Genomic DNA, 72,089 nt, shown 5'->3' with positions numbered 1-72,089 from the left:
CAAATTGTAAAAGGTAGATGGATATAGGTAACAGAGAAGGCAAATAGAAGGCACATAGAAGGAAATGGAAAAAGGACCTTACCACACAATGGCCGATCATGTAAAAAAGGGATGACCACCCAAAAGGGGATTTAGGGTTATGTATATGTGTTGTAGAAAGCCACCCAAGTGTTCATATTTACATCACAGAGATGCCTTCTCCATGTAGGTTGGCACTCATAGCTTAGAACTGATCTCGGGACCTAAAAAACTTTGTTTTGCCCAAATTCCGCATCCTCTGTGGGTGGGATTCTATTCTCTCTCAGGGAGCCATTTTTCCTCGAGCATGCTTCCAATGTTGATAACTTCTTCCACCACCTTGATCAGTAGGACCCTATGCAAATTGGTGGGGAATTGGAAGTTCAAATCGAAGGGGTTTTTGGAAGTTTCATGTTGTTCCTAGATTACCAAATCAATGTGGAAGCTTGCTAGGACACTATCCTGCTCGGTGGAATAAGCATGGGTGGCACTTGTACAGGTCTGGAATTTAATATTCTCCTTGCTTCCTCCACCATTTGTTTTCTTTTTTCTTAAGTGCGACCTTTCTTTCTTCGGATGTGTCCACTTGTTGTTGGTCTTCCGGCCGTGGTGGGGAAGGAGGCTGTGGGGCTAGCTCTTCTTCATGGGGCCCCATCTCAAAGATTGGGCTAGCCTCATCTCCTTGCTGGGTTTCTTGTTGGACCCCTTCCGTGAACTCTACTGCATCTATTTCCTATGGGGTCACGCCTGCCAACACCAGATATCTTTGTTGCTCTTCTAGGGTGAAGCTGACTCCCACAGGTTGCAGTGGCATCTGCAAGCTTACTCTCAAGGCCCTATGTGCAATCTGCAGCTTCTTCTTGATGGTTTCAATGGCCTCCCTTTCCTCCATCTGGGTGACATCGAGCAATATATTGAGAAACATACCATATCTTTTCAGCCTAAGCCAGACGATGTGCCAAGACTTTGACTCATCTTTCATTATGCGCTACCCATTCGTCTGCTCTTTTTGTCATCTCCTTATGGCTTTCCCCCTGCCTCTGAGCTAGCACTGTTAACCTCTATTTTTGATCTTCCGTTTCTCTTTTCAATCTCTGTTGCTTAACCCTTAGAATTTGTGACGGTTAAGAATTTCTCAAAGAAATTATATGCATGAATTGAATAAAATCTTATTTTTTGCATGCAGCTTATGTTGCCTATTCATGGAATAAAAACATACTAGTTGCTTTTATTTAAGAAAATTAGTACCTGAAGATTCGATGAGTGCTTGGTTGATGGTATTTGCGGCTTCGTTTGTAATCCCCATACTTGCCATTCTTATTGTAGTAATTATGTCCGCAACGTTATTGGCAGCTCCTGCCTCCATGACCTTCATAGCTTTCTTCTTTGGACCCATGGTCTTTATTGCAAGACCGCAAAAAAAAGGGAATTCCACAGGTGGCATCTCTATTGCGGGGATGGAGGTTGTAGAGGTTGCCACCTTTTGCTTCTTTGGGTCTTGTCTAGACTCAACATCTCCTTTGCTGCCGGTCTTTTGGTTCATGCCAGAGGGTTCCCTTCTCTTGCTCCTTGGCTCATTTCCTTATTCACAAAGTATTGGACCCATGCAATTAGGTTGATGGTGTCCACCTGGGTCGTAGAGCTAGGTGTGGATATGGTGGTGGTAGTGGCGGACGCTAGTTGAGTAGGAATGGGGGTGATTGGGGCCTTGCCCTTGCCTTTTTGCACTGCAAGTGGTATGAGTTCTGACACATGGGAACTTGAGCTTGGCTCTTCATCTCTTAGTGGGCTCATGGGATCCAACTCATCCTACCTGGACTGTTGCGCTCGATGGATTTGCACGTTGCAAGGGCTATATCTTCCTCCTTTCTTTTCAACTCCTCCTATTCTTCCACCTTCTCTTTCTTTCCTCCTCGGCCTTCTTGGAATCAATACAAGCCTTTTGTAAGTCCACTTTTTCTTTTTTCCTTCTCTCCTCTTCTTTGTTTTCCTGTGCAATGTTCTTCTTTGTCTTCTTAGCCTCTCTTAGACTGCTCTTCCTGTTCCCTATCCTCTTCATCTTCACTCATCGTTCTTTCACTGGATTGTGCCTCTAGTTCCTGGTGAGGTGGCGACCTTCTTGGTGTTTCATCAACTCCTTCTCCTTCTCCCTGCCCTTGCCCCAAGGCTTCTTTGATGATAGTGGTAAGGACCCCACCGAATCCAATGGCTGAGGCCTTTGACGAGGAAGCTTTCTTTTTAGCCTTGGTGGCATGAGAGTCTCCTCCAATGGGTTTTCCTCCTATTGCTAGAGCCTTTGCCGAGGTCTCGACGATATTTCTTACAAAGCCGTTGAGGTTTACCTCATCCAATGATTGTGCTGCAATGCTCTTTAGCAAGGGGACATTAATTCGGCTCATGATTGTGTTATACCTCTGACTAGAGAACAATGCATGCACCATCTTGGCTTGGAGTTGGATTTTGAGATTCGGAATGTCTGCCAAGCTGATGCCATCATTGGTGTGGACCTTCACCTTTTCCATCCCCATCATGGTGTATACATCTCTCTTCAACTTTCTCTCCACTTTGTTTGCTAGGCCCAATGCTCTTTCTACCAACTCTGGGGTCAATTCAATTTGCACTTGATGAGTTTCTTCTCCCTCCCACACGGTCATGGTGCCGCGGTTCCTATGAAAAGTTCGTATAAGAACTCTGCACAACGGATGTAATCTACCCCTTGGCCCACTGCTTCCATGTATTTATGTAGATTGTATTGCTCAATAATCTACCTCACAGCTTGTTCTTCGATGGCTACATCTTCTAGGTTGAAGATATGTCAAAATTTAAACTGGTTGAAAGTCCTCGTCTCCACCGAGAGGTCGTATTTTGCTTCTGTTCTTATTCTGAGAAAGGCAATTTGCCAGTCTTTTCTTGGCTTACCATGATGGGTGCTTGTCATGAAGCCATATTCACCATTAGTGCTTTTCAAAAGAATTACTAATAGAAAGAAAGACTCCATGCTTGTTGCTGACTTGAGATACTTAAGCACATTAGTAAACTTTTCCTTCAAGTAGTCCCTTCATTCCAAGATTTAATGATATTTTTTCTCAATTCAAAAATTAGTTTTTCATCTATTTTGGACATTGATCGAGGCTTTTTAGTTTTCCTTACGTGTTTTATTCACATTACCTATTTGATTTTACCTTACCCCCTCCCCGCTTGAGAATGAGAAGGATCCTTCCTAGGATTAGAGGTTAAAGGGTTAAGGGTATTCAGTGCCTGTGCACGGTGCTTCATGTCCGCATGAGCCAAGCATAGAAGTTTAGATTATATTCAATTTTAGAGTAGTGGTCCATGTCGATAGGTCTAATACCTACGTGAGTGATGTAGGTAAGGACATTCGTTAGGAAGTCATTGGGATCAATTCGGCTAGCAATGTGTAACTCCTCCGCAGTTAGAATACGACGGATGGGTCAGGAAGGTGCTCTTCTAGGGGTCTGTTTTATGAATTGTTGTGAAAAAGTTGCTTCAACTCTTCGATTTCTTGGTCGGTGGCATAGGCAGTGCGCTTGTCATATGATGTGATGAGGCATCGTTTCTGTGCTTGCTCGTGGGAAATCTCGTGGTGGCGATTAACTCCTCAGCTGCTTTGGCAGCCTTAATGAATACAAATTTGGATTCTTCCCATGAGCAAGGTAGCGTACGCACCTCCGTTGGTAAAGGCTCTTCCAAAAGGTCTAAGACCAAGCTGTCATAGCTTTTAGCAAGTGATTGGAAGGTGGCATCTAAGTGTCTAAGGAGGCAATCAACCAAGTCATCCCCTGTGTTCTCAGTGAAGTTCGTGGTCAAGGTTAGAATTGATCTCTGCTCATAAGAGGGTCTAAGGCTTGTAGGTGGTTGGGGCTTGACTGAACTAGAGAGTTTAGCCACAGTTGATTGTTGCGGCTCTAGTTGCTTCTGAGGTTGTGGCTTGGCCTCTTATTCAATAGGCTGGTGGACTGCGGCTGCTAATGGTGCTTCTGAGATTTGAGGGGCACTAGTAGGCCAAGGTTGAGATAGTTTGTTAGTAGCGGGCTGCCATTTTGGCCTATAGATTATTTTAGATTTTGTAGGGCTGGGCTTTGGAGGTTCTATGGATTTAGCAGCTTGAGTCTCTTGTGGCATGAGTGCTTGATCTATCTTGATGTTTCGTGTGGATCAGGGTGTGAGGAGTGCTTTGCTACCAATCCATCATGTCTTGTACTCAACTTTGCTTAGAGTATAACAATTTTGATCATTTTCTTTCTCTTTCTTCCAAATCTACTTTCCCTTTCAGAACGGTAAAACCCTAGTTTATAAAGGTACACATGAGTACTTTAGACTAGTTAGTAACCTTTCTTCAAGGACAAACAAGAGCAATGGCATGAGTTGGTCTTTTGGAGGTAACCGTGCCAATCTAGCAGGTTGTCACTTGATTCCATGTCAATTTTAGAGGTTGCAGGTCAAATTTGGAGTTCTAGGAGTTAGAAGAGTCTTAAACCCTATTTACTTTTGTTGTGATTAGATGTTTTCAACCATAAACATCCCATTGCCTTTAAAATAGATTTGTGGGTGTCATTTTGATCATGGTGCATTTATCAATTGGCTACAATCACCTTATGATGAAGTCTTTACATCACCCATTAGCTCTCGTTTGAGGAGAATGCTCGGATGATTGTCTACATAATAAGTGCATATAGTTCATGTAGAGCATTGTTCAATGCTTGCATAAGCATCTACAGTATTGTCTATGACGTGAAGTTATGTTTAGAGCCATGTGCAATCCATTGTAGAGTTGTAGGCAAGAATCATCTTGGCCAATCATTTGTTGGCCACTAGCATGGGCTTCCAAGTTGGTAATTTTGTGTAGTTGTTTTGGAGGATTGGAGGGATATTCCAGTAAGTTCATCGTTCTATTAGATAATGTAGGCAACAATTGTTTTGGCCTAATCACCTTAGTAGGGTTGTTACAAGACCAACCTTGCCACAATATATGTAACTCTCAATGTTGTGTTTCTAGGATTTCTTTTCATCATTTTCTTTGATACAAATGTCAAACTTGTATGACGACAAATAGATTCTCTCTATCAAATTCTTGGGGTATGGTTGAGTTAACGATTGCGTTGTCTTTTTGGCATTCCCCACCAATTGCCTTTGTGCAATGATCAATTCTTTATTTGAATCATGTTGTTGAACATGAGACATAAGACAACTCCACGACATATCTTTATCAATTCCAATGGTCATATTACATTTGTTGCATGGGTTGATGACAAGGTACCTTTCTAACCTATTCACAACTATCATCTATGAGGTTAGGAGATAGAATCATTAACTTGACAGAATTGTTAAAGTCTTTATAAATGCAAGCAATCATGATTATTTTGTCAACTTTCTTAACTTGCACTTTGCATTATGCTATTTTGCATATTTTCTTGAATATCTCATTCTTTAGTATACTTCCAACTTCCATTTTAGCAATTAAAAGGTTAAATATATTGCAATTCATATCAATTTGCATCATGAGATATGACAGGCTGCTTGGATAAGTTATATTGTGTTCAAGCTTGAATCAGCCTATGTGCATTGTATTTTGATTGTGCTTCTAAAAGCATACGTGCCGAATATATTATGCACAGAATTCCAACGACATCTAAAAGGCACAAGCCATGTATATTATATGAGGTGCGTGTGAGTAGTTCATAATGATGTTTATTGCACTAGTGAGGTTTTATGCATTAATCAATTTGCATAGTATTATAATTTTTGTGTTTTTGTTCTATCACCTTGTAGGTGTTTCTTTCACTTCATTTTCTACCCCATCATCCATGTAATATTCTTCATCCAATCATGTGAAGATTCAAAATTCTTTAGGCCATTGCATCACCATCAAGATGAGGATATAGTTATTCAAACAATTGATGCACCATCCACCCAATCATTCTTGGTACAAGCTGATGCATATCTCGGTAAAACCATTTGTGGGTTAGTTTATATGTTCAATGTTATGGATAATTTAGCAATCTTTTATTGTCGCGTTGCTTTTTGGAAGGAATTACATTTTGTTGCAAGAGGACTTTTTGTTGTTTGCATATTTCTATCCATGTGCGTGCACACACACACACACACTCTCTCTCTCTCTCTCTCTCTCTCTCTCTCTGTGCCAATTTTACTCACCTTCCTATCCATTAATGTCAATATCTCTTGTTCATCTCCCAACCATCTTGTAGCTACTTCCTCTCGCCAATCCCAACACATTAGTTAGTTGTTTTGGTTCATTTGTGACTAATTTGGCACTCCCTTTAACACTCCTTGCAATATGAGAGGATGGAGAGGATCAACATTGATGAGTATCATCAAAAAACAAAAGAGATAAGTAGATAATGCTCTTAATACAATACAAGAGGATGGAGAGGATCGATATTGATGAGTGCCATCAAAAAACAAAAGAGAGAAGTAGATATTGCTCTTAGTACAACAAATGAACATTTAATAGAGAATATCAAGAAACTCAAAATAGGGTATGCATCAATAAGGTCAAAGGTGGAGGTCCACAAGAGAGGGTTAGCAATGCTCAAGAAGTTAGGCTAACATAGGTTAGAGGAGGAAGAAATCCAACCTAAATTTGGGAAAGAAATCTCCAAGAGCAAAGAGGTGGTGCATGATCTTCAATAGGAGAAGACTACCAAGAAGGCTACTTCTTGGAGTTTGAGATACTTAACGAGACTCAAAAGAAATTTGAAGAAGGTAGTGGATACAAATAGTCAAGAAAGGGCGATGGATACAAATGATCGAGACTCAAAAGCAAGCGGAGGAAGGGCAATGGATACAAATGGTCAAGAAAGGTTAAAATTAGCTCTCAAACTCTACCCCCCCTCCCTCGGCCACCACCATCATCAACATTAATGATACGTTGAAAGAGAGGCAAAGAAGAAAGATATGAGCACTACATGTGCGAGTGGTGGGGCTGCAAGCACATGATTGTGTGGAGGATGCCAAGAACTTATGCATGAAGATGGGTATCAAGGAGATCGCACATTGTTTTTTACATTAGGAAAGACATTTGATAGCTTGAGTGAAGTGTAGGAGATCTCAAAATTGTGTGGCCTCATCTTATGCTTTCCCACCATGGAGGCTAAAATGGATCATCACCCAAGTCTACACATGTCCTTGTCCATGAAGTGTAGGTCATTGGACAAGGACATGTGTAGACTTGGGTGATGATCCCACACTAACTTAGCTGTCTCATATGAGGGAGTGCATGCCAAGAATTAAGCAAGTTGTATGTCTATTGCAAGAGAGTCATGATTATGGAGCGACACACCTAATGAGGTATAAAGCCTTTGGAACTAGCCTTAGAGTAATGATTTGAAACTGCAATGGAGCATTGAGATTTCATGTTGGCACATTTTAGGAGACTTTTAGAGGAAGAGAAACTCCTGAAATGGGAGTCAACATACAAGGGAGAGACACATATTCAAACATGGTAGTTGTGGATCAAGTGATGCGACAATTTTGTTTATGAAAGTCTACTATCCAATGATTCAAGTAGTTCGGAGATGACCAAGCCATGAATATGTGGGTGAGAACCCAATATGTTTCACCCAATGGGCAATCACCATATTCAATTCTTAATGAGGACATTTGAAAGTTCTCGAGGGAGAGAGATGTCATTTTATTAGGGGACTTAAATGCAATGAAAACTTGCTATCATGTACCTTTATTTGTTGCATTGGAGGAAACACTGCAAGAGCAATATCTAAATGAGATTATAGATGGAGTGGACCTCACATCTATGGAAAATTCATAAAGTACCTTATAAAGATGGATATGGTATATTATACTCAATGGTCTAGTTAGATATCCTTTGTTGTATGCGTTCATATGCTACACTCATTGATGTGGCACCATCATGATGGACATGTACTTGGCCCTCCTATGCTCATCCCATATATTTAGGATCTCACAATCTCATCATGCCTCATTGGGGTTGCAGTGGACCATGCTTGCTTGTCATTCACAATGGACTTTAATTTACACATGAATAGACCTCGGGGAGATCTTCAAACTATTACTCAATGAGGCTTTACATGTAATAGCTTGTAAAGCTTTCTCACACTTACAACCCACACATAGAGCTTCCTCTAGTCTGATGCCATGAAACAATTGGTATGATGAGTATCATGAGAGCAAAGCTTGTCTATAGAGAGAGGCACACTACTACTCTTTAGACGCTTCATATGTGGAAAGAAAAAATCTTTCTTAGCCTAGTTGAAGAGAGACTTGTACCAGTTGTTCTTAGGCTAGAACTCTAGAGAGGCTTGCCGACTTTTTATTGTCTAGCCACACCCATTGTATCTCCTAATACATGGAGGTAGTATGCACGAGTCCATGCATAATGGCAAGTGGGCCTTCTCTTCATGATCCACTTGAGCCTTATCCACATACATGTACTTTCTTCATAGAGAGCATGGTCCAAGAGGCTATTGATAGGTTTTGCACTTGTCACATAATCATGATGGTTTGCTAGTAAATCACTTGATATATGCTAGAGATATGGTAGTAGGGCTTCTTGCATATGCTTTTAATGTAATTATGTGCAAAGGCTTTCAAGAGGGATATTTGTATTGGAGTCAAGGAATCCCACTTTGCATATTAATTACATTCTCATGCTTTGTCAAATATTGGCCAATGTATATCAACACCCATGTTGATTCGACTATAGGGGGTGAAACAAGGATATTCTCTCTCATCACCCTTTTTAGACTACATATTGATAAGATCCCTAACTATATATATTGAGGGGATAGAGGATATTTGCTAGCATGTACTTGGATATCCCTTTTGTTGTATGTAGATAACATTGTGTTGATAGTTGAATCTCCACATGAGCTATAAAGACATTTGACATTCCTATACACATGATTGTAAGCTTTCACTGAACCTTCAAAAAATTAAGACTATGGTGCTTCACTATGTCACAATGGGTCAAGTGATTGGCACATATACTTACTTATGGACAAGAGAAGATGGAATAGGGTGGTTGCTATACATATCTAGGAGTCTTATTCACAAGGCCCACCTCTATGAGGAGAGAGGCAAAAAAGACTACATTGACCCAAGAGGACATAGCATTGGGTTATCTAGAGAGGATGTGCTTACATGTGCAATTCCAAGAGTCCTCCACTAAGTTGTGGATATTTGATGCATTGGCCACACCCACATTATTATATAGGTTACAACTATGGGGACCTAGCCTTGATCACCATTGTTGATTTGGTCATCTTATAATGGATGGAGATCAACATGGAGAGATGCTTGGCATCCATGATTTCCAAGATGTTGTGATGTAAAGCTTTGGTCTTACACAAGAAAGCCATCTTCTACTCACTCTAAGAATGATTGCTTTTTTGTTTGTTTGAGATATATGGGTGTACACTCTCTCATTGGATCGAATGTGTTGTTCACCAATTGCACAACTTTTCACACTAGCTAGAGATTGTACTAGCTTGTATAGCTCCATACCTCCCAGGGAGCACATATGCCAACTTTATATTTTCCATCATAAAAATTAGAATGAGATTCGAGGTCACTTTCATTGTTTGTTTAGAGATTGATTTTGGCCATTATTGAGAATCATGGATACACTCATAAGCTATATTTGGGCTTCTTTGTCCTTGAGATATACTAGCTTAGAGAGAAACTCCTTAGGAGTAAAATATTAGTCTACCAAGGACCTATGCAAAGATAGCTTACAAATCTTTCGTGAGGAGTACCCAAGTAGGAGCTTCTCTCTCAACTAGAGAAAGCCAAGGAAGAGAAAAAGGTGGCAGTGGCAGATGGCTACATTTCAGTTGGAGAAAACTCGCCAAATAGCCATGGCCCAAAGGGAGATCAGTGAGGTCAAAAAACAACTATACAAGCTAAAGAAGAAACAGAAGCCGAATGGCAAGCAAGATTGGACGAAGAAACCGAAGCCATAGTGTGCATGTGAAGACACAACGAAGAGATCGTAGGGCTTTATGAGGATTTGCAAACGGAGATGGAGAAGATCAGTAAAGCCACAGAGGAACTAGAGGCGCTGAGGGAGGAAAAAGCACGCATATACGAAAAGAAATGGAAAAATTGACATAAGAGGCAGTCTCAGCATCTAGACATCCAAGATCTTGGCCCATGCATCAAAGACACATCCATGCACTAAAGACACATATAGGAGGGCTATTGCTTGAGCTGGAGCCAAGCCTCCTAGATTCTCCTCTTGTGTGTGTCACCAAAGACGCATGTATAAAGGGTACATGACATTATTGCTTGCGTTGGAGCCAAGACTCCCAAATTCTCCTCCTTCTAAGGCAAGATTAAAGCTGCATAGTAACTAGAGCCAAGCCTCCCAAATTCTCCTCCCTATAAGACAAGATTAAGGCTACACAATAGTGATCAAGAAGGGTTTTCTTAGGATGGTATATATATTCATGGTATCCTTAGGACCAACCAATGTACACTTGATTTTAGATATTATTGCCATGTTTGTGTGATACACACCCATACTATATTTGTACCCTAGCCTCTCGGCATCTCAAAACTTAATCACTAAGTTACTTGAGGGTCATGAAATATTCAACAACTTTTATTAGTTTAGTAGTTGGTTTCTTTTTGTGCCAAAACAACACTCTGGAATGGGTTTCTTCCTTTTGTGCCAATGGCATCTCAAATTGGAATTCTATTTTTTGTGATAATGGCACACTGAAGTTGGTTGCAACTAAAATCTTAATGTGTTTGTATTTGTCCTATATGCATTTGAGCCATCCAAAAGAAAGTTAATACAACACGCATGTACACGTGTGCACACACATTCTCTCTCTCTCTCTCTCTCTCTCTCTCTCTCTCTCTCTCTCTCTCTCAAAGAGGTGCATAATCTCTAGGAGAAGAAAGAAAGGACAACTAAAGAGGATTATATGGTGGTACTAAAGAAAACATAAAAGCAAGTCCAAAAAATATAGCAATATAAATGGAGAAGAATGGCAAAACTATTAAAAGTGATCATATCACAAATTCACATGTGCATGTGTGCCCTCATTTATGGGCAACACTCTATTATTTATTTAGTTATTGGACAACCTATTTTATGGTAAGAAAACTCATTTATTTTTGTTTATAAAAGTAGGGAGTGTGGCCATGGTCACTATGTTCATTACTTGTATATTCTTGGTGTGTAGAGAGAGCTTGTGAAGTGTGTGAGTTCCCACTCAACCATCATAATTGTGGTTCTCATTGTGATTTCTATTTCCTAGTTGCATCTTATGCATAATCTCTTTCATTAATCTTGTGTCTGTCATTATTTCACTACTTGTTTTGCTCTTCTAACTTGGTAGCAAATGTGTTAACCTCAGCACAAGAAGAAAGAGGAAAAAGTGAAAAAGTGCAAGTCAAGACCTAAAAGAGGTGGAAGGAAATCGAACACAACAAAAGCGGTAGGATGGAGAATGACTAAAAGCAAAAGGACGGCCTCTAAAATCAAGTCAAAGGCAAAAGCGCATTTTTAAATGCAAGGCACCTCTAAGACTGTTGTATGTGCAAATTATAAAAGGTACGTGAGCATAGGCAAGAGAGAAGTCAAATAGAAGGCACATAGAAGGAAATGAAAAAAGGACCTTGTCACAATGGCCGATCATGTAAAAAAGGGATGACCACCCAAAAGGGGATTTAGGTTATGTATAATAGCCAAAAAGTGAATGGAAAGCTCATTCTTTGGTATGTGGCAAAAGTGGACTTATCTTCTTCTCTCCTTCTCTTCTCTTTGCTGCTTGTTTGTGAGTGCTTGAGGGAGGGAGTGTGAGTGAGTGAGGGAGTGAGTGTGTGAGGGTGAGGGATCTTGGAGGTAAAGCTCTCCATCAACTCATCTCTTCTCCTTCTCTTCTCTTCCCTTTTCTTTTCTCATCTCGCGTGTGGCTATGGAGGAGGAGGCTCGAGGATGCTTGAGCTTGCATCACAAATCGTGGAGCTACCGGAGTACTTGAGGGAGCAGGCAACTTGTTTGGGCATCAAGGTAAGCTCACTACACCCTGGTAGGATCAAAGGTGAATCAACTAGGTGAGAGAAAGCCATAGATGCTCGCTTGAAATGCTTGAAGGAATAAGCAATCCGTGGGTCTTGGCAATTGAGTGTGAGATCCCATTACATTTTGGTTCCGTTGGTGGGACCAACGGATTCATGCTTGAGTGCTTGCGCACCTCAAATCGAGCATCGAAGTAAGGGTTTCATCCTCGAATCGGAGCTTAAGTTAGATAGGAGATTTTCGGTTTTTAATCTATGCCATAAGTAAGTATTTTTAGTTTTTAATGATTAGTTGAGTGGGAGAAGTCATTTTAATACTTTGCTTTTGCTTTTTGTTGCATTTAGAGTAGGTTAGGATCAATAAATCAGAGTGGAAAGCTTAGGGTTTGCTACTATAAAACATGCCCAAACAAGGTATAAACAAGGAAAAAATGGAAAAAATGAGTGCTTAGATGTGTTGCAATCACAAGGGGAGTGATCGGGAAGATTAAGGTTGTGCCCTTAAGACGTCGAGAGGCAAGGAAAAGCCTCATTTGTAATCTTAACTTTGAGAGAGAGAGAGAGAGAGAGAGAGAGAAACTTGAAGGGGCTATGAGATTACATCGGATCGATCAGAGCGTGCCGAAGTTTTTGGCAAGATTTAGGTATATAAGGCCCTTGCCCTACACTTGTATTTGATTTTTGGAAGGTCTTGCCATACAATCGTAGCTTGAGCTTGTAGATTTTGATCAAATCGTAGTCGAACACATGTTTCGATCGGCAAAATCAAATAGGCTTACCAGTGTTGGATTCTCAGAATCGGACACTCAGACCAAAGGCCTTGTTCGATTTTGAAAATTGGACTACTAAAATCGAAGCCTATCATGTCACCACTCGGACCACTGTGTCCTGTCCAATTCCAAGAATCGGACAGGTGAGAATGACCCGTTGCATGTTCGATCGAACGCTCAACCGGTCCAATCTTTAAAATTGGATGCATCCAAATTGGACCAATCATCCCATTCAATCAAACACACCCTGTCCGATTTTGACAATCGGACATACCTGAATCAAACCAGACCAAATCGGACCACTAGTAAATCAAACGTATGATTTCTAGAATCGGACACATATGGATAGAAAAATTTGGGAATCCGACACATCTCAAATGACATAGAGCGCAACCCACACCAGGAGAATTCATCGAATGCCTTATAGGCAATTCTAGACCTAGAAATCATAGCCGAACAGTTGGGAACAATGCTAACACACTTAGCGGCGAATTCGACACACTTAGTTGTAGGCTGACCAACGGACTCTAAATTGACCTTGAACAAACTGAATGACATGGTGGAGACCCTAGCAAGCAACAAGAAAGGCCAGTAGCCGAGCTTAGAGCCCATTCAAGCCACAAACACAAGCAAGAGTGCGAAAACTGAATGGTCATCTTGTCTTCACACTTGTATTGTTTTCTAGCATTGGCCAACTACTATTGTACCAATTTTATGGATTTGTAATAAAGAATGAGCTAAGCGAATGGGTGGAGATGCACCACCATCATATGTGTGAACAAGTAAGGTCTAGGAGAAGATATTCTATTCTCAACCATGTCCTCACACTCAAAACTATCGCCAAAGAGGATAGAGCATGTAAGACAAATTTATTGCTACCTTGTGGATTTTCATAAACCATTTGATATACCGCCACAAGCCAAGCTCATGTAGAGATTAACAAATTTGGTGGTCCTCGCAAAGGTGTAATGGGTTGTTCTAGCATTGTATCAATTAAGACATATCTTAAGTGCTAGGAGGGACATTGGAGGGGATTGTTCGACTAAAGTACACTCGTCCACTCTCACACATTCTCTTCAAGCTATACATCAATAATATCAAAATTTTTCCGTAGTATAGGAGATGGACCTAGCATTGGGGAAGTTTAAGACCTTACAATGAACCTTGGAAATATCAAGGCTATGGTATTTAACACCTCCACTCAAAGGATTAGATGATTACTGCTTTACTTTACATATGGTGGGGAGATAATAGTATAGGTCCAGAGATATGTCTATTTAGGGATTGTTTTACAGAGCCCAAATTCACTAAGAGCAATTGAGAAAAGTTTGAATTGAGGCTATACAATACTAGTAACCATGGAGAACCAATGTATGCATGTACAATCCCAAGAACCCTAAGCAAAGCTCTAGCTCTTTGATAGATTGGTTACATCAATGCCTATATGGAGCTCCTGCTAGGGGTTTGAACCTCTACCATAAGAGGAGATCCATAATAGAGTAGTTACCACCACATGGAGGGGAGGTTTATCATGGATGAGAGCAAATGGAAAGGCCCCTAGCGATAATATTTGGTACAATCAAGGGAAGTCTTTAGTGCCACATGAGATTGCTAAGGTGGAGATGGAAGCACCACCTATTGCTGATAAGGCCCTTTTTTAGATATACTTCAAGCTTCCCGAGATAGAGGTACTCTAGACTTGTTGGAGAGTCATCTAGACAACTGGCATATCACGGTGACAGGACTCCTCTTTCTTGGGGCTTAGATCAGAGCAACTCAATCAAGATAGACATTATTCAACTCCACATAGCCCACACTTGTTGATATAGACAGTCCAAGGACAAAAGATGACTTTCTATGGAAAGCATATCTTGTTTTTGTCCTCTAATGGTTTTATGATTCCACTAAGATACATGGACACACCCTTGTCCCATGAAGCACAATGTTCCATGGGTCAAATCTGCATGCCCCACATTAGTTACAAATATAAACTAATCACTATGGAGAAGATTCCTCCTCCTCCCGAAGGATTGGTATTGCCAACTTTGCTAGTTTGAGTCAAATCAAAGAGCACTACATATGTAAGTGCCCAGTGTACTACTAGATCATAAGGTGCTTCCACTGCCTACTCCAACAAGGATGTGGACCTCTATCTAAACTTCCTAGATAAGCACCACCTTGGACTCTTCCTATTGGATTTGTGCCAACATAGAAAGCATCTCATACAATCTCAAGGAGGCGCCTCGGGGATATGCACAAACATTTCTTTATTGACCTTCTCAAAGTCATAACTGCATTTGACACTTTAGAGCACAATCTTGATCAACAAGGTGGTCCCACCACAAAGAGTCACCTTAGACGATTACTGAGAGATTAAGATGTACCATCCACAGTCCACTAGTCCACATCCCCAATTGAGGCACCACCACATGGTACAAACTATATTAGCACGCCATTGCTGCCATACCTTGACACTTCAGCTTTTATCCATATTGGATAGACCCATGATTATGGGATGATACTTCTTTTGCCTCCACACAATGTCACATCAATTCCATGTTGTATCAAATCCCTAGTTTTCCTTTTTCTAATTCCTTCCAGTTCTTTGTTGTAGCTAGATGTTTTCTCTTAGATCATGGTTTCTTTATCCTATTTGGGAAACATGATACTTCCCTGAATTCCAAATGTATTTATTGTCTCCCCCCCCCCGCTAGATAGATCGTAGAACCAAGAGGTGTCGGGCCAAGTATGGTTGCTTTGGAATTGCTGGAAAACCAAACAGCCCATCAAAAATCAATTGTAACTTACAACTGTGCATCCATTCAAAAGCTCACATGCAGAATTGAATGATCACTTCATGTCCCTCAGATACTCTGAAAACGATTACATCTACTAAGAGTTTCTGAGACTCACTAATACTAGCTCTCTCTCTTAACTACTGTATTTGTTATTTTAGGACCAATACAAGCGAAAAATCAATTAACAGTCCTCAATAAAGTCAATCCACTATGTGTATTTACCTGATCCATTACAATCAAGCTTAAGCAAACACAGTGTCTTAACCATCCTGGAGTATGAGTGGGGATCAGAATGCCATTGTAATGAAGAGGACAAAAGCAGCTTGACTCCTTAATCTTTGTGAATAAGGTTCTCCACGTGTGAAAGCCCAAACCAAACACTCAGTATCCCCAGGTGCTCATGATAAAGATTTACAGATCTGAACGGCTCAGTTTCCCAAGGCCACAATTTCTGATTCCTATGGTGTTTGCCCTTGCTCTAAGAAAATGTCACAAGCAGACAGTTGCTCCTGATAACATCTACATAACTTGTTTGAAGCATACAAAAGCAAATCAGCCAAATGTCCCATGTTTGCTTTTACCGGCTTTTTGCATGAACTATTTGCTTATTGCATATCACAACCTACTCGCACTGAATGAGGTGCCCTGAAGAAGAAAATAATTTTGCAATCAGATGTGTCAGCCATTGGTAATCAAACTACACCATGGTTGCAGATGTCTAGGAACTCTACCATTGTGGTGTAGTGTCAATCCCAAGGCCATTGCAGGTTAAAATTAATCCCTTGAACTTGTTGAGGTATTCCTGATGAAAATTTTAAACATGAGAATTCTGTCTCAGAAAACAAGACTTTTAAAATGTGGTAAAAATTATTCACTTACAATTATTGAGTAATGCTGAATATCAATCTCTCCTCCCATATCATAGTCAAGGCGTTTAACAGGATCGCTCAGCACTGCTCATACAGCACCCAAACAAGGGAATCGTGCATTAAAGAAAAAGTGCCAAATTTCTGATGATGGACTGTATTATAACACTGCAAAAGCACTGTCCAAACATGCCAATTTACATTAATAATCAGCTTACCACAAGACATATGACCTTGAATATACCTTTGTATGCTTCACTGATTTCTTGAAACTTGGCAGTTGCGAATTCTTCTCCTTTGTGCTTGTCTGGATGCCATTTCTGCATAAAGCAAAGAGACATGACTAAGGCTTTTCTTTTGCTTTTTGGGGGATAAATGCTTGAAAAAACAACAAACTAAGTTAAGAATCAAGAAAAATCAAACCATTTGTGCACTGACTTGCAGCTTTTCCTAAAAGAGAAGGTCAATTCATGTGCTGAGTTCTATTAAAACTGCCAGACAGCCAGACACCAACATATGCATGGAGGGACAACAATGAAGCATGCAATAACCTAAGAGCCATTCCATCCTGGATCACTTTGGGCAGCAGAAGATGCACAGTCAATAGTGAAAATACATCAATGTTACAATGTTGTTTGCTCCACACTGCACTAGTCTGGGTGGTTGTACTAAAACCTCCTCTTGCAGCTTCACTCTAGGTTGCACTACTGAATACTCCTCTCAAAGCTACTTTGATTTAAAAGAAGTGCTAACCTGGGACTACTAAGCAATACCCGAGAGTTTGTTATACACAAGCACTAGTAACTTGCAACCTATTTATAGGCTCTCATTTCCTTGGCCGACCTCTGCAAGGAAAAAGAAGAGATAGCTATATATAATAACAGTTTAGACATAAGAGTTAAGCAAATTAAACTAGCTATTGGCTTCAGGCCACAACAGGCCTACTACAGATGTCAAGATTGTGGGAGAGAAGGAAGGAGTCTCACTTGTAGCTTTCTCAATTACACAATGGGGGAATACACACAAAGGTGGAGGCTGAAAACAGTTTTCCTCTTCTTAGTTGTGTAAGCCAAAAAGAACTCTAGCACAAAGAAATAGAAGAACCCTATATATAGGTCTCAAACCAAACTCAACTAAGGTAGCATACTAACTGAGCCACGAACTAGAGTAGATAAGGATAGCTGTCATCTAGCTATTATTCATGGGCGGTGTACCAACCGCATCTGCAGCTAACAAGTCGGTGACATAAATGCACAACGGTCACCCTGGCATATCACGAGTGGAGCTCGATATCTCAACACTCCCCCTCGAGCTCAATCCCAATTCCTGCACACCAAGCAGATCTCTGAACTTGCGCAGCTTCTCTGCACCCAATGCCTTCGTAAATATATCAGCTACCTGATCCTCTGTGCTGACATAAGATCAATAAGACCTAGTAAAATCCTCTCCCGCACATAGTGATAATGCACCTCAATGTGCTTTGTTCTAGCATAATAGACTGGGTTATTTGCCAAGTATATACTACTCATGTTGTCACAATAAATGACAACTGGCCCATCTGTAGGCTGATGCATATCATAAAATAGCTTATGCAACCAAGCTACCTCACATGCAGCCATTGCTGCGCCCCTGTACTCAGCCTCTGTGCTCGATAAGGCAACTGTAGACTGTTTTTTGCTGCTCCAAGTGACTGCAGCACTCCCAAAAGAGAACACATATCCACTGGTAGATCGTCTATTATAAATACTACCAGCCCAATCAGCATCAGTGTATCCATGCAACTGTATCTGAACCCCAGTCTCATAAAGTAGTCCATACTGCAATGTGGACTTCACATACCTAAGTATGCGTCTAGCCGCATCTAAATGCGGTTTCCTTGGAGCCTGCATAAACTGACTTATCAATCCAATAACATAGCTCAAATCAGACCTGGTAATAGTCATATAAATCAAACTTCCTACTATACATCTGTACATAGTAGGGTCTTCCAGAAGCTCACCTGCATCTGCGCTCAGCTTCACATTCTGCTCCAAAGAAACTAAAATAGGCTTACAGCTTGTCATCCCATATTTGGACAGCATGTCCAATCCATATTGCCTCTGCAAGAGCCGTATCCCACTTGGTGATCTAATCACCTCAATGCCCACGAAATAACGCAGCTCTCCCAAATCCTTCATCTCAAACTTCTGCTTCAATAGCATTTCCACATGAAGGATATCTTCATCACTGTCACCTGTCATAATCAAATCATCAACATAAATGACAAGTAGCATAATACCTTTCTCTGTTTTTCTCACATAAAGTGAGAAATCTACCTTGGAAATCTGAAAGTCAATAGTGACAAGATACTGTCCTATCTTGTCAGACCATGCTCTAGGTGCTTGCTTCAAGCCACACAAGGCTTTCTTCAACCTGCAAACAAACTTATAATGAACAGCATGCACATAACCTAGTGGCTGCTCCATATAGACCTCTTCTTGCAAATCACCATGCAAAAAGACATTCTTTACATCCATCTGATGTAAAGACCATCCCTTTGATGTAGCCATAGCAATGACTGCTCTTACGGCTGCCATCCTTGCAACCGGACTGAATGTTTCTTCATAATCAATGCCATATGTTTGGGCATACCCCTTCACTACTAATCTTGCCTTGTATCTATTCACAGAACCATCTGCATTGTGTTTCACCTTATAAACCCACTTACAACCAATTGCATTTTTATCTTTCGGCAAAGGTACAAATTCCCATGTAGCATTTGCTTCCAAGGCATCCATTTCTTCATCCATGGCTTTCTCCCATTTTTCTTTTCCCATGGCTTGCTCAAAAGAAGTGGGTTCTGGTTCCTGTATCACTTTGACCATATAGACATAGTGAATGGCTGTAAATCCATCATATTTCAGCCTATCCACAGGATACCTAGCTCTGGTAGACGTGCGCAAAGTAGGTTCACTCCCAGGTGCTCTCAAAACATCCCTGGTCTTCCATACTCCAGGTGTAACAATAGAAGGAATATCCAACTTATCATCAATGCTCTGTTCTGAGCCACTGGATTCACCATCTACATAAGAGTGACCTGCATTCACATCAAACATGGGCTGATCTACCTTCTCTTTTCCTATTCTGTAGACTGCTGTAGCAACTGTCTCAGCCCAGTAAAAATATGGCAGGTCTTTTTCATTGAGCATGGCACGAGATACCTCTCCAATATGCCTGTTTTTTCTTTCTGCAATTCCATTTTGCTGTGGGATATGACTAGATAAATATTGCTGCTTTATGCCATGCTCCTGCAAGAACCTTGCAAACTCATTTGAGAGGTACTCTCCCCCTCCATCTAACCTTAGGTATTTTATTTGCAAGCTTGTTTCTTTTTCAACCATAGCTTTAAGAGTTTTAAAATGCCCAAAAACTTCACTTTTCTTCTTCATAAAATACACCCAAACTTTTCTGCTATAGTCATCAATAAAAGTCACAAAATAATGACAGCCTCCAATAGATGCAGTTTTAGTAGTCCACACATCAGAGTGGATTAATTCCAATGGCTTCTTACTCTCTTGAACATGTCTAGGAAATGGTTTCCTTGCCTGTTTTCCAAATTGACAGGCTTCACATACCTTATGCATTTCTGCAACCTTGAATTTAGGCAATCCTGTAATAATATTTTGAGCTTGCATTGATTTAAGTCGTTGTACATTAATATAACCAATGCGTTTATTCCAGAAATAAATATCTGCAACTACACCGGTCCCATGTGCAAACATTGCTGCACTCAATTCAGGCATGTCTGCATCCAACGTAAACATTTTGCCATTCTTCTTTCCTTTTGCTATCAAGCGACCTTTATTTTTCATATCCTCAACAAAGCATCCATGAGAATTAAATCTAACCTGCAAGCCCTGCTCAACCATTTGACCAACAGAAACCAGGTTCTTGGTGATATTCGGCACATGAAATACATCCGACAGGTATTTCTTTTTCCCATCCTGCATAGACAAAGGAATTTTTCCAATATGCACAATAGGATGTGCAGTATCATCACCAGTCTCCACAAATCCTGGTTTTTTCATTTTCCTTGCATCCTGCATCAATTCTACATGACCTGTCATGTGGTTTGATGCACCTGAGTCAACATACCACACATCGTTGCTTTCTTCTGCACTTGTCACAGAATTGGTCATGTGCTGCACCATAAATAAATGCTCATTTCTGTTATCACCCTGTCTACTAGAAGATGCATAATTCCCTTGTTGCAATTTTTCATTCATGATGTCATTCTGCTTTTTATAGCAGTCTTTAGCCATATGACCCATTTTACCACAGTAGTAGCATTCAACATTGCTGTTTGCATTTTGGCCTCTTTGCCATCCACCACAACCTCTTTGACTCCCCCTGTCTCTAGAGTTACCACGTCCTCCTCCATAGGACTGGTTTTCTTGAGTTTGCTGCATATTCTGATTTCTACCACGGCCTCCGGATCGGCCTCCTCTACCTCTGCCTCTATCTCTTCCAGCATTTGAGTAGAAGACAGCTTCTTTTGAAGTTCCTCCTGAAGAAGATGCACCACCATTTCTCTGCTCCTCAGAAATTAGAAGAGCAATCAACTCCTTAAAATCAGGAAATCTTTCACAGACGGAAATCGATGTTCGGAACTATGCATAATCATTTCCTAGACCATTCAAGGTCACAGAAACTAAATCATCTTTCACTGGCGACCCAATGGAAGCAAGTGCATCTGCAATCTTCTTCACCTTCATGTGGTAATCATTGATGCTCATACTTTCTCTTTGCACATTGTGCAACTCTTGCTTGAGCTGCATTTTCCTCGCTTGCGTATTTGTGCTATATAGTTTTAACAAAGTATCCCATGCCTCCTTTGGTGTACTTGCATCTTGAATATGCACAATCATAGAGTCTGAAATGCTGATAGACAGCCAGTACATAACTTTTCTGGCTCTCTTATGCCATCCTTTAAATGCCTGCATTTGCTGTTGATTGGGAACATCAGGAAGAACTGGTTCTTCTTCATTTCTTGCAACGAATTTCCAATATCCTTTTCTCATAAGGAAATTCATCATTCTCAACTTCCAAGCTTGGAAGTTATTCTTGTCAAGCTTTTTAGTGACAATCTGTGAAAGAGAATCAGACGCCATTACAGAACACTGCAAAAAATTCTGTCACTGCAAAAAACACAGCTTCAACCTCACAAAGGCAAATCTGCAAAACTGACGAAAGTGATACTTGACCACACAGTCACTTCCTAGTGACGATTTTGCATCAACAGGCAACAAAGATGATTCTGTAACTCCCAATGTCTCTGCGCATAGGCATACGATGCAATTTCTACAGTAACTTTTCACCGACCTGTAAAACAGTGGTCGCACAGCAAACCAAGTGTGTGCGGAAAACTTCCACCTCTAAAACAGGCACCGAAATGACCTCGAATTAAAAAAACAGGGCAATCGAGGGCTAAACCCCTCAGCCCGCAGCATATACTGCCCTCTTGCTACACCGCAAAGGGTCTCTCAATCTGAGACAATGCACTCTTGCACTTTCCGGCTGTGCTACCTTTGAGCTCCTTACCACGAACCAGGCTCTGATACCATGTCAAGATTGTGGAAGAGAAGGAAGGAGTCTCACTTGTAGCTTTCTCACTTGCACAATGGGGGAATACACACAAAGGTGGAGGCTGAAAACAGTTTTCATCTTCTTAGTTGTGTAAGCAAAAAAAAACTCTAGTACAAATAAATAGAAGAACCCTATATATGGGTCTCAAACCAAACTCAACTAACTAAGGTGGCATATTAATTGAGCCACGAACTAGAGTAGATAAGGATAGCTGTCATCTAACTATTATTCATGGGCGGTGTACCAACCGCATTTGCAGCTAACAAGTCGGTGACATAAATGCACAACGGTCACCCTGGCATATCACGAGTGGAGCTCGATATCTCAACAACAGATTCATAAGGAGCCCTAAGTTATGATGCCTAGTGAGTAGATTGAATGTTTAAATGGCTTGCCTAGTCCCCAAATAGAACTAGAACAAGCTGTTAACTAGGTAATTGGATTGAGAAGCAGTGGTTTTGGGAGACTTTGAACAGAGAACCCTAAGATTCCCAAAGAAGGCTTACTGATTTGATAGTTCATTTGACCCATCTGATCCTGCTGCCCACAATCCATATCTGCTGAATAATATTTGCTGCTGTCCAAGCTCCTCATCGTGGCGCTACCATTAAAATGGCATTTGCAGTTTGAACAACATTGCCGTCATCTGAGCAACCCCCAGATATGAGCAAGTTTATGATATTTTTAAGAGTGCCCCACAGTTGATCCAAGGTAACTGCGAAACATTTCACCCCTGAAATGTTGTGTTTCACCCTGAAATGTTTCACCTTTGGGCAAAGTCCCAAGTGTAATGCCAAGTGAAACAGTTGAATCATATATATGAGATAGCTTTTTTTCTAAACAACGAGTTGTAAATTACACATTTATACCATGCAAATCCTTTCATGTAAACCAATGATGTCTATCATATATGCAGAGTGTCTTAAAACTATCAAAAAAGCGAGAAAAAACAATTGCTTTCCATTAAAAAACCTTGTTTCAGTTAGCCGTTTCACTCCAGGCATTTTGTGTTTCAATCCCAGTGAAGCTCATTTCCCAATTACCATGAATTGATCAGTACAGATTTTTGTGGTGAAATGGGATGCCTACTTAGTACTCAGATCGTCCCTTTGAGGAAACTCCAACTCAGCAATGCTTGCTCAATACTGATGATTGGGCTTTTGGAGATTTTACATATACACTTTGACTTCGTTGCTCTTGCTCATGTTGATGTCATTTTGGAAGTCCCTTGGTACTATCAACAATGGCCAGTTTCTCAGCACAGGCAGGACTGTGTCATAATTCATTCCTGATTACAGAGCCAATGCTCTATGTGGACAGACCATTCTTTCTATGTCACATCTCCATCTTTAATTTCTTCAGATTTAAGATTGATCTCTCTAGTTTCATCCTCAGGCCTCATCTGCAGTTCTATCTTTAGACCTCTCCTCTTTTTTGTGGAATCTACCTTAGTCACAGATACTCCCACTGAACTTGGGCCAAACAAAGGCAGATATATCAGTTTATTGGTATGCCCATGTGGCAGATGCTTGCGAAATGTTACAACACACCCATACTCAATATTTTCTGGGCGTTAAGTTATGGGCATACCAACTTTGCCATCTCTGTCATAAATGTAAGTGGCCCGTACATCTTAGATTGCTTAACAATTCAAATATTATATTTCAAGGAAATTGAAAGAACAAACAATAGAGGCTGAAGATAGCAATCATGTAAAAATGGTTACAACCATATACACATAAAAGAGATGGAGACAAACTAAAAGACAGAGAAATTAAGCAATTAGAGTTGAAAGCCTGAGTGACAAGTATTTTGACATTTATCTCCTCTTCAAAGCTTTCCGAGAGACACACTAAAGGATTACACTTGGAAGCTTGAATGACAAGTGTTCTGACATTTTTGTCCTCTTCAAAGCTTTCCTTCTTTGGCAAAAAAATGTCAAGCATAGAAACAGCGAAAGATGTAGAAATGAGTAGATTATGCAGAATTAGGAGTACCACACCATTGAGCCCCTTAATGATGCTAGACAAGAAGAAAATAGCTCTATTGATAAGGATGACACAGGTCTTCTAGCATGTGCAAAGCACCCAAATAACTTAATTTATGCCTTGACTATTAGGGACAACTTTGCTATGAATGTGGGGGGAAACCTCAATGGGGTAGAATTTTTCATCATCAAATGCATTTCTACCAACGAAAAGCCCATTTGTGTGAATATATGCTAAGTTTTGCATTGGAATTTATAAACATGAGTAAAGTACAATAACTTAGAGACAAAAACACAAAAAACACAAAAATGCAAAATAGAGTAGAGTGGAATCTAATGGAATTGAATTGAATGAATGTTGAATGGAAACAGTTGGGCGTCAGCTGGAACAGCAAAAAAAAGCTGGTGTTGATGTTAAAGGGGCTAGAGGAGCTGGCGACACCAAGGCAGACTCGACAGCTGATGCTAGAGGAATTGGCGACACCAAGGCAGACTTGGTGGTAGATGCTAGAGCACATAGTGCAGAAAACACATGTATAGTAGCACACAAGCTCCACTAGATCAAGCCAGTAGCAAATGGACATCTCCAACAGCAGCAAACTGATGGTGTCAGCATGCTGGAAACAAATGTAGTCCATTGGATGAGCCTAGTTGTGTTCACACTGCAAACTAACTGACTAAAACATTGGGCACTTGTCCATAGAATTGGCAAATTCTAACACCCTCCCTATAGTGACAATGTGATGGAAGTACAAGAAGATCAATCACCAAAGGGTAGCAAGTTCAAGGACTTTTGAAAAGCCTCAAACTTCTCGCGAGGAATTGCTTTGGTGAAAATGTTGGCAACATTTTCCTGTGTAGGAACATATGTCAAACTGATCTCTCATGCATAGCATCTTTCTCTAACTTAATGGTAATGTACTTCAATGTGGTTCATGAGAGCATGAAACACAGGATTCCATGCCATTGCAATAGCACTCTAATTGTTAGAAAGAATGGGTGTAGGACCCTCTAACGAAATCTGTAGATCAGACAACAAATATAGTAGCCATACACATTCCACTATTGCTGTGAAGGCAACCCTATACTCAGCCTTACAAGACAAGATAAACATTGTAGCTTGTTTCTTACTTAGCTTGAAATGCATGAACAACCTAGAAAGAAACAGTGTCCACTAGTAGACAACATGTGTTTGAATCACCAACCAAATTTGAATCGTTGTAAGCCTGTAAGTTCAAGCCTCACCTCTTGGGAAATAATAAAGCACATGATAGAGTATCTTACAAATATCTGAAGATCTACTTCACAGCTTGCCAATGTACTGTCCATGGGATGTGTCCATAAACTTGCATACCTAAGATACTTCCAATTGGATGTCAGGACGTGTGTTGCAAAGGTAATTAAGACAGCCAACAGCTTGGCTGTAAATTGCAACATCAACCATCTCTTTACCATCATGCATGGACAACTTGAGCGCACTGGCTCCATAGGAGTACACATAAATTTGCAATCTTGCATGTTAAACCTATGCAAAAGCTTATCCACATACTATAATTGCGACATGATGATGCCATGTTGATTTTGGGTGAATCAAATCCCCAAATAGTAGTGTAAACAGTCCATATCTAACATAGCAAAAGCATGTTTCAGTTCAGCCTTGAAATCTGCAATTTTATGCCCTTTTGGTCCGATGAGCAGCATATCATCTACATATAGAATGATAACCAGCATGCTCCCCCCTTCATTCTTGATGTAGAGAGTGGGTGCAGTTGGACTATTTGTGAACCCAATGCTGGCCAAATAAACATCAATCTTAGCATACCATGCACGAGGAGCTTGTTTTAAGCCATAAAGAGCTTTATGCACTTTGCAAACCATGTGCTCTTTGCCTTTTACCACAAACCTTGGAGGTTTGACGCAAAAACATCCTCATGTAGGTCACCATTCAAGAATGCCGTCTTGATGTTCAATTGATGTACCTTCCAACCATAATTTGCAGCATGCCTTGTACTTGTCTACAGTACCATCATCCTTGCGCTTCAGTTTATAGAACCATTTGGTTCCAATGACTTTCTTGCCAAGTGGCAACTCAACAAGATCCCATGTATGATTGGTGGCAATAAATCCAATTCTTCTTGCATGGCATGCATCCAATGTACATCCTACTCGGCTTCTTCCAAGGAAGTAGGATCATCATCATCTACGAGTGAGCTCATCAATGCATATTCATCACAAGAATCATCCAACTCCATAGAAATGAGCCAAATGAGCCCCCCCCCCCCCCCCCCTCTCTTACATGATGTGCTCCATGTCTAGTAGCCTTCTAGTGCGCTGCAGATAGGGAGCATCTATTTCACCCTTATAGAAAGCCTGTAGCAGCCCTTTCTTGTTGTACTACGTGTTTCACTATTGGAGACAAAGCATCATCAAATCCCTGCTGTTCAGGAGCATGTGGTGTAGCAACAACTTGTTGTAATAAATCAATCTAGCCATTTACAGCAGACTTGGACCCCAAAGAAAGTGGTAAAAAGCCTTCAAATGCATCACCCAAGTCATAGGTGGCTGGCATTTCAAATTGATTATGCAAAAAGGCTGCATTTTCAGCAAATATTACATCTCTACTAACAAACACTTTCTTTGTGCATGTTACACAACCGATAGCCTTTGCTTTCCAAACTATAGCCAATAAAAATGCATTTTATGGCCTTATCATCGAGCTTTCCATGAAGCTCCTTCAATACATGTGCATAAGATATGCCTCCAAATACTTGAAAGTAATCAACCTTTGGTTTTTTTCTATGCCAAGCCTCAAAATTTGTGATAGTCTTTAGTGCCTTTGTTGGTGCACAATTCAAGACATGATTTGTGCACTAAAGACCGTCTTACCAAAACTTATGTGGCAGCCCTTTGCTCTTAAGCAAATCTAGTCATCTCCATGAGTGTGCAATTCTTTCTTTCAGCCACTCCATTCTGTTGACGTCTCATCCTCACAGTGGCTTGATGTGTAACACTATAACGCCATGCTCAAGTAAAATTGTCTCAAACGCACGAAACATATACTTCCCCCCTCTATCCACGCATAGAGTCTGCACTTTCAAGCCTATTTTTTCTTCGAATTTTGCATCCAAGTGCTTGAAGTGGATAAATACATCCGATTTTGCCTTCAAACCATACACCCAAGTATACCTAGAGTAGTCATCAATAAATGTAACAAAATACAAATGACCACCAAGTGCTCTCATTCACATAGGACCACACACGTCTGAGTGTATGAGCTGCAATTTTTGGACAACACACACTGCACCATCCTTCTTGAAGGAAAACTTGTGCATTTTGCCAAGAATGCACCCCTCACATGCATGGGAAGGTGGAGTATTTAAAGTAGGCAAAGCATCAACCTTCTCTGAAGAGTCATGAGATTGCTAAAGCTCATATCACCATAGCGAGCATGCCAAAGCTCCGCATTCTGCATAGCGGACAAGGCAAGCCCAGATCTCAACCTTGGCAAATAACTCCAATGTTAGCTGATAACACCAAGATAGCAGCTCACTATGAAAATTGGTGGATGAAGAAGAAGACCAAACACTCCCCAACTGGAAGAGCAAGAGAAGAATCAACCACCTAGGCAGCCGAGACTCAATCATGAAGACCTCACACTCCCCAACTAGAAGAGGGAGAGAAGAATCAACTACCTAGGTAGTTGGGACTCAATCTCAAGAGATATATTCAATGCTGACCAAGTGGCATAGGTATGCCTGAACTTGATCTCGAGAGATAGCTCTTATATCAATCAAGAATGGTGAACCACCAAGGTAGCAATCCATCTTGATAGAAAATAAACAAACTTGTGGTGTAGATAAAAATGGCGAATGATAAAAACATCTCAGCTGAAAGGAAAGAGAGACAAATGCAAAGATAAGGAAAAAGGATACCCAAGTCTTGATCGAGAGAGAGAGAATACTATCTTTGTCTCCAAGCTGATGGGGACAATACTCACCAAGGCAAGAATCGAAAAACCATACTTTTAGCCTAGTTAGGACTGGTAAACACATGCGATGTGAGTCCTAAATTGAAATACAAAATCCAACATGTAAGTAGAGCCAACATACCAATTGTTTCATATAGAGATGCTTGTAGCATGGTGCTGAAGTGAAAAAGAAATCTAAGAGAGTATCGACGCAACATAAATGAATGATAAGTGAATAAATGTGCAGTAGAATAAATAAGAAGACATAGAGGTAATCTATAGTAGCTTGAAGATCTAGCCAAGATTGCCTAAGGAAAGACTAGCATAATGTAGACCTAAAGAATATGTAGCCTAATTAGCTTGAGAATCCTATGAGTAACTTAGGAATCCTAAGACTAGCTTAGTCGTGGAAAGATGATTGAATTGATTACATAGGCCACACTGCTAGGTCTCGCCAGAGTGCTCTCTCCTCCTAGCAAATCCTGCTCGACTCGGCTAGGACCTCTGTAACCTCCTCTGTGATCTGGTCCCTCCTTTTCCACTCCCTACTCCAAAGCTGCTCAATCTGCCTCCTCACCTCCTCCCTCTTGTAGATCAAGTCACGGATCCGACAGGATCGCGTGTTCAGGGCTGAAATTGGAGCATCAAGTGTAAGGAGAACCAGGCAGTGATCAGACAAAGTGGTGCCATCCAACTGCCCTACCTAGCCTCCGTAAGAGCACCCACACTCTCCCACATAGAACCTGTCCAGCCGCTCCAAAAGAGCTCCGCCCAACCGCCTGTATCCCGAAGAGAAGTCCAATGACCTCTCCCTCCTGTGGAAAGCTAGGTCCTACCAAGTATCACGTGCTCCTACTGCGAGGAAGAAGACCTCCCATGCCTCCTACTCCTCCCCTGCCATACCTTGGTAATCTCTGCCTCTACCCTACTAGTCCTCTAAGGCCTCCAAGTTGTTGAAGTCTCCTCCAACAATCCAAGAGACCACCTTTGGGAACCCTGCTGCTGCGATCTCCACCCAAAACCTACTGCGTGCCCTAACCTCAATAGGGGCATAAACATTGAGGACTCCAAGGCACAAGTCCTCAATATCCAATCTGATCCATAGGATCCTCCTTGCCACAATCGTCTCATGGTCACGTACACAAGCGGTGAGGCTCGAGCCAATAGAGGTGCATACGCTGCCACTCTTGCCGTGGGCATCGATGGAGTACTCCCAATAGGTGTGTGAATTGCCCATCTGCCCTACCCGATGGGCCTGGGTGGGGGTGAGCTAGTGCTCTTGCAGAAGTAAGATGTCAATCCATCCGGCAAGGGCAGGCTGCAACTCCTGCCGAACAATCAACTTCCTGGAACTGCATGCCCCACTGTAGTGAAGGCTATTCACATTCCAGGATGCTAGATGTAGCCTGTGACACCTCCGTGGATAGTGGATATGGAGGTCTGAGATCTTGCCGGGTGGGATGTGCTAGAAGGGGCTGCGGGGTGCTCTGTCAGGGCTCCATCGCTCGCCCTCCTGCTCTCTGTTGCCATGGCTATGTCTGAGGGGCTGACTAAGGCTCCCCCTACTGTCTCCCTCTCTGTCGTTGTTGGACCTGTGTAAAGCCGTCAGCGTCCTCCTGCGAGCCTGTTGGTGGAGTCGCCTTGACTTCGAAGTACGTGCAATCTGCTGCCTGATGCCCAAAGTCATGGCATTGCAGGCACTACCCACGCCGTCCAGTCACAATAACCTGATGCTTGAAGGGGTGTCTGCCTGCCTCAACCTCCAGAAACTTTGGTATGTTCTTTGCATCTTTCACAGCCACCCGTACCTTTGAGACTCCTGTGGGCTGTCACTGCATCCGCGAAGGAGGCAAGAAGAATTGTGCCAAAGAGCCGTCCAAAGTCCTCCACTAACTAACGATACTCTACCGCCACTTCGAGAAATAGTAAAAATCATGTTTTGAATAGTACTCTAGGCTTCTATAAAAGCATTGAAGACCGTTACACCATATAAGGCATGGTATGGCAAGAAGCCTCGTATGGATTACTTTCATGTTTTTGGTTATGTTGCATATACACATGTACCCAAAGAGTTTCGTGGAAAGCTCGAGAACAAGGCAATAAAATGCATTTTTGTTGAGTAAAGCATTTTTTTGCATAGGAGTCTTTGCGACAAAAGTTTGAGTTTTTTTCCTTTGGAGGCTGCAGTGAACAAGTTATGCGTAGAGAAAGAGCAAAGTTGCTATTTCTGTTGAGAAACGCTTCACCTGCAATTTGCGTTTTTGCATTTCTGTGTTTTCCGTTTAGGGTTTGCAGCCCCGAAAAGGGGCACCACCCTAGATTGATTATGCCTATTTATAGGCCAATCTCTCATTCATTCCTCAAGGCTGATCCTTCAATCCGTCACTCCCACTCTCTCTTCGTCAGTCTTGTGACACACTCTCTCTCCTCTCCTACCACCATCTCCACACTCTCCTGGCTCTAGCCTTCATCTCCAGTTAGCTACGTTTATGGTCGTAGTGTGCTCCTCTTCAGCTGGCATCCATTCTCCATTATTAGTGGCAGCATCTTCTATGCTCCTACACCTTGCGTCTGGAGTCCACACTCTCTTGGCGTCAGCATCCACCCTATCTGGCATCATCCTCCACCCTTCTAGCAGCTCCATCTTCTTGCGTTTGGCTACCAAGGAGATTCCTCACCATCTGGCATCTCTCTCTAGCAAGCGTCACCTTCATCAAAGGCAGTTGCACCTTGCGTTTGGTTCCTGGCTGCTTCCCACCCTTCTAACATCACTCCAGCAGCTAGCGTCACCTCATCAGGCTTGCGTTTGCAGACGGAGGCTTTATCAGTTGTTTCCCTGTTCGTAGCTACCACTCTTCATCCCTGCGTTTCTAGATTCAGAGGCTCCTCACCCTTCGATAGCAATCTCACAGTTCTAGGCGACACCTCCTCATCCTGCATTTGCAGACTCAGAGGCTTCTTCAGCAGTCTTCCTACACTCCAGGGCTTCCTTTGTGCTACGGCACCCTTGTATCAAATTCATTTAATCAACATGATTCATCTTTCATCATCTTCTGTGTTTCTTTTCTCTCTCAGTGTTTGCCATACACACATTGTGTTTTTTCTCGCAAACCCTACTGTCTCACTGGTCACTTAGTCATTTTGACAATTTCCTGCAAGTCCTTACTATTCATGAAGTGTTGAGAAACCCTTCACCTGCAGTTTGCGTTTTTTGCGTTTCTGCGTTTCGTGTTAGGGTTTGCAGCCCCAAAAAGGGGCGCCATCCTAGACTGACTATACCTATTTATAGGCCACTCTCTCATTCATTCACCATGGTTGATTCATTCAGTCCGTCACCTCTTCTCTCCAACCTCTCCACTACCCTCACACCCCTTCAGGAGGACATTGTGGTTCGTGGTTCGTGGCTGTCTTCATCATCTTCCTTGTGCTACGGCACCCTTGTTCCCTTGTATCACATTCACTCCATGATTCAGATCTTCATCATTCCATTCATCAGAGTTTCTTCTCTCTTCTCTTCTCTTCTCCATGTTTGCCGAGTTCACTCCGTGTTCCTCCCTGCCAACCCTACTGTCTCGCTGGTACGTCATCTTTTGACATGTATCAGAGCTGGATCTGCTCACCTAGCAGCGAAGATCCTCCACTCCAGTGAAGGCAAAAACTGGTGGGGGGGGGGGGGTTCGGCATCCACTTCTCTTCTTCTTTCATTGCATCAAAATCTCGTTTTTGTAGATTTCAGGTGTTTCAACTTGCTGCCCACACCCCATTCGCGGAGGACATCTCAACCGAAGCTGTCCATTGCTGTCTCCATCAATTGGCGCTTGATTTCCAGCCCTCTTCACGCAGTTTGGAGCTGATTTCAGTCAGGCGACTGCTGTTCCTATGCAGACCTGCTGCCGTACAGCATGCCACGTCATTACAGTCCTGCTGCCTACGTTTTTAGTCTTTCTCTCTCTTGCAGGCTATTCTACCTGCGTTTTTAGTCTTTCTCTCACCTGCTGCCTACGTTTTTAGTATTTCTCTCTCCTACAAGCTATCCTGCCTGCGTTTTTAGTCTTTCTTTGTCCTGCAAGCTATCATGCCTGCTTTTTTAGTCTTTCTCTCTCCTCACCCGCGTTTTTCTAATGGTTGCAATCTCTTACTGTTGTTTGCATCCTCCTCCCATTGACAGCTCACTTCCAGCCCTTCCACTACCCTCCCACCCCTTGAGACGGACATTGCCGTTTGTGCTTCACACTGTCCTCACACCCCTTAAGGCGGACATTGGGTTCGTGGTTCATAGTGGCTGACCTCTTCCTGCTTTAGCAAGGCACACTGATACCCATGGCTTCTTTACCAACAGATGACCCGACTATTGGGTGCTCCTATTGTGGTATCATCAAACACACCACTGATGCTTGCTGACTTCGACCCTTGCTCCCCACCCCCCCGAAGTATATGTGTCTTCCACTAGGCACTCCTTGTGCCACCTCTCCTTTCTGGGCCACAGAGATCGTTCTACATCGGCTATCAAAGTACTATGCTCAAGGCACTAAGATGCACCCGGTGTGCACTAAGTCCTTTCGAGCACATGGAGGATCGATTGGCGCTATGACCTCCTGGAGATTGTCGCAATGTCAGCGGCAGTCTTCTCCCACTTATTTTCAGGTACAGTGGCTTCCACGACCTATGGATCTGCAGTCTGCTCCATCGAGAGACAGTGATTGTTTGATATTGTCTCCTCGTCAGTCTGCTTCTTCCAGAGACAGTGGTTGCTTGACTCCTTCCTCTTCTTTGGCTACCCAGTCTGCTCCACTGAGAGACAGTGACTGTTGCCCACCTCTTGCTCATTTAGAGCCCCACCCTTCCCCACCCTTGACTACTCGAGTTCGAGAGGCTACCTCTGGAAGCTCTTCGACACCCTAGATACCTTCTTCAGCAGGACTGGAGGCACTTCCTTCGTCATCAGACATTTCGAAGTCCGTGATCCATGAGCTTTTGGATTCCCTATCTTCTTCAGAGTGGGATGTTATTTCTTTGCCCTCAAAGGGGGTATCTACTTCTTCTTCGACTTCAGCAGAGGCCCCTCCACCTCCCACCTCAAAGGGGGAACCTACTCCACATGAAGTTCTTCACCCATCCTCTACTTTCTTGGGGTGGCTGTCTTCGACCACTCATCTTTTCTACTGATACCAAGGATCTTCAGGTACCACCTAGATTGGGATCTCAGAGATTCAGCCGCAACTTGGTGACGAGGCCTTCGTATTCCTTCCAGCATGGATGCACGGAGCTAGTGGCTTCTCTCCCGAGGTTGTGTTTCGGGTTCTCCAGTTCACTCTGTCTACTGGTCTTTACTGCAGGTTTCCTTTCAGGTGGAAATCTTGGATCTTCGGGATCCTCTACGTCTTCTTCCTCCTCTTCTTCTTGCCTTCGTCCCTTGGTCAGTATGGAGCCACTCCCGAGATTGAGTACGGGCATATCCTTATGGTTCTTGGCACCACACAAAGTTCGACATTCCTCCTATGCATTGCACGTTTTCATCATCTTTGTACTAGGGTGCTTGGGCAAGTGAACAATTTTCCCACGAGGGACACTGTCCGAGTGGCACCTGCTGCATGAGCATTCTTCAGCATGTAGCATTGCATCTCCACCTCACTCTTCTTTTGTTCCCCTTTTTGGGCTTGAGAGGGGGTGTTGAGAAACCCTTCACCCTTCACCTGCAGTTTGCGTTTTTTGTGTTTCTGCTTTTTGTGTTTAGGGTTTGCAGCCCCAAAAAGGGGCGCCATCCTAGACTGACTATGCCTATTTATAGGCTACTCTCTCATTCATTCACCACAATTGATTCATTCAGTCCATCACCTCTTCTCTCCAGTCTCTCCACTACCCTCACACCCCTTCAGGAGGACATTGCGATTCATGGTTCATGGCTGTCTTCATCATCTTCCTTGTGCTACAGCACCCTTGTTCCCTTGTATCACATTCACTCCATGATTCAGATCTTCATCATTCCATTCATCAGAGTTTCTTCTCTCTTCTCTTCTCTTCTCCATGTTTGCCGAGTTCACTTTGTGTTCCTCCCCACCAACCGTACTGTCTCACTAGTACGTCATCTTTTGACATGAAGGAGGAAAGGCTATGTTTTCATCCTTTTGCCTTTGATAGGTGAAATTCTTTGAGGACAAGAGGAGGAAGCCCTAGTAGGCACCAACACCATGCACGGAGTCTAATTGGCTGCCCTTGTTTTTGTGTAAGTCATTCCATTTACAATGTCAACCAAAATTGATGCAGAATTTCAAGCTATTATGGACCATAAAGTCCCCATGTTGCCAACTCGTCCTTCAAATCAAATGTATGATGGAAAGAATTACCGCATGTGGCACATAATGATGATTGCTATCTTGAAGTCTTATGATTTGGCAAAGCTTGTGATTGAGGTTATAAACCATCCTATAGCTCATGATGTCTCCAAGCTTTCTGTAGTTGAGAAAGCCGAGTTGATGAAGGTACAGGCACATTGGGACAAATTAAATGCCTGCATCCGCTCTTTCCTTTTTCTCTCTTGTATTCTAACCATCATTACTCACATCGAGTGCTAGACAGTGGCTCGCGAGATATGGTTGGAGCTTGATCAAATTTACAATCGGATGACCGTCATGAAGTGGGTGTCTTTGGAGGTTTAGATGAAGACTTTGAGTCCTAACAAGGCTTCTTCTATGCAATAGCAAGATTGGGATGAGCCACGAGCTAGTGTATTGTGTATTCATGGAAAGCAATATAAGGATGCTATTCCCAACAAGGCTTCACAATGGGCTAAGGAGCCCTTGGAGCTTGTTTTGAGGGACTTATGTGAACCCATGAGGATGGAGTTCCTTAAGGAGAGTTTGTACTTTATGCTAATTGTTGATGATTTCAGCACGATGATTAGGAATATTGCTTTACCTTGAAGTTTGAAGCATTCTCACATTTTAAGGATTGGTTGATCTTTGAAGAAAACAAATCTAGTAGAAAACTCAAGACTCTGCGTTCCAACAAGGGAGAGGAGTTTCTCTCCCATGAGCTAAATCATTTTTGTGCATATTGTGGCATTCACCAGGTGTTTGTCAACACAAATATCCCTCAAGAGAATGGCATATTGAAGCGGAAAAATCGCAGTGTGATCAAGATGGGGTACCCTATAATGGAGCATTGGCAGATACCTCAGTGTCTTTGGGCCGAAGCAATGGCCACTACTGCCCATATTCTTAATCTATTTCATATTGTATAAACCCTTTTTAGGCTTATTTTGGATAGAAGCGAGATGTCTCTAATTTCAAGGTGTTCAAGTGTGATACCTACATTCACATCTTGAAAAGGAAGAGAGAAGTTTGAGCTAGCTTCCAAGAGACACATGTTCGTACACCAGTTGTGATGCTTGGTTTGCGGAGTTTCTAGCTACATAGAGGGGTGTTGAGCATCCCGTTCTTCGAGATCCACGTGACAATTGGGCACCAGCTCCACTACCTTCAAAGCCCTTGCCTATTGAGACTCCACCCTCAGTGGAGGGGGAGCTTGCTTCACCAACAGATTCCCACATTGAGTCGATCTCAGTGGATATTCGAGAGACTTCAATAGATGGAGAGCGGAAAGGAGAGTGTTAGCCTCCTCCTCCTTGGGCTCCAAACACACTCCGTGATTCAGGGATTAAGGGAGCCCCCTAACAAGTGATAGCCGCAAGACGGTCCGCAGTAGTCTCGAAGAAACCAAGCGAGCTTGTTTGTACTTGTCATAAGGACATGTATTTTAGAAACCTCATTTAACATGTGGATTAATTTTTAATCACATGGTTAAGTAAATATTGCATATGTAAGGCATAACTAGGGTTAGAGTAAATTTACGAGCCTAGGATCCGAGGAAATCACAAGATGTCAAAGGCAAAGGTTGTTATAAGTTATGCTGCATAGGTATTTCGTGGTATCTCATGCCAGTTATTAGTCTAGAATATTCATTTGGCCATAAATGTCAGTTGGTGACACTAGAGAAGCGGTGTTTAATGGTACCTAATGCCAATCTAATAGAGAGAGATGGTGCAGAGACACTCATGAATGGAAGTTGCCTAGCTAGCTTAATTATTAACCAATCAGATTATTTTCAGGGCACCAAAATAATTATTAGATTAATTTTCAGTATTTAAAGACTGAAAATTAATATTTAATTATGCATAATGTTGGAAAAACCATTTGCGAAGGCTGCCACTTGTCAAAAATGCCATGCAAGACTGAAAAATGTCTTTAGAGGCTAGAGAGAGGCATTTAAGTGTATTTAGCCTCCTGTAAGAGAGAGGAAGGAGATGTTGTTGGTCTGATTTGCAGCCATTGAAGGACCTTCTGAGGCAGCTAGGGGTAGGAGAAGACCAATCAACAGCCAGGTGACGGCATCTATAGGCTGTTGAGACATGGCAAGAGCAGTAAATGACTGATTTTCTTTAGTTCTTGGCAAAGAAAGTCTGAATTTTCTCTCTCCTCAGCATTCTCTCTCATCTCCTAGCCTTTCCACACTCTTGCTTTGAAGATTATAGCAATGAGATCACTAGAGACCAAGAAGTTTCAAATTTCTCTACTATAAACCCTAATCTGCAACAATAGAAATTAGAGTCTAGCAGTAGCCTCAGAAAGCGTGCTACAAATTGGAAGCTTCAAGACTTGGATTCAACAAGGCTGAAGCTGTTTTCAGTCAAATTCAAGTGGAGAGACCAGCAAATCAATGAATTTGGGGCACTTTCTATCTCTATCGAAACGAGTGAAGGTCAATTGACTGCCCGAATCAAGGGGCAAATCTAATTGAAGACTTGCTGGTTATTTTGGATAGCAAGGGGAGTTGGAATACTGAAAGGGACTAGGAGAATCCCATTGTACATCAACTTCTTCTTCAATTAAGTTAAAGAAATACCAAAAGGGACGTTGATATTGGGGCCAACAAGATGTCCATTGTCCAAGATTGTAAGTTAATTTTTATTTCTCAATTTTATAATAAATGCTACTAGTGTAACTAAGTTGTAATCAAGGAATTACCACCCATCGACCCAAAGGAAGGCTAGTTTCATGGTTCAATTGCTAGGATACTACTCAATCCTTTGATTTCCTGGGCCCGAGACACTTGATTGCAAGCCAAAGCTTTATGCTAGTGTTGATTTCTACTCTCAGCTAAGAAATTAAAGCAATATATCTTCATATAGTGAGATGGACTCAAACAGTAATGATGCCTCTCAGTATGAACATTCACATGGGAATGAAGAAAATGCAATGCCTAACCTTGGACAAGGCTTAGATCATGGACAGCAAGCTAAAAATGTTGTTGTTAGGCAAGATGCACAACCTTCAGGGCATAAAGAGGCTGATAACCAACAAAGTGAAGAGGAATTTGATGACTAGTTCAAGAATCGGATGAGGTCAACAGCAACTCTCTTTGCTGAATTGGCAAAGGATCTTCAATTTACCCAATTTCTGAATGCTTCGCAAAAGGACAGCAAAGATAAGAAGAAAAAGGCATCTTCTACACCTTCAAGACAGCAAGATGCATCGAAGATAATGCCAAACTCTTCATTTGAAACTCCCAAAGATACTAATGAAACAAGACACTTGGTATCTACGAGGCAAGGAATGCAAATGTAAGGCTATCACGTAAGTGCTGATCCAATGGATTTTGGATAACTGGGTATGCATGCTATGATGGGGCAGCAAAGATATTTTGGTGAAAGCACGATTTTTCATGCTATGGTTGGACAAGGACTGCATACGGGAATGTATGGCACAAATCCCTATATTATGCAACAACCAATGCATGGTGTGTAAGGCCCAATGTATTAGAGTATGGCTGGAAATATGCAAAACCCATGTATGGCAGCATTGGCTTGATACATGGGGCACAAAGTAGTATGTTTTGTACTGGATCTGCACCCCCGAATGCTTATGGGACTGAAGGAATGAATGCTAGTAGTGTAAATGCTCCGTTTGGTGTTGGTTTTGATGTAAATTCAGCAAATATACCCTTTTTGCAGTGGCCAGTGTATGACAACTTGACACCCAAAGGGGCAGCAAAAGACTATGATGAGGATAGAAAAGTAGTGAAGTTTGAGTCCTTTAGTGGTGCACAAGATAGGTTGAAAGCTTTGACTTTCATTCAGTAGTTTGATGCAGCCTATTCAAGGGGAACTTCACCGAGTCCTTGAAGATTCGAAAGGCAATCACTTTCTTAAAAGGGAATGCATTACAATGGTGGTTCACTCTTTTAAGGCAAGGTAGAGCACCGTCAACGTGGGTACAATTGAAGTAAATGTTTGCATTGAATTGGTTGGCAAGTACCTTTGAGGTCGACATCATGATAGCTTGGAATAAGTTGAATGCCAAGGAATGTAAGAATTTGGAGCAATATAATAAGAAGTTCTAGAATGCATTGCTGACTATTATCTCTTATTGCCCCGTACCCCTTCATGAGCAAGTGGAAAAATATGTTTGTGGACTGTCCAAAGGAATCACGGATTTTTGCATTAAATCCACTATGTCTAGCATGTCTCAATCCATAGAGACTGCTACTACAGCCGATGCTTTGCAGCGTGGGAAGGATTCGGACTTCCTAGAGAGTGGGAAAAAGCCAAATAGAAAGTTATTTAAGGCTGAGAAAAGGAGCAAAACCGAAAATCAGCCTGAAAAGAGGCCAAAACAACAAAGAAGCAAGCTAGAAAATCAAAAAATCATGAAGATCCTAAAGGGAAGAAAACCAAAACATCAGTGGGATTGGCACCGATGTTGTTAGTAATCAGCCCAATGATGATATTACTAAGTTGTGTAGAGCATGGGGCAAAATTAGGAATCATCATGCATCGATTCTTTTTATAATGGTACACGAGCCAACTTCATCGATTTTTTATAATGGTACACGAGCCAACTTCATCTCTGTTGACATGGCAACTCGTCTAGGTATCAGAGAGGATGAGATGGATCCATGGGGGAAGTTGGAATGACATGTAAAGGCCATACACAGCCCATCACACCGCTCTTTGGAAAGCTTCCATTGCATGTACAAGGATGTGCACAACAAAGAGTTCTTCATCGCTCCACTTGAGGGTTGTGATGTATTGCCTGGTACGCCATGGTATCATCGTATGCATGCAATACTTGATTCTCGGGCAAAAAAGATCACTATTCAACATAAGGGAAAGGTACTCACACTTGATGTAAAGTTAAAAGGTGAACCTATTCTTGTTGTATCTACAGGTGTCATTTCTAAAGTAATGAAAAATCATCTTTTAGCATACTTGGTTTTTAGTAAGGATAAAGGTGATAGTGAGAATGTTGGAAACATGTCTAAGTTAGAGGAGTGCATGTCATTTCTGAAAATGTATACTGATTGCTTCTCTCAATCATTTCTAGGGCGGCTACCACCTGAAAGGCCAAAAGATCATGGCATACATCTTATCCTTGGAAGTAGCCCACCTAATAAGCCACCCTACAGAGTCAGTGCAGCCCAACAAGAGGAGATTATGAGTCAAGTGAATGAGCTGTTAGAAAAGTGCTAATTCAGCCCAGCTCGTCTTCTTTTTATTCTCCAGTGCCTTTGGTGCAAAAAAAAGATGGTTCATGGCGTATGTGCATTGATTATCGTGCTCTGAACAAAATCACAATACAGAATCGCTTTCCAATTCCTTGGATCAATGATGTTATGGATAGCTTACAAGGGGCAACCATATTCAGCCATATAGATTTAAAAAGTGGATATCATCAGATATGCATTAGACCGGAAGATGTACCAAAGACAGCTTTCAAGACATCTTTTGAATTGTATTAGTTTCTTGTTATGCCTTTTGGACTTACAAATGCTCTTGCCACTTTTAATCGATGACAGATCACATTTTTAGACCACATAGAGAATTTATGAACACTTTCTTTTGATGACATGATTGTCTATTCAAAGAACGAGACGTAGCATAGAAGACACTTGGACATTGTGTTCAATGAACTGTGTGAGCATAGATTGGTTATCAATGACAAGAAAAGTGAATATTTCTTATATAAAATACACTTTTTGGGGCACATTGTATCGGCTAATTGTATTCATATGGACCCTGCAAAGGTTGAGGCAATACGATCATGGCTACCTTTGAGAAATGTGCATGAGATCTGTAGCTTCTTGGGTTTATGTTCTTACTACAAGAAGTATGTATATGGGTTTGCTGAAATTGCATCTCCATTGCATGCTTTGCAAAAGAAGGATGTGCCATTTAGATGGATAGTAGTGGAAGTTTCAACATTTGAAAAGCTGAAGGAAAATATGATTTCAAATCTTGTGCTTGTGTTGCCCGATCTAAGAAAGTCATTCGTAGTTCAATGTGATGCATGCAGTAACAGCATTGGGACTATTCTTATGCAGGACGGCCAAGTTGTAGCTTATGATAGCCAAATTCTCCATGGTGCAGAAAAGAATTTGCAGGTCCATGAGAAAGAGCTATTGGTTGTAATTCATGCACTATCTACGTGGAAACAGACCATCAAACTTTGAGGTACTTTTTGGTGTAGACAAAGTTGTCAAAGAAGCATATGAGATAGGCAAATTTTCTCTCTATGTTTCACTTTCAGATTATATATATTGATGGTAAAAAGAATGTTGTGGTTGATACACTGTCACGTAAGCCACAAATTTCAGCCGTCATCATGGTTTACCACACTGAGTTGGATACCATGAAAGAGCAATATATTAATGATTCGGACTTTGCTAATGTTTATGATCAGCTTTGCAATGGCCAAAGGCATGAACACTTTGTGCTAAGAGATGGATTTCTGATGATGCATGGACGATTGTGTATCACAAAGCAATTAAGAGCCAAAGTTATCACTAAAAGTCATGCTCCTCCATATGCAGGATACAGTGGTATTGATGCCACGATCAAGACAGTGGAGCATTTTTTTATTGGCCAGCTTTGAGGCATGATATAGAATAGTAGGCCTTTTCATAACTAGGATCCATTTATAGAGACTCCTCACCTTTGAGACATAGTCTCATATTCTTTCATCTTCTTATTATTGTCCATTAACTAGATGATGAGATTATTACTATAATTGGCCTTTATAAAGTGTTTGATAAAGAGACCTTTGAGCAGCATGAACAAGGCTTTCTTGCTGGTATCAGTCCCAACAAACTAGGTTTTTCTTTTTTCTCCTAGACATAATCCAAACGCTTGTGTTTACTTAGCATTACCTGTAAGGCTGTTCACTTTGCAAACTTCCTCAAACTATTCAATGAAGCTATAAGGGTCATTCTCAGCCTAATATTTGTCCAATTGCTTGGCCACTAGTAGGATTCTGGCTTGATTATTATTTCTAGGTGTGTTTCCTATTCTAGTTCATATGTCAAAAGGTAAAGCATGACAGGCAAAAGATGTGGAGTTTGTTGCAGCCCTTACGTATTTCAGATAGACCTTGGTAGAGCATTGCAATGGACTTTATTTTTTTAGCTTCCCAAGACACCTACAAGGAATGATGGGATATGGACTATCATTTGCAGGTTTAGCAAACAAGCCCATTTTATTCTAGTAAGAATGAAAATAAAGGTTGATCATATGGCACAACTGTTTTTTCAGCACATCTTTAAGTATCATGGTATGTCAGTCGATCATTAGTCATCGAGACCATCGGATAACCAGTTTATTTTGAAAGGGGTTGTTTGAGAATATGGATACCACGCTGAAATCCTCATCATGCTTCCTTCAGATGGTTAGTCCAAAGAAGCAAATGCCACAGTGTTAGATCTTTTGAGGTGTTATGTTTCAGACCATAAGACATAGTGGAAGTAGTATTTGCCCTTGGTTGAGTTTGCTTATAACAACACAATGCATAGTTCCACGGGCAAAGCTCCATTTGAGGTAGTCGAGGATGGCAAGAAGATACCACCTATTTTGTAAACTAAGAATAAGATCTTTGAGTCTCATCGTTATGTGGAAAACTTGGATGTAGCCTATGCAAAGATAAAATATGCACTTCGGAGATCGCAAGAAAAGCAAAAGAGGGCAGCTCATCGCCACAGACATGCTTTGCACTTTGAAGAGGGTGATTATGTATTGCTACGTTTTGAAAAGGCAAGGCTGAAAAAGATGAAAGGAAAAGAAAGATTGTATCCAAAATTAAGTATGAGATATTATGGGCCCTTCCAAGTGTTGGAGAATATCAGCGATGTGGTATATCGCCTGAAATTACCTCCACATTGGCGGATACACAATGCCTTTCATATCAGCTTTTTTTTTTTCTTTTCATGGTGATCTGTCAGAGGATATGTTTGCTGAAATTTAGCCTAAGGTTGAGAAGTTGGATGAGATTTTGGTACCCGAGAAAATTTTGATACATAAGGAAAGAAAGGTCAAAGGTAAAGTTTCCAGCAGATACTTGGTGAAATTTCAGAATTATTCACCAATGGATGCCAAATGGATGGAAAAGGATGACTTGGCAGACCATCCTCAACTGTCGCAACTTTACCTAGAGGCCTTTCAGTTAAACCCGACTATAGTTCTGGTTCTGTCAAGTTCAACAGAGCAAGGGTCCAAAGTATTGCTTGATGTTGCTCAAGGGGAAGGTAGCACTTCCACTCCTCCAATTATGGGCAGCTCTTGTATGTAGTGGATCTCGGATGTATTCAGCGTGCATCAAAGGTACTATGCTAAAAATATAATCACCTCATCAATGTTACTAGCTGCTCACACAGATCCCGAGTATATGTAATGTGATTTGTCATAGAATCATCTTCATTCATGTGAACATTGGCCAAATCTATATGCAAGAACCAAATGTGAGGTATAATGGCTCTTTTCACTGATAGAGCTATCAAAGATAAAGCTTGTGCATCTCTAGAATCCCATCTCTTCTAGTCAAATGTAACAACAACTGGGACAGCAACATCGTGTCCACCTCTCCCTTGCGCAAGAAGAGGTGTGCTGGGCACAATTGTTGCAGGTCGAACTTCATCACCTATGACAATCTCATAAATTATTGGCCACAAGAAGGTTCTGAATCATGAAACTCCAAAGGGAGTAATTCGTACCATCCAATTTGTCCTCACTTGTGAGGATGCCAAGAGCATCATTGTTACCACCTGCCATAGCTGAATTAAACTTGAATGGAAGTTGTAACCAAAACTTCCGGCACAAAACAGACGTAAATGATCAAAATCCTCTTCAGGATCCCAATGCAAACAAGAGTACTTGCTGTACCAAACTATCAACAGCTGAATCATCATTGTGTAGCCAAACAATGGCTGTCAATACCTTGATTTTCATGCCCAAACTGATCAAAACAGCAATTTAATGTTGTACCACCTCCTATAGTACGCCTTTAAAGGCACGACAGCAAAAAACCCCAATTTTTTTGTATAGATTTTGAGGAATTGCAGAAATTCAGAATTACTTACAACCCCCAATGACCAATGTCACAAATGAATCCTGAGATTTTACCGCCAATGGGAGCTGATATTAACAAAAGCCCTAATTATCTAATGGAAATTTCAAGAAACTTCAGAAAATTGGCGAGTCTATTGAAAACCCCCACATTTTTTGGCACCGGGTGTGAGAAAGTAAAATTTCCTTTGAAATTCAGGATGAGGCGGGTAAGATGGATGAGAAATTTTGCACAAATTTCCAAAACAACATTAATTCTAAAATTAGCAAACAGGATATTATTGATCTTAGCTTTTGAGGGGCATCCACTTTTGTATTGAGTCATCGAAGGTAAGGCTAAGGTGATGAAGATCAAGTGTAAATCGAGGTTCAATAGTTTGAATAGAAAGTTCTTGTCTTACTACTATATTATTTTGGTTATAGGTTCCTGAACGTCCAGAGCGCTTCCAAACCTACCCCGTTTTCCAAACCTTCATTTTTTAAATTAAAACCCCCTCCCCTCCCCCCTCTCTCACGTGTAATCTCTCCTTTTCTCTTCCCCCTCCCCTTTTTAATTAAAGCCCCCCCCCCCTTTCTCTCTCATTGTAGGGCCTAGGCTCTCTCTCTCTCTCTCTCTCTCTCTCTCTCTCTCTCTCTCTCTCTCTCTCTCTCTCTAACCCATGCCGAATGATGGTCGCCCACGCCACCTTGACCAGGAATCCTTGGAACTGTCTAACTCGGACCAAAGGAAATTCCGCACTAGGCGGTGAAGCTGAACTACACAGGATGAGGAGAAGCACCAACACGAGGCGATGTACCAAGCCGTCGTTAAGAGGACCTGGTTAACCACTAGGGCTCGGCCTGCTAGGGAGAGGCAAACCGTACTCCAAAGGTCAGCTTCCTCCGGACAGGGTCAAGGACTAGAAGAAACTATTGGGCGGGAGTGATGTCGAGTCCCACCTAGAACCCTAGGTAACAGACGCGGTCTGCTCACCCATCTAAATCCCAAGTGGACGCTCCACTCCGTATACTAGAGTTCGGGTTTGTAAGGAATCCAACTGACTTTCGCTAGTTGATTTTTGTTCCCGCTGCAATACAGAAGACCTCAAGAGCCAGTCTCACCCTCTCCAGCATCAACTCATCATCCTCTATGTAGAGTGTTGTGTCATCTGCATACTCTGAGTCTAACAACTCCGTCTCCTCTCTCACTAGAAGTCCAAGGCCGCGTAACCCGCTCACATGTGACTTGAGAAAGTGAGACATCGCCTCTGCAAAGAGTAGGAACAGGTACGGGGCCAAGGGAACAGCCCTGTCGGACCGATCTCTCCAGTCGAAACTCCTCCCCTCACCTACCTCCTATGAGAATCCTGTTGGTAGCCGATCTGTAAAGTGCGAAGACCCCTCAGATCCATGCCTGGGGAAAGCCCAACCTCACCATGGTGCCCTCTAGGAAATCCCAATCCACCCTATCATACGCTTTCTCGAAGTCCAGGAGTAGTACGGCCAATCCCTGCCCACTGTGCTGAGCCCACTCAGTCGCCTCAAAGAAGGTGAATACATTGTCTAGGATGCTCCTATCCTAGACAAAGTCTATTTGTGTGTCATGAATGATGTCTGGAAGCACACGGCGGAGTACCAATCATCTTTGCCAGTGCCTTATAGGCTACTCACAATAAGGTGATCGGTCTCCACTGGGAAAGCTCCAACCGGTCTCCCCCTTTTGGGAGAAAACTAATGAGGCCTGCCGAAAGACTCCCTAGCATCTGTCCTAAAGTGAAAATCTCCTGGAAGGCCATCAGTAAGGGGTCCTTCACCACCTCCCAATAAGTAATAAAGAAGGCCTTTCTACCCGTCCTGTGTATGGAAAGCCTCCTCTAGTTTCTTCTCTGTGAAGGGGGCTAGGAGGAAGCGACCCATCTCCTCTGTGACGAGGGAAGGGATGTGACCCCAGACCTGCTGTCTACATCGTTGTCCTCTAGCTGAGGCCATCTCCTGCTGGAAAAGGCACCTATAGTAGTCGGTGGCAATCTCCATCACCTCGTCTGGGCTAGAACGAGTCCTCCTATACTGATCCCGAAGGCTACGTATCTGCTCTCCTAAGCAATGGGGCTAGTGCACCTGGAAAAACTCCCTGCACATCGTGTCCCCCTTCCACGCCTAGAAGGCTGCTGAAGTGCGGAATGAGAACTCTGAGCGCCTGTCCTCTAAGTCAGCAATGGCTATTCGCGCATGCACCTTCTGTACATGGAGGGTAGGATCCCCTGGTGCCTCCTGTAATAATCTTTGCATGGCTGCAAGGTCCCGCTGGAGTGCTCTCTCCTCCCTCTAAGCATCGCATGCTCCTACTGCTAGTAGAAAGGTCTCCCATACCTCCTATTTCTCCCCAATCATGCCCTGATAGTTTTTGCCTCTGCCCTACTGGTCTTCTAAAGCCTCCAGGTTGTTGAAGTCTCCTCCAACAATCCAAGAGTCCACCTCTAGGAGTCCTGTTGCGATTTCCACCCAAAACCTGTTGCGTGCCCTAACCTCAGTAGGGGCATAGACATTGAGGACTCCAAGGCACAAGTCCCCAATATCCAATTTGATCCATAGAACCCTCCCTGCCACTATCGTCTCGTGGTCTCATACATAGGCGGTGAGACTCGGGCCAATAGAGCTGCATACACCTCCACTCCTGCCGTGGGCACCGATGGTGTGCTCCCAGTAAGTGTGTAAATTGCCTGGGAGTACCTTCCCTATCCGTTGGGCCTGGCCATGAGTGAGCTTATGCTCCTATAGGAGTAAAATGTCAATCCGTCCGGCAAGGGTAGGCTGCAGCTCTTGCCGAACAATCAACTTCCTGGAACCTTGTGCCCCGCTATAGTGGAGGCTGTTCACATTCCAAGATGCAAGGTGTAAACTCATAGGGAGACCTATGATTGACCGAACAGACATCTGTTTGATGTGAAAGCTGCTATTGACAAAGAAGAGAAACTATGAGGCATACGTGTACGCTTCGCAGCCGGCTTGGATGATGAACTCCATTCACCCATGGTGGCCCTCGTGCGTGGACCATGGGGGTGATGGATGCACCTAGTGGAACCACCAAGGCATCAATCAACCAGGCTAAGAAGCGAGACTCCGTACACTGGTAGAAACAGGCTGCTTGTGCCAAAGGCCACTCTATCACATCCATCGGCGCTCTCCACTGCGGAGGACTTGAAAGATAATACTCAAATGAGGGACCTCGGCCCCAGCCCAATCTCTACATGTAAAAAAATTAGTGTGAGGATGTAGGGAGTTGACCAATAACACACCATACTCCATGGGACAAGGGTGTATCTGTGTATCTCACCTAGGTCACAAAACCATCAGGGGAAAAATGTAGAAGATGCTTTCAAACATGTTTTTTTTCTTTTTCTCTTTTTTTGGGTGGGGGGTGGTGGGGGGGAGATGTGGAAGAGAGAGATCCAAAAGACCAAAGGCCTACGAAACTATCAAAACAATACAATAGGTGCTCAATGCTAAGACTAAAAATAGAAAATACAACAAAATGAAAAAAAAAATTGCCACCAAAATTGTGTTGGGCTTAATATAGTCTAGGGATCATTCCATTCCCCCTAAAAGGAGTTGTGTTTTATGAGCAAGAGAGTGTGAGATCATTAATCTTTCTAGCCATGCCACCCCACAAAAGCAAATGATTGTGGATGAATTGTTGACGACATAGCAAAGGTCATCATGAAGTCCAACATGGTATGCTAAGAAGCATCGATCCCCTTCCTACAATTGTATCAAATAAAAGGAGCCAATGTTGGTAAATGCTAATAGCCTACTGGTGACTTAACAAAGTACACTATCTTCAAGTGAGCCCATAAAAGAGATTGTTGATTTACATTATTGTGAAGTTTAACACACTCTTCACCTTTAAGAAACGATCATTTATGAAATAACCAAAAATATATCCAAGAAATATTTCTCTAATATGTCTGATTTGATGAAATACACCTCAATCCACTCAAAATTTTCAAAGCCAAAAAGCAAAAAAAATATACCAGTGCAAGTCGTAGGTAGTTCATTCTTATCTTTTCTTCTGAAGCATCATAATCAACTTCAAGAACCTTATAGAAATCCTGTCAAAAAAGACCACCATGAGAGGGAATGGATCAGCATCTAAATTGGTAGATAATAGAACACAAAACATCGAGGATACTTATAGAAATTAATTCACTCCAAATTGTAGCACTTGCCCTTAATGGGCATAAGGACGTATTAAAACTCTACAAGTGCTTTGCATATAGCTACGTACTCAATAAAATTTATTCACTTGTACAAAATACACAATATTATTTTTCAACTTGAGAGTAGAAGACCAAAATATATGTTTGTAGAATAGAGAGCAACTTTTATGAATTCTAAAACTTTAAGACTCTAAGGCTCTAGGTCGATATAATGTTGGCATACTATGGGATCAATCCCCTTTAAATCTTTATACAACCATGCAAACACGTCTCCTTTAGTAGGTCTCGCAGGACCAGTAGTTCTTCTGGAAGATTTAGACCGACCTTCAGGTGACGTTCAATACCGTCAGCATCCACAAACATCAATTTCTTTTCACCTTCCACTTCGCAGATGAATGTCTCACGGACTACTTCTAGCCGACTCTTTCAAGGGAGTGGTCTCTTCTTCTAATGATTCACTAGAACTGATGTCCTCTTTTAATGGAGGCTTAGCTCGTTCTTTGGGAAGCCGAAAGGGTATCATTGCGGTTTCGGGTTTGGGTTGGGGATGAGTTACTTCTTGGCTCGAGGACTCGTCTTTTGAGGATGCATCCAAGAACGTCACATAACAGGAACCTTCTATGTTTTGTTTGAGCTGCCAAACTGGGGGTTGTTGGAAAGGTGAATCGTCATCATCTTCTCTTAGGAAAGGTAACTTTGGGCAACAAGAGCCACTGATAAAGGAAAGCCTATTCTTCTTAATCCATTTCTTATAGAGGCTTTGCTTATGACCTAACTTATTAATCAACCCAAAGGGTACCATAATTATTCTATCAAACAGAAAGGGATCTTCTGCTTCTGAGGCTTCAAGAACTTCAAGAACTTCTTCCTCATCTCTCCCTTCTACGAGTAGGATAGACTCTTCTAGCTCGCCTTCATAATCTTCGTCTGCATTATCACTTTCATCCTCTTCAGTTCCTCATATATCTAAGCCAATTTATGCTCCTACCATCAATTCCCTAACATCTTTAATCCAATCTCCTAATCTAAAATCCATCGCACAAGCCTCAATCTTGTATGAGATGATTACTAATTGTCAACTTAAGGTACTAAATCATCTAACTTGCCACTAACCTGTTCTAAAATATTGTAAAGCATCTGCTCTTGTGAATCTATTATGAGGATACATGATGCATTTTCTCACAAAATGTAGACTAATTGTGGCTTGCTTCTATTTGTAATTCAAAGGCATTCATGTGCCTCTATGCACTTATCTAGAGTGTAATGTCAAGTACATAGAACCAAATACTTGCATATGCTGCATGTATTAAGAACCCTAACTATGGTTTCCCCTTGTGAATTATTACATTAGTGTTTCTCTTTTAACCTCCAAATGACATGATTCCAAAGTCCACATTCTGATAAGTTCGCATTGTCAGCATGCAAAGGTGGTGGTGTTATTCTTTTGTAATATTAATACTTTTTAACATATGCACTCAACTCCTAATATATGCTCAAAAGAACAAATAAAAAAGAAGTGACTAGAGCTGAAACTAGCCTTCCTTCTCAGCAAGGGTGTTAAATAACCTAGTTAAGCAATAATTATTGTTAGCAGTCATGTTTGTCATGCATTGTCATCTCCTACCTATGAGCCTCGGTCTAAGTCTAACGAGGACATTAGCAGCTCTGACATGTCTATCATGTGTTTTGACAAAAGAGGCTCATTTACTAGCAATCAGCCCATAGCAACATCAGCATTAGCTGATCAGTCGCCAACAGTTGTTGCTTGTCGGACGACATTTTTGGCACATTTTCCAACTCATCAGCCAATTTTGGCATATTTTGGCTATATATAGCCACCTCCTATTTGGCTGGTCATCGTTCTGTTTTGCAAGCTCTAGCACACCTCCACATTCAAGCATTCCTTTGTCTTTCACTGCTACCATCCGATGCCCTCACTAATGCCTTGGGCTGCATGTAAGGACTTATCAGTCCTCCTTGAATTCAGCATTCTTCCATTGGTCAGTGCGAATTTTCCTCTCCCATTCTCTTCTTTCTTTGCATTCTTCTTCTTCATTTTTCTCTCTGTGTTTGTGTTTCCTCTTCTGTTGCACACTCTCACATGGTATCATTACCAAAGTCAGGACTCAGATGTTCTATAAAGAGAAGACCACACTTAGGTTGCTGTTTGGAGCAAATTTGTCGCAAAGAATGCAGATTTTTTGCATTGTTTAGGCCCTCTACGAAATGTGTGGGACATATACAACCCCGTCTTACAAGGCACAACTGACTTTCCCTCTATTCGACTCCCCAACACCAAAACGCAAATTTTCCTAGTGTGTTTTGAAAATTTATAGTGTGTTCTAAAGAGAAGCTTCTTCCTTCTCTTGATCAGCAGTCTTACCAGTCAGCTCTCGCAAAGATCAGCACGAAGATCAACCTTTAAGGCCTCATTCTCCCTCTGTTAGGTCATGAAGATCGGAGCCCCCTTCTCCTCTCGTACTTCTCTTCATTTGTCTCGCACGGCCCATACTGCTAGCTCACATATTGCCATGATGGCACCCCCTATTCAAGTGCCCACATTACCTTCCTTACCCAAAGAGGATCACCGTGATGGGTCTAATTACTCCCTTTGGTCTTGCAAGGTGGAATGTATATTGGACAATGGACACCTTTGATCTTTGGGACTTCGTACCACCCCGATTCCCCATCCAATGAAGGATCCCTGCATTGGTTCCAAGCCGCTCTATGGGATCTGCTCAACTCAAGAGCCCAATCTTTCATTTTTATGATCTTACAAGATTCTGTCCTAGTGCATGTGTGCAGGTTGCAACAGGCAACGGACGTGTGGACAAAGCTTGCTTCTTTATATTATCAAAAGGCATTTGCTCACCAGATTACTCTTGAAATTACAAATATTGATGACTCTCCTTCCATGAAGGATCACATCAATAGGTTGGAGGACACAAGGGATAAGCTTTCTTCCCTTGATAGGATCATCTCTTCAGAGGATATGGTCATGATTCTTTTGACTCAGCTGCCATCTCTGAAATACGATGTCTTCTACACCAGCCTTCTTACATCATGAACCTAAGAGACTCTTCTATGGGAGGAATTATTCCCACTTGTCTTGAAGCACAACAAGCATCTCAGAGAGGTTGGAGCTAGTGGATCTAGCTCTAGAAAAGCTTTTACTATAGGTTTGGGAGAGGGGAACAAGAAACAAAAGTACGTTCATCATTCACAGTCTTCCTTGGGCTCGAACATAGATTCAAAGAAGCCTAAATGCCCGATTTGTGGGAAGGGCAGTTATCCCAATAAAAAATGTTGGAAGAAATTGTTAGCAATCTAGTCAGCTTATGTGTGAGTTTGGGCTAAGCCAGGTATTCTAGAGTATTTTAGGCATTTTTTAGAGGTCACATTAGTGATTCTATATGCATTTTATGCTCGCTGGCCAACATTCAATGCTAGCCGATGCATTATTTGCATTCTTTTTGGCCTATTTATTTAGGCTCCTCCTCCACAATCTGTCATTCATCACTTGGAGATCCAATGCATGCCCGGTGGAGAGATTGAGCTAGTGCTAGTGCCCACGCAGCCAGTGACTCACTCTTGTACATGACTGTCTCATGTTTGGTATATGGATTCCATTTCTTGAGCACATCTCTAAGTTCTCTTCCTTTGCAATTCTTGTGTTTTCTCTTTTCTCTCTCTTTTGTCTCATGTTTAACAATCTATTTCAGCATTCTTTCATGTTTCCATTGTTGCATCCACTTCTAACATGGTATCACATTTCAAGATCTTTGCTCTTGCTACTGTTTTCTGCTGATTGCAAGTCTTCCACTACTGATTGTTGATTTCTCTTTACTGCTGCCACCTATTTACAGCCGGACAACAGCTGCCTCGTGCCAATCGCCCTATTTCCAGCCTTCTGTAGGCTGTCTTTTTGGTTCAACAGGCTGAGTTTTCAATTTCTGCAATATTTTATTACCAAGAAATTTGTGTTTTTCTGTACAGCTGCTGCATTTACTGCATTTAATGCCTTTGCAAGCTGGGCAACAACATTCTCCGGCTCTTGACAATGTCTACTGGCTGTAATCCATCTCTTTTCTTTGTTTTTTGCAGTCAATTTTGTGATCAGCTTGTGTACACTACGTGTGAACTCTGTTAGTGCAGCCTGTGCTATTGGTTCAGCTACTCTCTCTCTCTCTCTCTCTCTCTCTCTCTCTCTCTCTCTCGTCCGAGTTGACAACTGGACCATACCGTCCGAGTCGCTGGACCACGCATGCCAGCCCGTCCCTACCATCGCCCTCCCTGCTCTTTCGACAAGAGTAGTCGCCATCTCTCCTCTCTTCGTAGCAGCCGCCCCCCTCTCCCCCGCCCTGCTACAGGCCTCCCTCACGCCCCGGACTCGGCACCCATATTGTCAGAAGTGGAGCAGCAGTGGAAGCATAAACTGTCAGAAGTGGAGCAGCGGTGGAAGTATAAACATGTGCTGAAATAAACTGCTGAAACACAAGACAAAAAGAGAAAAGAAAAGAACACGATACAGATGAGAACTCAGATGTATGCACGGGAAATGGAATCCATATATCTGAACACGAGACAGTCGCATACAACAGTGAGTCACTGGCTGCGTGGGCACTGGCACTGGCTCCTCTCTCCACAGAGTCTGCAGATGGTGAAGATGAAGTGACTGACTGAGGAGGAGCCACTGAGTATAAATAGGCTGAAAAAGTGGGGAGCAATAATGCTGGTCGGACAACATTAAAAGCTGGCCGACTGGTGCATAAAATGCCCCAATGGCATAAAATGCCACACCAGAAAAAAACCTAAAATACCTAATAAAAATGCCCAGCCCAGATCAAGCTCAGACTCACACATGAGCTGACAAATACTCTGCTAACACCCTCTCTCAGATCATGAGTGATCTGATACAATACAATAGTACAATGAAAAGGGATCAGAAACTATACAACATAGAACCACCAAGTAGAACCATGGATACCCAAGCAGTGGGTGATAAAGCCACCACCAAGGTGCCTCGGAGAGAACCTGATGTCGATGTCGATCGTACCAAACACCTGAAAATAGAGAAGATCATAGAATGTCTCTGTGTCCATCATCAATGTCTCGCAGTAGCATACAAGACCATCCTGTCAAAAATGCCTCTGAACATAGGTGACCATGGATTCCCCACCTTTGGCTAGACCACCAAAGTGTCCCCTCATGTGAGCTCCAGACGAAAGCCTCCCGCTCTTTGTCAGATGACCAGCTCATCATGAACCTGGATGTCAATCCCAGCTCCAGGATTTGATTCCACCAGACTGAAGTCGATGCGTCAGGGACGTCCCTCTCTGGAACCTGTGCACTTGCATAAAAGTATAGATGAGGCGCGGCTGCCCCATCTAAACACCCGCTCACACTCCCTCTCTGGCACAAGAGAGTCGTGAGGGATGACCTCATCACCACCACTAGAAAGCAGCCGAGGAAGGGGCCACCAAGCCCTTCCCGCAATCCGAAGAAGAGGATCCCTTCCGCGCCTTGGACTTCACCTTGGTCGGAGGATCGGAGTCGGAGTCTGATGAAGGAGAGGACTCATCGGTAGAGTCAGCATCCAGCTTCGTCTTCTGCTCCTTCTTCCTGGAAGCCGCTAACTTCTTGCAGTCCTTCCGCAAATGTCCCTTCTTGCCACAGTGGTAATTTGTAGAGGACCGTTCCGACGAGATGCACCTCGGGAAGAGCAGATTGCATGTGCCGAAGCTGGTCCTGTACCTGCGTAACACGAAGAAGAAAAGACTGAATAGTATCTTTCGGCTCAAACTTCATCTGCTGGAGCTGGCCATAAAGTGTGACGGCCCGCATGGTGGAAGGTGCCTCGTACATCTGCTGCAACTTCTGCCATACTTCAGGAGATGTCCTACAGGAGGTAACCGCCGGTAAGACCGCTTTAGAAATACACCGAAGCAACGCCGAGTAAGCACGGGAATCGTCCGAGTCCCATGTGAGCACCGCTTCCTCATGGTTGTCCTCATCAAAGTCTTCAGGAAGAGGAAAAGGACGGAGAGGTCGAGCAATAGCTCCACAGACGATGTACCATAGCCGCTTCTGCACAAACCAAGCTTTCATGACAGCACTCCATGTGAGATAATCAGGTCCATGTAACTTATCATCAGTGGAAGTGCACGGAGGAGCCATATGGAGAGGCTAAGAAGAGAAGTAGAGAAGAGATGGAATTTAGAGAGGAAACACAGCCAAAACACAAGCACAAACTGCAGAAAATGAGAGTTCACATGCAATATAACCCAAAATCTGATCAATAGAAGACAAAATCAGCTGCAGAAAGTCAAAAAATCAGTCAAAAACTGCCAAAAACAGCAAAAACGGCCTGAAGTAACAGTCACCCAGCCACGAGAGACGCTGAATCAGCAAAACGCAGACTGTAAACTGCCAGAAAAACAGGTGAAAACTGTCGCCAGCAGTTGCAGATGAAAAACGCAGGCAGCAAAGGGTGCGTAGGCAGCAGAGGGTGCGGAGGCAGCAGGCAATGGCAAAACTGCAAAAAACGCAGGCTGAAAACAGCCCCAAAACAGGTCGCCTGGCTGCGACAGCAGTCGTCTGATCAGCAGGGGTACAAAACAGTCCTGAAATCAGCAAGAAAACACAGCAGAAACACAAATCCTGAAAACTGATACCATGTCAGAAGTGGAGCAGCGGTGGAAGCATAAACATGTGCTGAAATAAACTGCTGAAACACAAGACAAAAAGAGAAAAGAAAAGAACACGATACAGATGAGAACTCAGATGTATGCACGGGAAATGGAATCCATATATCTGAACACGAGACAGTCGCATACAACAGTGAGTCACTGGCTGCGTGGGCACTGGCACTGGCTCCTCTCTCCACAGAGTCTGCAGATGGTGAAGATGAAGTGACTGACTGAGGAGGAGCCACTGAGTATAAATAGGCTGAAAAAGTGGGGAGCAATAATGCTGGTCAGACAGCATTAAAGCTGGCTCACTGGTGCATAAAATGCTCCACTGGCATAAAATGCCACACCAGAAAAATACCTAAAATACCTAATAAAAATGCCCAGCCCAGATCAAGCTCAGACTCACACATGAGCTGACAAATACTCTGCTAACAAAAAGTTGCTATAAGTTATGCCGCATAGGTACTTGGTGGTATCTGGTGCCAGTTGTTGGCTTAGGTCATTCATTTGGCCATAAGTGTCAATTGGTGACACTAGGGAAGTGACGTTTAATGGTTCTCCAATCTTTGTCACCATATTTAAAAAATAAGGTGACCTAGCTGATTTGAATGCAATATGGTCATGGTAAAAAAAGCATACCACTGTTGCATCTATTTCCTTTTTTTTCTTTGGTTCCCATGAAGTGTGCAATGAACTCTGTCTAACACCACGACCTGCTGCCACTGATAGCCCACGAGAAGGCTACGTAGCCACTAATCCTCGTGGTCTTCTGCATGAAGCACCGTGCCCTACTGGCCTTGGAGTCCATGTTGTTGGATCCACTGCTATATTTGGAGTCCCCTGGCATATGAATTCCCCATGGAAGTGGCTATGCAATCAAGTAACTCCTGCCTTTTCTCAATTGATACATTGGTGCAAAAACGCACCTCTTTCCCCTCCTCATGTAGAAGATGGGCTCTCACTTTATCAGCCCCACTAGTGTGAGCATAAGAGCAAAGTTTGCATTTCCAAGGGCGAGCCCCTCCACCTCTCAATGGCACCCCTGCATCTACCTCATCCCACCATGACTAAGTAGTGCTTCGACTTCGTCCAGTTGTTGAACGAAGTACCTGTTGAGGATGAGGAAGATCCCATAGATGTCAATACTGTCATCTATATAAAAGTGACAAATAATCAGTAAAGTTCAATGAAATTGCAGAAATTTGCAGCCAAAATTTCAACATGCATGTGTTAAATGTTTGCTAAAAATGCCCGAACTTTGGTGCTACTTCAGCCTGCATTCCTTTTGCTGAAAATGCCACAAATTTGGGGCATTCCAGCCTCCATTCCCTTGCTGAAAATGCCCCAAAATTTGGTGTATTTTCAACTCCCAAATTTGGGGCAATGACTGATTCAAAATGCCACAAATTCGAGGGATTCCAGCCTGCATTCCCTTGCTGAAAATGCCTCAAAATTTGGCACATTTTCAGCCCCCAAATTTGGGGCAATGACTGATTTAAAGTGCCCCAATTTTGGGGGCTCTTTTAGATCCCGGGATGATGGATCCCAATGCCCCAAATTTGGGGACATTGCAGCCAAATTTGGGCCCCAATCCTTGAGAAAGCCCCAAATTTTGGGGCAACTGCCAACAACTAAAGTCTGATCCAAAATGCCCCAAATTTGGGGGAGATAATTGATCCTCACCTGATCACGGGCAGGAGTCAGGCCAAGCAAGAGAGACGGGCCAGGCAGGCGAAAGAGGCAGCCGAGAGTAGGCGGGAGTAGGCACGCGAGGCAGGCAGCACAGGCAAGGCAAGCGGGAGCAAGCAGGCGGGAGAGGCAAGATGGGAGAGGCGTGCAAGCGAGAAAAGCGGGAGAGGCGAGAGTCATGCGACTGAACAGGTAACGTTAGGCTAGCAAGTCGCACCCCTTCAAACGATTTTTTTCTTTTAAAAAAATTCCACTGCTGGAACGGCCGTTCCAAACAGGGAATGGACTTGGAATGGCCAGCGAAGGGCCTAGAACGGGAAGGAATGGGCTGGAACATTCCGCCAACATTTATTGGGCTTGAACCTCTCGGAACGCGTTAATCCGTTCCTATGTGCCGGAACGGGCGTTCCCTGTCTCTATGCCAAAATATGTTCAGCTGAACCCAAGTCCTTCATGGAAAATGCTAAATTCAGCTGACTTTTTAGTGCATTCACTTGGCTTTTATGCTTACAAGCAATAAGCATATCATCCACATTAAGCACAAGTATTATAAGGCTTCCATCATCAGCCTTCTTAATATATAAGCAATGATCTGCATTGCTTCTTTTAAACCCATGTGAGAGCTGTTAGAGTGCAGCCATGCGGAAGCGTAGGACAAAGATTGAGAGAGAGTGAACACAAAGAGGAGAGAGAGAGAGAGAAAAGGAGACAGTGTAAACAAAGAAAATCTACGGTGTAGTATACTGTATAAGAGTGCAGAAATACACAAGGGGACAGAGGAAATATCCGCGTATGTCTCCGACTTGATGACCTCAATCTCCGTCAGCCCGAGCACAATCTGTCTCAGCCAACAGATCTCAAGATCAGGATCTGAAATCACTGAATAATGATTAATCAAGTGTGCCACAAGAACCGGCTATAAATAGCCAAGAAATAATCAATAACAGCATCAGGTCGGCTGCATTAAATGCAGCCGACAGCAGAAAACTGACCAACTGTGCAGTCCGACTGCACTACTGACGTGGCAATGATGATGTGGCACCTCCTCTGCCGTAGGATGCTGACGTGGCACTGACTGTCCAAGAAATGGCTGGCTAACAAGAGCATGAAGGCATCAAATTTCTTATACCACTGTCTAGGAGCCTGTTTTAAGCCATACAAGCTTCTATTAAGCGTACACACCAAGTGCTCCTTTCCTAGCATAACAAAGCCCTCTGGCTGTTTCATGTACAACTCTTCTTCTAAATCACCATGTAGGAATGCTTTAATATCTATCTGATCAAGTTCAAGATCTATAGATACTACAATAGCAAACAATACTCGAAGAGTGGTCATTTTGACAAAAGGTGAAAAGACTTCCTGAAAGTCAATCCCATCTTTCTGTGTGTAACCCTTAGCCACAAGTCTGGCTTTGTATTTGGGTTTGCCATCCATACGCTTGATTTTATAGACCCATTTGTTAGAAATAGCTTTTCTATCTATGGGCAATGGAACCAAATCCCAAGTATTATTCTGATGCAAAGATTTCATTTCTTCCTCGATAGCTACTGCAGTGTATAGGTCTCCTGACAGGTGTAGACCTTCTTACCCAATGATCTATGTTATCAGGTAATGGATCCACATCCAAAGAAATGTCAATGACATCGCTATTTGGCTGTTGAATTGCATTTTCAGGTTGTTGTAATACATTTTCAGGCTGCTATAATTAATTTTCGACATGCTAATTTTATTGCCCAAGCTGATTTTCAGCATCTCTTTGCTGCCCATTTTCATTAGCTCAATAATGATATGTTGATTATCAAAACCACCATCAAATGGAGCTGAATTTTCAGTGGCTAATGGCAATCCAAGTAGCTAATCATGCTGAAATTTTACTTTCTTTTTGTCTAAATCACTAGATGTGGCATTTTTTAGCAGCTTTGACTCATTATATACCACATCTCGACTGCGTAGTACCTTTTTCATGCTTGGAACCCGAACTCTATAGCCCATTTCACCTTCATCTCCATAACCCATGAAGATGTCTCTGTGGGATTTCATATCAAGTTTGGTTCTACTATCAACAAGTACATGTGCATAGCATTCGCAGCCAAAGACCCTTAAGTGGTCATATGAAGCAAGTTTGCCAAACCAAACCTCTTCAGGGATGCCACTTTCAAGTGTACGATTTGGAGATTAGTTGCAAATATGCACCACGGTTTTAAGTGCCTCTCCCCAAAACGATCGTGGGAGATTAGTTGTGGACACCATGCACTGAATCTTCTCACATAAAGTGCGATTCATTCACTTAGCCACACCATTTAGATGACGGATTATAAGGAGTTGCAAGCTCCCGTTTAAAACCATTGGCATCACAAAACTTATTGAATTCTTTAGATACATACTCTCTCCCATTGTCTTTTCTTATGCATTTTAATTTTAAACTCTTTTGAGTACTAACAAATGCATAAAACCGTTTAATGGCGTCCAATGCCTTGCTTTTCTGCTTACGCAATTAAACCCATAGCTTTCAAGAATGGTCATCAATAAAAGACACAAAATAACACAAACCACAATGAGTTTTTATTGGTATGGTACATACATCAGAATGGACTAAATCCAAAACACATGCTTTCCTAGAGGCTCCATGATACATGTTTTCGCAAAGCACTGTCATCACAAAAGTCAAGCTTTGAGTTTTTCACATCAACTCTTCCAAGTGAAAAAAGTGCCTGTAAACCCTTTTGGTTCATGTGTCCAAGACGCTTATGCCATAACTCCATGTGCGAATATACTTCTGCAACTTAACAAACTTTCCACGAAGAGCCTTGTAGTGAAGATAATATAGAGTTCCCTTTTTACTACCTCTAATGACTAGCATGGATCCTTTCTATATCGTCCATATTCCACCACCAAAGGTAATGAAGTAGCCCCTACCATCTAATTGCCAAACAGAAAGCAAGCTATTCTTAATGCCAAGTACATACCTAACATCATGAAAAATCAATTCCTAGCCATTTTTAAGAGCCAAGAATATGGTGTCTACTCCTTCAATATCACATGCATGGTTATTCCCTAGGTAAACTTCCCAAGGTTACCTACCGCATAAGAAAAAAAACACTCCAAAGATGGAGTTACATGAAATGAAGCACCACTATCAATAATCCACAATTGTGACAAACCATCATGAGCAGACAACAAGGCATCCATCACTTCCCTTTTAGTGATATATATGTCTCATGTGGATCTGAAGATGTAACCAACAAATCGACATCTTTATTTTCTTCTATCTCCTCAATAACAACATTAGATACCACATTTGCCTTATCTGTTTCTTTAGGGATAGAGCTGCCATCCTTCTCATTCTTTTTGCCTTTTTCATTAGCCTACTACTTGCATTCTTACTCCTTTTTATAGTACATGCAATTGAGCTTTTTATGCCCTTTGCGTCCACACTAATAGCAAGTGACATCTTGTTCTTCCTTGCTTTTGCTGTGATTTTTGTTCTTATTTGTAGCATTTGATCTCTTTTCATATCTTCCTCTTACATTATAGGCTGATCCACTGTTCTCTCCACTTGCCTTGCATCTAATCTCCTCGTTGAGAATAGAATCACGCACACCATCAAATGTTAAGTTAGGGTTGTTGCTCAATGACAAAACCAATGCTTCCCATGAATTTGGCAAAGTCATGAGCAAGAAGATTGCCTTCAGGTTAGGATCAAAAGCCGACAAACCTGCATCCTGCAACTAACTTAAAATACCAATGAAAGCATTTAAATGCTCTAAGGCAAGCTTAGACTCATCAAGCTTCAAGTTGACCAACTTTTGCATGAGATGGACCTGATTGACAGGAGTCGTATTCTCATGCGTAGCCTTGAGTTTCTCCCAAACTACATATGCAGTGGTGAGTCCCTTAATACATCTGCGATTGCCATTTTGACATAAGTGATGGCTTTCTTATTCATTTTAGCCCAATCCTCATCTAGCAAAGCAATAGGTTTATGTTCTGCCAAAGCATCATCACAATCCTTCAAAAAAAGTATACCCCACATACAATCTTTCCAAAGATCAAAGCCATTGCCATCAAATTTACAAATCTCAAAAAGATTCTTTGTGTCAAATGTAGATGCACTGCCAACCATTTACAGCAATAAAAAACTGCAATAAAATGATGAATACTTTCAACCAATGGCAAGGTTGCTGAATATAACAGCAAGTATTCGAACTTGCACTTCCAAAAGTGCCCAAGAAGCAGATATTTTGCTGCAATTTCAGTGACAAGAGCTGATTATAGCATGTACATGAACAAAATCTGATACATATGCATAAATGACAGCTCCCACTTCAATAATACATCACCGTAACGCCCAAATGCAATAACCCAAGTGTTGTATGTACCAATGTTTCACTGCATAATGAGCATTCAGCAATACATGTACTAAGAGAAGCTGCCCTTTTACAACATTTGATACATCCCAAGTCCTCTCCCACTCGGCAGTGAATTTGCTGTAATTACACTGTCAAAGCACAAATCGGCTCAAAATGCATCACCGATGAGAAAATCCCCAAAATTTTTGCAATAAATCTACCCCAATTGCATTAATACATCATCTGAGTGTCAAATACGGGCAAATGTTGTAGAAATTTCACAAATTCTGCAAAACCCCCAAATTTCGGGGTCCAAATGTGCACAAATTTCAGTGAAATTGGCTCAGCTTAGCAAAATTTCACTTGTATATGAAAAGCCCCAAATTTTGAAGCAAATGCGCACAATGTCTGCAATTTCTGGGTCAAATGTCACAGTTTCACATAAGCAACATTAAATCTAGGAAAAGTCCCAAATTTTCTGGCACAAATCTGCACAGATCTGAACAGTGCTTAAGAGCGCAAACCCCTGTCAATGAGAAAGGGGACAGACTGCAAAAAATAATTTAAAAAGAAAACTAACGAATAAAAATGACGAACGTGCTGCCATTGATCTACAGCCGTCAGCTGCTGGTCTCCGCGAGTCATTGCCTATAGTCGGAAGCATGACGAAAGCTGTTGGAAGTGAGGTCATTGCCTGCTCGTGACCTATGCCTAGTCACCGCCTAGAAAAAACATGACGCCCACTGCTGACTCGTGATCTGTACTGTCGCAACTGACCTACGCCTCACGCCAGCTGCCGGCTGCCTGACATGACTTGCGCCTACTGCTGTTGGTCAAACTGACCACTGACTGGTCTCGCTGCCTGTCACCTGCACACAAAAGTGACGACTTGCCTATCTCCTCACGCACGCACGCAGAGACTGGTCCATACAGCCCTCGGGAAGCGCGCACACTCTTGCTGCAGGCTCTAATCCAATTTGAAGGGTGAGTGTGCTAGCAGATATGTCAACTCATGTGTGAGTTTGTGCATGCATAGCCTGGGCACATTATTTTTTTATATTTAGGCATTTTTATTTGTGTCATTTTATGGTCATATTGGGCATTTATTGCTGGCCAACTTGATCATTTTGAGGACATATTTTTGTCCTATTTATTCAAGCTCTTCCTCCCCAATCAGTCAGTTAGTCATCATCATTTGTGGATCTTCTACTGGGGAGAGAAGCCTGTGCCGGTGCCCATGCAGCTAGTGATTCACTATTATATGGGACTGTCTCGTGTTGGATATATGGATTCCATTTCCCGAGCGTACATCTGAGTTCTCATTTGTATTGTGTTCTTCAATGTCCTTTCTTTCCCTTTCTCTTCTGTCTTGTGTTTTAGCAGTTTATTACAGCATATATTTACGCTTCCATTGCTGCTCCACTTCTGGCAAAGCAAAAGTACCCAGGTAGTGTGCACGGTAAAGGTGTAGCTGAAAGATCCAGCAAGCATGCGGCTGAAGTACCAAGGTGCCATGTTGAATCAACTACATGCAATTCGTGAAGTACATGTCAATGCAATTTTTAAATATTTTTTCTCTCAAGCATCCCCTAAATGAAACAACCAAAGCAGTATGTTTAAATCAATTTCATAACTCGCAATGCTAGAGCAACACTGTTCATCCTCCCCACATGGATGCACTGTTCATCCTCCCCACGTGCATCAGGTGAAAGTGGAAGATGTTGACAAGCGTAGCTTCCTCATAGTTGTCACAGTCCCAATCATCCAGAAGAGGAATTGGAATCCAAGGCCGGATAATAGTTCCGAAAACCACGTACCACAAGTGCTTCTACACAAACCATGCTTTAATAACAGCAGTCTAAGTTAAGCACTCAAGACCATGAAATTATCATCAACAAAGCGACAATGACGTACCATTTGGAGAGGATAGGATAAGAAGATAAAGCAAAGAAGATAGAGAGAGAAAGAGAGTACAAAAAGAATACATCAGAAATTGTACTGTCAAGAGTTCATAAGCAATATAGACACAACTAACCACAAAAACATCTGCTAAAATAGGAAAATTCTGAGCAGCAGTCCAAGAGATAGATCAGCAAGGGAGCTATGTGAGGGCAAGCATGCAACACCAGAAAACAGCACTCTAGGACCTAACATGGACATCTAATACCATGTCAAAAGTGGGTGCAGTGATGGAAGCATGTGAAACTGTTGAAATAGACTGCACAACACGAGAGAGAGAGAGAGAGAGAGAGAGAGAGAGAGAGAGGAAAAAGAAACACTGCAATGAGAGAACCAAGAAGAACACCAACAAATGGAATCCATATACCAAGACATGATATAGTCAAGTAGAATAGTGAGTCACAAGCTAAGTGGTCACTCACACTAGCTCCCTCTCTCCAAGACCCACAAATAACAGAGTATACTAGCAATGTTATACAAGGAGGGAGCCTAGGCTATAAGTAGCCAAAGAATAAGATCAGGTCGGCTAGCATCTGGGCCCAGAATACAAGTCAGCTAGAACAAGAAATGAATAAAAATAATCAATCGACCATAAACAAGGGCCAATAAACTAGTACCCACTGATCTAGTCTGGAAAAGAAATGCACTGCCCATTGAAAAACAACACAGATTCACACATGAACTGACTAATTTATTCATTCATCATTTCATTCCATTCTCTAGGCATTGTATTGTCAGTCGTGTTTATTCACACAACCTATGCGTTTGGTTACCCCTAGGGTTCTCACTTATGGTGCTATGAGTTCCAATTCTTAAGATTCATTTTCTCATACAAAGTCCATATGCCGCACATCGGTCAATTACAATCGAATAAATAGAGGATATTGGTTCTATAACTTGCAAGGGTGGAAAGTAACTATCAATAGGGATGATATTTTCCTACAAGACTAGAGCGCATTGCTTCTTCCCTTGAGCAACAGTGTCCACGTCAACAGCAATAAGCTAACTTGTGGCCCACTAATTACATAACTGATTTTCTTCATAATTACTTGCCAGTAGCCAGTCCATGGTCTCTCATTCTGACCCCAGCCTTGCGATTTTGAGAGAAAGTCAATGTAGGTCCTAACTTCTAGGTGGGCCCTTGCAACTCTTTTGCTCCAGACTTTGACCAGCCCACCATTACTTAAACCTTCTTTATGGTCAGTCAACCTCCTTTCAAGGTGGCTCATACTGTTCTTCATCAGACAGGATAGGCACCTACGACAATAGAAGTGGATTAACCCAGCCTAAATGATAATGTAACTTACGACCGATCGACCAGCATGACCTTGCCACCACAAGCACCTCACCATACACCGGCCCAAACAACAGTTCAAGCTCCTAAAGGAAAGGGGCAATGACTGGCTTAGAGACACAAAGGTCATCAAACAGGACCAGCTGATACTGTATATCGGATGATGCATCCATCAATAGGCCACCGCTTGGTTCAAAGACATGTTTTGTTTTTCCAAAAACTCAGTGAATTGTCTCCTTACAATGTTGTAGAAAGGACAAGCCAGAACGCAATTTTTAGCAGTCAGAATCGATGACACGGTTGCACTCCAAAATCCTATCAACTTCAGGGAAGAATCAAATTTCTCACAAAGAGACTGAGATAGTGATCGTAGGATGGTGAGAAAGGAGGTTACCTTGCGCGTCTCAGTTAAGGCGTCGAAGCCATGGTAGCCTGGATGTGCGCTGCTCTCCCACCCCATTTTCCCTTCCAGGATTCCTTCTTCTTTTCAGAATCAAATAATTTACACAATGAAGAAGAAGAACACGAACTCTCTTTCACTGGGCTTCTTCTCTGTCGGACAAGGCCCTGTGTTCTGCGTGTAGGCGTGTTTTTTTTTTTTTGGGGCCCTTTTTTTTTTGTTTTTGAGGTCGTAGCAGAAGAGAGTCTTCCCTGTGCTGCAGAGAGGAGGGGAAATAATGTTTTGCGTTACTTAGCCACAGGACCTTTGGCACACGTGGTTCATTGCGAACTCCTACTTATAAACCTTTGGAAAATTTACGAAAATGTCACCAACCTTTTGCCTTGCATTAGCTGATATAAGGTATACCATTGTGAAGAGTTTGGGTGACATTTTTCCTCGTCGTACTACAGCCTTTTTTTTAAATAAACTTGTCAAGTGACTAGAATGGTCCTCTCTCTCTCTCTCTCTCTCTCTCTCTCTCTCTCATGTTAATTGACTAGAGTGGTTGGTTAGCTTCTCTCTCTCTCTCTCTCTCTCTCTCTCTCAATGCCATGATCACATGTATTAACAAGAGGACTAAGACTGATGCCTTGCCTCTTGTCAACATGAAGGTTCAATGTGAACTTGTTAGCATGCTTTTGTCAATACCCGGAAATTAACATCTTTTAACAAAAAATCATAATAGCCGCCAATGGGTCTTAACCCTCCACATCCAAAAACATGCATCGTTTCTTACACATAGCAATAACTTCACAATATTCTTTGGGAAATTTCAATTAGAATATCACAAAAGAATCTAGGCAATAGCTTTCCATGTAACATTCAAAGGATGTCATTTGGTTTGTGTTTATGATGATGCAAAACTATTTTCCCACCATTTCTATTATGTGTGAAAAGGATACGAGTGGCGATCTCTCTTTGTTTCTCATTTGCATCTTTCTCCACTCAAAATTACTCATTTCTTCCCATTCTCTCCTTTGCAATAAAAGTGGTGAGTCCTTTCTCAAGTTCTTCTCGTTTTTCACTAAACCATAGCTCAAGAGGAGGCTATGTTGCTTTCTCCGTGAAGGCTACACAAGCTCCTCTGCTCCTCCATGAAACCAACTCTTGCACTCTCTAACTCCATGGAAACTACAAGAAAGGTGAAGAGGAAAATACCAAGAAAGAGAAGGAATTAAGATTGTTTCCCTTACTCCTTCACAAACTCCCCCACAACTCTCACACCCTCACCTACTTCACCCCCGTAACCTGTTGTAGATTTTTAGGTTTTTCTTTTTTTCGAGAAGGAGGGGTCACATGGCAATAGGTTGCCCCCAACATTTCTCTCTATATATCATTTTCAACTGTTAGTTTCTTCTACTCAATCTTTCTAGTTCTTTGTTTGTTGATTTGTTATGCCACTGGTGTTATGAGTTTCCATTATGTGTAGGGTGACTCTTTGATGATGGTGTCTCATCTTGTGTTTTTATTACATTGTTTAGATCTCGATCTCATTTGAATCATTATTCTCTTTTGTTAGCCTTGTCCAATAAAGCATATACCATTACAATGGAACGTTGACAAGTTGATTTTTCTTAGAAAAATTATCCCTAGTTAAAATGGATTAGTTGTCCTACTTCTAGGAAATAATTGTATACCCAAAGGTCTAAAGGGAGTGAGCCCTAAAGTGAAAGCACAGAGCAAAAACAAGAGCTATAGTGGAACAACGAGAGCAAGAGAGCGAGACACACAAGATGTGGAAACTCCAACAATCACAATGTGTGACGGGCCTTCCCTTTATTCAAATGTCATTGAAATAATAAAAAATGAAGTGACAATGATAGGTGCCCGACATGTGCAGTGTACAGGTGTGGGTACTATCAATGTAACTAATACATGAGTAGTTGGGCAGACGAAAAAGACTTAAATAATCTTTAGTTAGAGATAGCTCATGAAGCTAGCATAAAAGCATAGGGGCACATGTGCCTTTATCCCCAACAGCCTCCCACTTAAAGGTGAATGTGCCCTGAGTGAGGAGAGAATAAGAAAAAAAAGTGATAAAGTACAAATGTACATAAGTACAATAGGATGAGAAAAGACATTATCTCATCCAACACCCATCAACTTCCTAAGGAAGGCAAAATGCTACGCTGAGAAACTTTTAGTGAGCAAATTTATAGGATTTTGGTTAATTGAGATCTTGACAAGCTCAATGGACTTGCCCTCAATGACCTTTGAATAAAGTGGTAATGCATCTCAATGTGCTTCATCTTCGCATGTGGAAGACCAAATTCTTGGCCACCAATTGAATAGCACTCATAGAATCCGAATGCAATATAGGGACCTCATCAGAGTAATGCCAAGGTCTCCACCAAATGGTCTAACTAGAGAGTCTCCTTGCAAGCCTTAGTGGCTACAATATACTCTACTTCTATAGTAGATAGGGCTATGCATTTCTACACCTTTGACATCCAAGAAACAACGCCTCTAGCAAAGGTGATGACATAGCCAGAGGTGGACTTCCTACTATTTACATGTCCTACATAATCAAAGTTAGTGTATCCCACAACTCCTATATCATAGCTACCATAACATATGCACATAGCTACTATGCCCTTTAGGTACCTCATGATACCCTTGACAACATTCCAATGTTATCTGCTATGTATAGCCATATAGTGTGCCACAACTCCCATTGCAAATGCTATGTTTTGGGCGAGTGGCTATCATGGCATATGTCAAACTGCCCACTACATATGCATAAGGGATTTTGGCCATCTCAACCTTCTGCTCATTAGACTACGGACAATTGGCCTGACTAACACATGAGAATGTAAAAGACATCCAACGGGTTTAACGTCCTACAAATGAAATTGCTCAAGGACCTTTTAGATGTACTCCTTATGTGACAAGTAAAGGAGCCCCTTAGAGCAATTGCGCATAATGCGTATCCCAATAATATGCAAGGCATGTCCATGTCCTTCATCTCAACGCTATTCTTGAGCTAATCTTTCAAGGCATCCAATTCATCATCATGAGAATTCATAACAATCAACTTATCATCCACATAGAGGATCAAAATCATAAGGGTGCCATCATGAGCCTTCTTCATGTATAAACACATATCTAAATCACTACATGAATATCCCTATGAATGCATAAAAGCATCAAACTCGTGGTACCATTCCCTGAGTGCATGCTTAAGGCTATAAAGTTTCTTTCTTAATCTGCATACTAGATGGTCCTTGCCAAGTTTTGCAAAGCTCTTAGGTTGCTCCACGTTAATCTCATCATTCAAGTCCCCATAAAGTAAAGCCATCTTAATATCCATCCGATAAAGTCTAAGTCAAGCTAAGCAACCAAAGCCCAATATCAAGCATAGGGTAGTCATCTTCACAATAGGAGAAAAGACTTCATCAAAGTCCACACTATGCTCCTACTTGAAACCCTTAGCAACCAATCTAGCCTTGTATATCAGCTGCGGTGCTAGCGGTACTTTTCAACTTGTACACCCACTTGCATGGAAAAGCATACTTTCCATTAGACAAAGGAATCAAATCCCACGTATGATTTTTCTATGGTGAGTCACACTTTGACTGCATGGCCCTCTCCCAAGAGTGACTATCACCTCTACACATGGCCTCATCATAAGTAAGAGACTCACCAACATCTGTCACCATAACATAATCCATAAAAGAGCTCATATCATTGAGGCTATTGTTTATCTCTAGTAGACTGGTTGCTATGGGGCCGGCACATCCTGTGGAGCATTAGGTACCTAGGCCACTGGAGCATCATCCATGTTGCTAGGTTGTCTACTTGGTTGTACAATAGCAAGAGGCTCCTCTTGAAATATCACATTGTGTACCTCAACGACATGCTCAAGTAGCTTATGCATTTTTATGCATTAAAAATAACATCATGGCTACAAATAATCTTCCAAGCTTGTGGATCCCATAAGCGATAGCCCATCTCACTTGCATCTCCATAACTGAGAAAGATGCATTTTCTAGACTTAGGATCCAGCTTATTATGCTTGTCATTGGGAACATGGCAAAAAACCTCACAACCAAAGACATGCAAATGAGCATATGAGGAAGGTTTTCCAAACCATATCTCCTTTGCAACCTGATAGTCAAGAGTAGTACATGGGGACCGATTTATCAAGTGTACAATAGTAGGAAACTGCCTCAGTCCAAAAATGTTGTGGTAAGCCTGCTTGGCTAAGCATGCTACGAACTCACTCCTAAATTGGCCTATTCGTGTGCTTAGCCATACCATTGTGGGGTGGGATGTATGGGGCGGTCAACTGACGCTTAATACCCCTTTCATCATAAAACTGCTCAAAGGCTTTAGAGACATACTCACTCCCATTATTTGACCTAGGGCATTTCAAACTGTACCCAAATTAGTTCACAACCAAAGCGAGCCAGCACTAAAATGTAGCAAAGACTTGTCAATTTTTTCTCAATAAGATATGCCCAGACCTTAGGCGTATAGTCATCAATGAAGATAACAAAATACTTCACACTGTCTAATGACTTATAGGGCATGGGACCACATACATCTGAATGAACAAGAGCCAAAGGATTACCTATGCATGTCATACCAAACTTTTTATGTATATTACGTGTCTGCCTATCACATAAACAATGATCACACGTCTCAAATCACATATAGTCAAGGGGCGGAAGATGCTGCAAACGGGTAAGCATTTTCATTAATTTCAAGGACATGTGCCCAAGGCAACGATGCCAAAGAGAAACATGTGGAATTCTATCCATTGCTAAAATATAGTTAACTGACCCAGATACAAGCAAGGGGTAGAGAGTATTGGACTTAGCACCAAGTATAATGACAAGATTCCCGCAGGTAATCTTCCATGAGGAATCATCAAAAGAAACTGCATAAACTGCATCATCCTAATGAGTGCCAACAAAGATAAGGCTCATGAGAGCCGATACATGACGTATATCGTGAATACTAAACATGTTACCTAAAGACATCACCAATGCCAACGATCTCTAATGCCAAGTCATTACCCAAACGAACAAATTTGGTCATACAGCGATAGGAGTGAAACCACTCTCTATGAGGGTTCACATAATTGGAAGCCCCTGAATCTATCAACCAGCAAAGTATACCTTGACAAAGCATCAGCTATGAAGTATCAAGAGAAGAAGCCGCAAGTATGAAACCATCATCAGAATTAGTTTGCACAATATTAATCTCTTCAATCTTAATGCTAGACTTGCCATGGACAATGTTGCGATCATCATTTTTGTCTTGTACTTTACCCTTGCCTTTTCCTTGTGCTTGTCCTAGTGCATTTTATGGCAATGTGGCCAAATATGTCCTACTTTCCCATAGTAATGACAAGTCAATGAGGACTTATAGCCACAGGACTTACTGTGAGACTGTCCATGTGGTTGAGAACAAGACTACTAAGAGTCTCTCCCACAGTGATCATTACTGATCCTACCATAATTTCCTCTAACTATCAAAGCATGAGAGGTGCAGAAGGCATTGATATTCTTTCTGTTAACCTCTTCATTCAAGAGTGCACTCTCTACATCTTGTAACTTTAACCCATCTGTAGGCATATTTACACACATAACAGTGCAAAATGTATCCCATGATTCAAGCAGTGTAACCAAGAGGAACAAAGGGGGAAGATTATCCTTGAATTCAATCCCCTGCAAAGACAAATGGCTGAGAATAGAATGAAACTCATTTAAGTGGGCTGACATGGAAGTGTCCTCCGTCATGCAAAGGTCCATGAGTTGCTTCAACCAATACATTTGAGAAGTGGGGTTATGGTTGTGAAAGACATTGCAAATCTTATCCCATAAGTCCCATGTCAATTGCCCATTAGAGACAATATTATAGAACACTTGCTTAGAGAGGGATAAAATGATGGTGGACTTACATAGCTCATCCAATTTAGCCCAATCCTCTACATTAATACATTCGTGGTTGACACCCTCATGTTTCAAAGGCTTAACCTATATTTTCTACATTAAAACTTGCCAAATTTGGGCCTTCCAATAGCTGCAGCTAGTGCCATCCAACTTGTCAATATTAAAGATGGCATTATTTTTGGAACCACCAATCATATTGGACCAAGCAAATGCATAAAAGAGTAAAACAGGTTGCCTACAAATCAGTTCCAAAACCTCTACCATAGATCAAGCTAAAAACAAGGGGACCTACCAAAGTAATGAGCTACTCACAAACTTTATGCAAAAGACTATCAAATGGAGGTGACTACTTGCATAAATAGTGCAATAAACTGCAATTGCAACATGCTAAAAATGAAGTACAGTAGTAAGAAATCAATGCCAAAAAGGGGCAATCACTGATACAAGACAAATTGCAACTGTAGGGAATAGCTCCAACGAGAGGCTCAAAAGTGGGAACTCCAACAACCACAATGTGTGGCCATGCCTTTCTTTATTCAAACCGTCACTAAAAGATATAAAAAATAAGTGACTATGACGGGTGCCCACCAACTGCCGTGTGCAGTGGCGGGTACTATCAGTGTAGTAATACACAGGTGGCTAGGTGGAGGTGCCTTTACCCCCAACAACGTCATCTCATCCAATGCCCATCAATCTCCTGAGGAAGGCAAAGCACTCGGTAGTAAGGCTCTTCGTGAGCAAGTCTGTAGGATTTTGCTTAGTCGAAATCTTGACAAGGTTAATAGACCTATCCTCAACGACCTCGCAAATGAAGTGATACCTCACTTCAATATGTTTTCGTCTTCGCATGGAAGACGAATTCTTGGCCAACTGAATGGCACTCATAGAATCTGAATGCAGTGTAGGCATAGTATTTGTCATACCAAGGTCTGCAATCAAATGGCCTAACCGGATAGCCTCCTTGCAAGCCTCTGTGGCTGCGATATACTCAGCCTCTGTAGTAGAAAGGGCCGTACACTTCTGCGCCTGGACATCCAAGAGATAGCCTCTCCAGCATAAGTGAACACATAGCCAGAAGTAGACTTCCTACTATCTGCATGTCCTGCTAGCAAAAGTGCTTAACTTTTCTTTAATATGCAAGAATGCATCCTCTTCAACTTGTGTCCAAACTAAAGGATCCCTTTGAGTTGCTTTCTGTAAAGGATATACATACTCAACCGGTATATGGAATGATCTTGATAGATACCTCAACTTTTGAACAAAGCTCATCAGTTCTTATACAGTTTTTGAAGAATCCATAAGAAGTAAAGCCTCAACTTTAACCGCCATCCTCATCAAGTTTGCAAAAAACTTCATCAAGTTTTTGAGAGTGTAATGCCCTCGAGCTGTACACACAAAAGTCATCCATAAACACCCGCAAAGATTTCCCAATGAAAGGGACAAATATCCAACTAATCCATCTTGAAAGCTGGCGTATGCATTCATCAGACCAAAGGGCATTACTCTATAGCAGAAGTATCCCAATGGGGTAATGAACGTTGTTTTCTTTTGATCTTCTTTTGCTATTTTGATATGGAAATATCTAGAGTATCCATCGCACACACTGTAAAATTCATGACGAGCCACTTGATCCAAGATCTCATCTTGAAACAGAAGAGAATAGTAGTCCCTCTTAGTCACTGCATTAAGAGGCTTCAAATCAACACATACTCTCCACTTTCCATTCTTCTTTGGCTTGATTACAACAGGAGACACCCACTCTCCATCATCAACTGGATAGAAAAATCTTGCATCAAGCAACTTATGAAATTTAGCTTTAAGTACATTTTCCTGAATTGTACCAGGTCTCCTAAGTTTTTGAGCCACTGGTTTATGCGCTTCTTTCAATTTGATATGGTGCACAATGTTGTTAGTACCCCTCAGTTGGTGATATTATGTAGCAAACAATTTCACGTATTTCTAAAAGATGGCTGAATATTGATCTCTTTAATCATTAGTCACAAGTCATTTCCTAGCATATTCATGAGCTTGGGCACTCCAACATTTATTTCATATTGTTGATCACATGTTTCCTCCATGAGGTCTGTACTTCCAGCAGTAA

At 42.0% G+C, this 72,089-nt stretch overlaps 1 protein-coding gene across 1 annotated transcript; it reads right to left on the bottom strand.

Moving 5' to 3' along the window:
* Positions 1–15,829: 15,829 nt before the first annotated feature.
* Positions 15,830–64,340, bottom strand: LOC148008684 (uncharacterized). Its single transcript, XM_087674077.1, has 6 exons — positions 64,041–64,340; positions 47,478–47,555; positions 16,745–16,820; positions 16,514–16,587; positions 16,366–16,436; positions 15,830–16,279 (listed from the first exon to the last, which is right to left on the bottom strand). The coding sequence occupies exons 1-6, from the start codon at positions 64,104–64,106 to the stop codon at positions 16,240–16,242; spliced, it is 405 nt and encodes a 134-aa protein (XP_087530203.1). The 5' UTR covers positions 64,107–64,340; the 3' UTR covers positions 15,830–16,239.
* Between the last annotated feature and the right edge of the window lie 7,749 nt (positions 64,341–72,089).

This window comes from Lygodium microphyllum, unplaced genomic scaffold (genome assembly GCF_053477565.2).
Source record: "Lygodium microphyllum isolate KBCC unplaced genomic scaffold, Lygodium_microphyllum_v1.1.10 scaffold_84, whole genome shotgun sequence".
NCBI lineage: Eukaryota > Viridiplantae > Streptophyta > Polypodiopsida > Schizaeales > Lygodiaceae > Lygodium > Lygodium microphyllum.
This window is presented reverse-complemented; position numbering and strand designations above follow the sequence as displayed.

Bases quoted from the DNA above. Each gene is read 5' to 3' on its own strand.
- LOC148008684 (XM_087674077.1), bottom strand. From the start codon at position 64,106: ATGGGGTGGGAGAGCAGCGCACATCCAGGCTACCATGGCTTCGACGCC. The intron at 16,821-47,477 runs GTATATTTTTTT...TGCTTTATGCAG, and splicing joins ACTACCTACGACTTGCACTG to AAATGGCATCCAGACAAGCA. The intron at 16,280-16,365 runs GTAGAGTTCCTA...TTTCTTCTTCAG, and splicing joins ATTGACACTACACCACAATG to GGCACCTCATTCAGTGCGAG.